Genomic DNA, 72,089 nt, shown 5'->3' with positions numbered 1-72,089 from the left:
TTGGTGAGCTGGTTATTGGTGACCAGGTTACTGGTGTGCTGGTTAATGATGGGTGAGTGTTATTTGACAGCGCAGTCGATGATGCCTTCCATTACGTTACCTGATTGAAAGTAGATGATTTGGTTAGTAACCAACTACTATAGGTCAGATTTATTCTGCTTTTTGTAAATATGGGCAGATTTTCATACAGCTGGCTACCAATGTAATTACTGTATCGTCTAGAAGCACAGCTATCTGGAGTGTAGACCTTCAGGACACAGCTGCATTGTCAGCTGGCTCTCCACCATATCTGTATCCAGCCATTTCAGTTGTTTCTTCGCTTCACATGGAGCGTATCCAATTGGCTCAAGTCTAGCTTCTGAGATGGCATAGATCTCAGAAGGAAGCTGAGATGGATTATCCGCTCGGCTACTCTGACTGCATGTGTTTGCAAGTCTTCTTGCCTTGTCTCGGGTCCCTGCGCTGCTTTCCATCCTCACTGAGAAGTGGAACGTCCTTGGGGCCTTGTCTTGTCTTTCACCGTTTGATCATCCTCCACCATCATGACGAGCCACAGGGCCGCAGCCTCAGTATGTCTCCTTCGTTGCACGGTTGCTTAGCTCTGCCGATCGCTGATTATTTATGCAGCTTAACGTGCATGAGGTCCAGCATTGCAGCTTGACCAAGCTGACACTTGACCTTTAGGCATGCCCAATACTGCTCCCACTCTGACCACCTCCTGCACTCTTCACTGAACCACACGTGATGATAATGGTAGAGCGAGGGAGTGCGGAGTCAGTTGTGGATTGTGATGGCCCGGCAACTGAACCACCCTCTCATCAGCTAGAGAGTGGTCCAGACCTCCCATCTACCTCATTGCAGACCTCCAAACTATCATCAATAGACAAAAAAGCTGGCGAAACTCGGCGGGTGAGGCAGCACCTATGGAGCAAAGGAATAGACGATGATTCGGGTCGAGACCCTTCTTCAGGCTGATGTGGGGGTGGGGGGGGGGGGGCAGGAAAAAGAAAGGAAGAGGCAGAGACAGTAGACTGTGGGAGAGCTGGAAAGGGTAGAGGAAGGAGGGAGAAAGCAAGGATTACCAGAAATTGGAGGTCAAGTCTAACTGAAATTGGAGAAGTGAATTCAACCTGAACTATCATTAATCACACTCTACTGATCGTACAATATTGGACTTTGTCTTGCACTAAACATTATACACTTTATCCTGTATCAGTACATTGTGGATGTCTTGATTGTAATCATGTATAGCCTTTCTACTGACTGGATAGCACACAAACAAAATCTTTTCACTGTACCTCGTTAATAACATTAATGAAACTAGATGGATACCAAGTTCTGAGCTGTCAGGTCTGTTCCAAGTCTGTTCCGTTCAACACAGTTTTAGTTTCACGATAGAGAGGGTCTTTGTCGCGCAGTTATGTTAGGCATTCTAAGTTTATTCAAATGGATGCCATCATTGAAAAAACCCACTGCAACACCATCAGAATAGGAAGAGATTTTCAAATTATTAATTGTTAACAAAGTAAATTTGGCGTTATTTGCAGCGTGAAGGTTTTAAAAGTATGTTTTTACCTTAAGTGAAACTTGATGGAAAACCAAACAGAATCATCTTTTGATATGAAGAGCTAGAAAACTCAATTGTTTCAATTTTAGCCATAACACCAAACTTCTATGAATGTTGTCATTGCCTAAACAGGCAGCCATCTATGTATGTCAAATCTTAAGAAAGGCCATGTTAGTCGTTCAGTAACTCCGGCTGGAAAAGCTGCCAAAGTTGACATTAACTGAACTAGTTTATTTTTCTTTGTTTTCAAAAGTTTGAAATGTTCTCTTTGGTAGATGTGAATACTTTATATTAAATAAATCATTTTCTGCGGGCAATGGCAATGTACATAGAGTGGAAGGGGGCTTCTTGTCCCGGTGGGTTAATGTTCACGCACACAGATGGACCGTTTCAAGTTGAATTATTCCTGTTGAAATTTGAAGTGTTCCTTCAGGACATGGGGCTCCACTTATACATTGTAAAATAAACTGCTCTAAAACTGCTTATGTTTTTGTTAAGAAATAGAAATATATCAAAGTCATTTCTGGGTAAATATCAGTCCTGAAATAGAATGAGAAGAATTCTGAGATCAAAGGAATGTGTTACAGTATAAAAACCCAGTTGAAGGTCAAATGGGAAGGGTCTCACTGGAATGCTAAGACTTGGCATCACATCCTGTGCTGGAGCTAAAATTGATTCCAGATTTGGACAGAATTCCAACAAATTAGTCTCAACACACAGGAATGTCGGCCAGGGAAGTTTGCTTGTTGCTTGCTTTCAAAACATCATTTCAACTGCAAAACAAGCCCTGATGTTAACTGACCCTGGCTCTGGAAATACAGACTGGGACTTGGCTTCTTAATCCAATCCTTGCTCCAACTCCGAGATGGAGGAGTGAGCTGTCAGTCATCGCATACACTTTCCTCAGGCGTTCTCAATCTGATGGAGCATCTGATGGATCCTCTCAGTCACAGTTAGCACCATGTTAGCACCTGCGTTCATGGAAGTGATATGAAGTGACACACACGCTCTGCTCTGCTTGGGTTAAAGTGGCAACTTTTCCCTGCTTTGCTCTTAAACTGCACCAAAGATTTGTCTGGGTCACATGGAGAGAATGATAATCTTTATCACCGTGAAGGAAATACCACTGGATGGCCCCCCTGTGTGTTGCCTGGTGCCGCCTGCACCTTAATGCATCTGAAGGGAGCACAGAGCAACAGGGTGGTGAATCTGTGGAATTAATTCCCACAGAAAGCTGTGGAGGCCAAGTCAATAGATACAAGACAATAGAATTGGAAGTGAAGTGTGGATTTTTTTCATCTAGGAATATCTATGGATATTCTTAAGGCAGAGATGGATAGATTCTTGATTTGTATGGGTGTCAGGGGTTGCGGGGAGAAGGCAGGAGAATGGGGTTAAGAGGGGAAGATAGATCAGCAATGATTGAATGGCAGAGTAGACTTGATGGGCCGAATGGTCCAATTTTGCTCCTATCACTTATGAACATGGCCACCCTATGGCTATTCTTTACCTTGCGCATTGATAACTCTGATAACTCTGGCAGATAAGATCTTCTTCTTATCGAGTCCATGCACAAGATTAGAAGTTGTTCAGCCAGAGGTGAACAATGGTGTCTGTCTTGCGCGTCTCGTGCTTCTTGTGCGTGGTGGTGGAAAGATTGATGGAAACAGGGCCGTGACGTGAACGCTCTTTCTACGTGACCCCTGGCAGATACGATTCAGATTGAGGAAAATCTAAAGTGAAGACTGGGGAACTTGGAACAGGTAATGGAGTTGTCTTGAGGACAGTCTGATTGAATTTATAATCCACAGCTGATATGACAGGATTGAAACTAATGCGCCAGGCCTGTATTTCTTTGCTACCCACCTGATAACGTTTTATTAGAGGTGTTGAGCCCACCACTCACTACAGCCTCTTGCATTTGCTGTCTCACAGTCCAGCAACTCCGGTTCGATTCTGTCCCCTGATGCTGTCTGTGTGGGGTTTGCACGTTCCCCCGTGGTCGTGGGGACTTCCTCTGAGCACGTTCCTCCCACATTCCAGACTGCGCTGGTTGGGAGGTTAATTGGCCCCATGTTTGCATAGTTACTGGCAGGATCAGGAGGAGCTAATGGCTTCTGATACAAGGATGGGTTACAAGGGAATAGGTGGGAGTTTGGGACTGATGGGGTTGTCTGAGAACATGGCATAGGCTCAAAGTCTTTCTTCTATGTTGCAAAGAAGTATAAAAATGTCACAGTTTAAAAAAAATGGAGAAATGACATTCCCTTTTATTTATTTATTTGCCTTGAAGGGGACTTTATATAATCAACAGTTTAGATTTGTTGTACAGCAGAAAATTCTGCCAATTTCTGCAGCCCAAGAGCTAATAAAGAAACAAACTCTGCAGGCATTTGTTCATTATCTCAGTCAATTTGACGCATTCCAGCATAAGTGGAAGAATTATTTGCATGCAGCCAAGACCCTCCATTTAGTTGACTCAGACTCTGTGACTGCCTCTCTCTCTGGCAGCCTTACCTGCCTTTGCTCAAGTACTCCATCAACAACCCTTTCACCTGCCCAGTAATTCAACAACGCTTTCAGGCAAGCATCGTGTGTGATCAAAGTTCTCCCGCCTTTCACAAACGGGCTACACGTTATTATCAGGATATGGCAACTGGTTTCTGAGCAACTTCCACTGGTCCACCCAGGGGCTTTACATTGCAGGAAGGGGACGGTGGTGACAGTGTTGTCACCTTGCTGTGGCTGGCTTCTGTTAACGACCGTATCGGCCCAGCACCTTGTCCATCCTCAACGTCGGGCTGCCGACGGGAGAATTCCCTGTTTCTTGCTTCAGCTAAATATGTTGTGGTTGGTGCACGATACTGCATGTAGGCACATGCCACCTTTGGAAAGTTGAATCTGGGGACACATCGTGTGTCAAAGTTCAATCACCGCAGCGATGACTGTACATTGTGCACGCGATGAGTAAACGTCTTAGTGTGGATAGACGACCATGCCAGGGCATGAAGGAGTGCATTCATCTGATTGATGAATGATACTTAAATTTGCATCCAGTAATAAAGAGATCCAAAAGCTCACCTTGGTTTATCCAGTGGTGAATATTAATCCAGTGGTGATTTTAATTCAGCGATGATTTTAATTCTGTGGTGATTTTAATCCAGTGATGAGTTTAATCCACTGCCTGGAAGGAACTGATTCCTGCAAAAACAAGGAACTGCAGATGCTGGTTTATACCAAAGGCAGACACAAAGTACTGGAGTAACTGAGCGGGTCAGGCTGCATCCGTGGAGGCAAAGGTTGGGTGATGTTTCGGGTTGGGACCCTTCTTCAGACTGAAAGTACGACTTGCAGTTTAAAGAAGGGTCCCAACTTGAAATGTCACCCAGCCTTTTACTCCAGAGGAACTGATTCCTGTTTGTTGATGAAGCTGGTTTCAGGCAAAGCACAGAGGAATGCTAAAAGTACCAACAACCTAAAAGAAAAAATTCTTCAGATAAAGACACAAGAGACGCGGGAATCTGTAGCAAAACACCAAGTGTTGGAGGAACTCGTGGTTAGGCAGCATCCGGGCAGGAGATGGACAGGCAACGTTTTGGATTGCAACTCTTCTTTAGATTAGTTATTCAGACAGTTGTAATCTGAGTTTAAAATTAAAATGGAAAATCTGAAAACAAAGTTAGGTGATACAGTAGATATTTGTTCTTGGTTGTCTGTGCTAAATCGGTGATGTAAAATCTGGTGAATTGTATCTGCCTCTTCTGAAAGTTAGGCCGTTGATTTTAAGGAGGATACATTTAAAAAAGGAATCCAAAGTGAAGCTGCTCAATGTTGTGTATTTAGCACATGGGGTGAAGGATGAATCTAATTTGATTCAGGTTAATGACCTCTCATTGGAACTATTAGTGCCCTGAAATGTTATCACTTGAGTCTTGAGGCAGCCACGATGGCGCAGCGGTAGAGTTATAATAACCATATAACCATATAACAATTACAGCACGGAAACAGGCCATCTCGACCCTTCTAGTCCGTGCCGAACACATAATCTCCCCTAGTCCCATATACCTGCGCTCAGACCATAACCCTCCATTCCCTTCCCATCCATATAACTATCCAATTTATTTTTAAATGATAAAAACGAACCTGCCTCCACCACCTTCACTGGAAGCTCATTCCACACAGCTACCACTCTCTGAGTAAAGAAGTTCCCCCTCATGTTACCCCTAAACTTCAGTCCCTTAATCCATGTCATGTCCCCTTGTTTGAATCTTCCCTACTCTCAGTGGGAAAAGCTTTTGTTGCTGCACTAAGTTGCTGCCTTACTGCGCTTGCAGCGCCGGAGAGTCGGGTTCGATCCCGACTACGGGTGCTGTCTGTACGGAGTTTGTCCGTTCTCCCCGTAACCGAGTGGGTTTTGGCCGAGATCAGTTTCCTCCCACACTCCAAAGACGTACAGGTATGTAGGTTAATTGGCTTGGTGTATGTGTAAATTGTCCTTAGTGTGTGTAGGATAGTGTTACTGTGCAGGGATCGCTGGTCGGTGCGGACTCGGTGGGCTGAAGAGCCTGTTTCTCCACTGTATCTCTAAACTAAATATAAATTATATACAGCTAGTGTTAGCTTTATATCACTGCCCTGTGTTCCCTGCTGGATATACACATTTCATTGCCATTTCCCTGAAGGATGGAACTAGAATCATACACTGCCAAATCCTCAGGATTGGTGAAAGGGGGACTTTATTAATTTGAAGTAAAAAAACATGTTCAGTGCAGAATTTAGAGATACAGCATGGAAACAGACCCTTCAGCCCACCGAGTTCATGCCGACCATCGATCACCTGTTCACACTAGTTCTACATTATCCCACTTTCTCATTCACTTCCTACACATTAGGAGCAATTTACAGAAGTCAACTAACCTAAAAACTGCACAACTTTGGGATGTGGGAGGAAATTAGAACACCCGGAGGAAACCCACTTTGTCACAGGGAGAACGTGCAAACTCCACACAGACAGCACTTGAGGTCAGGATTGAATCTCTGGCTCTGTAAGACAGCATCTCTACCAGCTGCGCCACTGTGCCATGGTTTTGCTGTGAATTGGAACAAGGCCTCCATTCTTTCATACCTGACTGGAAAATGATCTGTCTTCTCAGCCACTCCTGCACCAACTAAAATGTATGACTTTGAAACTCATGAATGGGTCCTATTTGTGAGGAGGACAGCTTCAAGCATTTAGTGGGCTGTCCTCCTCACAGATAGGACCCGTTCATGGGTTTGTAAGTCACACCTTTTAGTCAGTCAGTGTATGACTTGAATAGCACTGTCTTTACCTTGTTGATTACAAACCAGACTCGCCATGCAACATCGCTTCGGTTGTTTCTTGCAACAATGATCTCTGGCACAAAGATGAGAGTGGGACTGAACTCTATGCACCTAATAATAATGAGGGGCATCAATTAAACCATTAATCATTCACAAATCTAGATCTGTTTCATATTTTCTGAAGTTATTTTAATTGTATTCATTTTCAGCAGAATTTTTGATTTATTTGAGGAAGTTTATAAAGTCAACAAAGCGCAGTACATTGGAACTGATTGCTCTCAGCCAAAGAAAGCTATTTGTTACCGCTGGTAATGTGACTGGCTTTACAATTGAGACTACTGTTTGGATAATGCGTGATGACATCCTTCCTGACAGGTGAAATATTAGGCAATACTGCGACTATAATCCATAATTATCACCTGCATTTCCACTGTCAGTAGCATTAAACACTAATCCAGATTGGTTGTATCATGGCTTGGTATGGCAATTCCAATGCATGGAAATACAGGAAACTGCAGAGTGGTGGATTTTGCCCAGTCTATCATAGGCATAGCTGTCCGCATTATTTAAAGCACCTACACAAGTCCCACCAGAATCAGGAACAGCTTCATTCCAATATCTCTCAGGTTCTTGAACCAACCTGCACAACCTTAAACTTACCTCAATAACGGAAATGTCAGGAATATTTCTTTGCATCACCAAGGACTTGATTTAGTTTCTAGTTTTAGAGATACAGCACGGAAACAGGCCCTTCGGGTAGGGTTGCCAACTTTCCCGTGTTAGCCGGCATATCCCGTATATTGGGCTAAATTTGTTTGTCCTATACGGGACCGCCCTTGTCCTGTATTTGACTGCTACTACTCGGGTCGAGGGCACTGTCGGGTCGGAGCGCCGCGTCTAGCCCCGCCTCACCCATCCCGAAGTAGTGCAGCCCATGGAGTGCAGCAGCAGCGCCTCGCCCGTGGCCCCGTCGGTCGGCAGCCCGGCCAGCTGTCCGACCTTCGGACCTTCGTTTACCGCCGACACCACCACCCCTCCTTCTAATGGCCGATCATCGGTTCATGAGTTGGATGGGGTGCCGGACTTGGATGGGGTGCCCGGGCCAAAACTCCTCAGCTGGCTGGGCTTTGTGCGCAGTCCAGCACCCGGGCCGACTCATCATTCACCCAGCCATGGCCGAGTCAGTCAACGAATTGCCATTGGGAATTTGTCCCTTATTTTGACCTTTTCTCCCTGAATTGGGAGTGAGAAAGTTGGCAACATAGGAACATAGAAACATAGAAAATAGGTGCAGGAGGAGGTCATTCGGCCCTTCGAGCCAGCACCATCATTCATTTTGATCATGGCTGATCGTCCCCTATCAATAACCCGTGCCTGTCTTCTCCTCACATCTCTTGACTCCACTAGCCCCTAAAGCTCTATCTAACTCTCTCTTAAATCCATCCAGTGATTTGGCCTCGACTGCCCTCTGTGGCAGGGAATTCCATAAATTCACAACTCTCTGGGTGAAAAAGTTTTTTCTCACCTCAGTCTTAAATGACCTCCCCTTTAGTCTAACCCTACCTTCGGGCCATTGAGCCCGCGCTGACCAGCAATCCCCATACACTAACATTATCCTACACGTTAGGGACCATTTACAATTTACGGAAACCAATTCTACTTGTGCTGCCACTGTGCTGCCACAAGAGCTGTTAAATAAGGCTTGTGGTAATAACTCCTATTGAATCTTTGGTATTTATTTTCAATTTGTTATCCACTTACTCCACTATACACCTTGCAATGTGTGACCTCTGGAAGCCTCTAGATGATGATACAGCTTGATTGACTGCATGATGCAGCATGAAAATAGACCTTTCAGCTCACCAAGCCCACGCCGACTATTGATCACCTGTTCACACTAGTTCCATGTTATCCACATTTCACAGCCACTCTCTACACACTAGGGGCAATTGATAAAGGCCAGTTGACCGATAAACCTCACATCTTTAGGATGTGGGAGGGGAACCGGAATGCCTGGAGGAAATCCATGCAGTCCCAGGGAGAATGTGCAAACACCCCACAGACAGCACCTAATATCGAGGTCAAAAGTGGGTCTCTGGCGTTATGAAGCAGCAGCTCTACCCTCCGAGCCATTGTGCCACCCTTGTCACAGCGACGTCAGTAAACAAGAAAGGAACGAGAGCGAGGAAGAAAAGTCTGATTCTGCTGAAGACAGACATGAAAAGCTGGAATAACTCAGCGGGACAGGCAGCATCTCTGGAGAGAAGGAACGGGTGACGTTTTGGGTCGAGACCCTTCTTCAGACCATTTTTCAGCTTCTGATTCTGCTGAATGCAGTAAGGCTCAACAATGTTACCTCCTACTCACAAGCAGGCTGCTGGCAAAGGAGGACAGATTTAATGGACCAGTGTTAGTGATGTGAAGCAGGACTGCACATTAGGGAAAGATTCCGAGGTCACCGGCTCACACAGCATCTCCCATCACAGAAAAATCCCTCTCTCCCGCGACCTGTAATTCACATTCCCAATATGATCTCTTGACATACAAATTCCTAAAATCCACCCTTTGGCATCTTTAAACTCGGGTATAAAGAAGTCTGGCTCGGGTGAGATAACAAAGGGCAGCCGAGCATCATCTCCACAGGCACATGGAACCAATCTGAGGGGCAAAATCGATCAAGAAAAAGCCGCCCTCTTTTTCACATCAGCTATCTTTGATTAGATATTACACATACAAGTAAAAGTTAGAAACATGTAACGGACCAACATTCCACAAGTGGAAGGCTGGATGTTGAGAATCGCACATATTTCAGCAGAGTAATCTTTACAGGAATACACTTAAGTGGATTGGACTGTCAGGCATTTCAGCTCTGTTTGCCATTTATCTTAGATTAAGATGAGGAACCATTTCATTGCTTTCTCCCTGGAGAGAGATTCCAGCAGTGGTTGTGGCTATTTGGCATCTGCGTTCCTCTTCATCAGATGCTGTGAATTACATTACTGTGTTTTATTTTGTTCAAATCTTAATGCATTCATTTTAATTGCAGGAAAACAATGCTTCAGATATTTTGTTTAAACTCTTACCTTCCTTCTTGAGCCAGGTCTAACATGTCCAAAGCAAAGTAACAAATAGTTCTCTACTCTGCGGCTTGGTAGTAGAAACATGGAATTACAGATGCTGGTTTACAAAAAGAAGACACAGAGCACTGGAGTAGCTCAGCAGGATCAGGCAGCGGCTGTGGATCATTCTCCTGAGATGCTGCCTGACCCGCTGAGCTGCTCCAGCTGTGTCTTCCCTCTGCTGTTTAACCTTTTTCAGATAGAAAAGAGCCATGCGTAAAATGGAAATGTGTCGAGGTAGAAAGAGGACATGTTCACAGATATTATTGTTAATATCTAGAAGGCTGCTTAGCATTATGCAGGGCACTATTGTAAATATAATTATTGATATTTAGCCTATAGGGAGGTATTTCATCATACATTAACCAAACAATAGGCTTAATTATCAATGCCAACCACAATACCAGCTGTAACAAGTACCTTTCTTAGTCAGAAAGCGATTGCAGTTATATGATCCACGTTTAGTTTATATATCTTTATTTAACTTGAATGCTAAGATGTTCCACCAACCTGAAATACTGGACACAGCAACTATCAGGCTCTTGAACACTGTACAACACTGACCTCCATCCAGGACCTGCAATCGACTGTGTCTTTGGTTGCACCATAAACATGATTTTACAACGTTATAATTATGTTTAGTTTAGAGATACAGCACGGAAACAGGCCCTTCGGCCCACCGGGCCCGCGCTGACCAGTGATCCCCGCACATTAACACCATCCTACACCCACTAGGGACAATTTTTACATTTACCAAGCCAATTAACCTACAAACCTGTACGTCTTTGGAATGTGGGAGGAAACCGAATATCTCGGAGAAAACCCACGCAGGTCACGGGAAGAACATACAAACTCCGTACAGACAGCACCCGTAATTGGGATCGAACCCGGGTCTCCGGCGCTGCATTCGCTGTAAGGCAGCAATTCTACCGCAGCGCCACCGTGATTATTATATAGATTATATATCCACCAATATAAGTTATAATTTATTGCATTGTTGATTATGTTATATTTACCTATGTGTTATTGGATTAATAGGCCCGCTAAGCAGTAGCAAGTACGAATTTCATTATTGCCATGCCGGTACATAAGATACTCTCAACTCCTGATAATATCAATCCAAGAATTCTTGAATTCCTGAACACAGAACAAATGAATGAAAGGTATGCAAAAGGACAAATCAAAGCCAGCAGTGATGATCAAGGAAAGGTGAAGCCCAGTTGTTCCATGTACCTTTTCATATCTTTCCTTTCTCTCTCCCCTGACTCTCTGTCCAAGAAGGGTCTAAACCCGAAACGTCACCCACTTCTTTTCTCCAAAGATGCTGCCTGACCCATTGAGTTATTCCAGCTTTTTGTGTCTATCTTCAGTGTAAGCCAGCATCTGCAGTTCCTTTCGACACATCCTTACAAACCTTTACAGACTTACTGCAGAAAGTATTCTGACAGGTACAGCCATCCTAATGCATGGGATTAATATGTTCTTATGGACCAAAAATGTTTTGTGTAGGAAGGAACAGCAGATGCTGGTTTATATCTAAGGTAAACACAAAATGCTGGAGTAACTCAGTAGGTCAGGCAGCATCTCTGAAGAAAAAGGTGATGTTTTGGGTCGAGACCCTTCTTCAGACTCAGGGAGAGAGGGAAAATAGAGGTATGGAAAGGTACAGAACAAATCAGAGCTGGCACCGATGGCCAAGGAGCCCACAATGGTCCATTGTTGGCTGCGGAGGAGGTGATAACAAAGGGATACGGACAGCGAAACAAGCAGGACAAGTAGGGTGGGGGATGTATGGAGAGAGAGAGGCATGACAAGAGTTCCTTGAAATTAGAGAAATCAATATTCATACCACTAGCATGGAACAAAAATATTTTGTGTGGTTTTGAGTAAAATCAGATTGTTACCAATTGACATCAGTGCTAAAATCTCTGGCTAGATGTTGATATTCAGAACTGTGTTACTCAGGAATGAGGTGATGCTTCAAAACCAGATGACATACTCTATTCTGTGGGTTTATTAACCTCACTTCCTTTTTCCTTTGTCAGCTCACTTCAGGCAGATTTCGCAACACACATACTTCTAACCAGATTGAATGGACATGGTCTCCGTTGGTGGGAGTTTGGCCGGGAGACCTTCAGCCCATAAAATAGAACTTTTCATGTCCTCCAGAGATGCTGCCTGACCCGCTTGGTTACTACAGCAGTTTGTGTTATTATAAGATATCATATCCAAATCAAATGACAAGAATTGAAAGGGTTCTGGTTTTTAATAGATAGATCTGTTGTGGCTTTAGCTGTGCAGAAATGCTCACCACCTCAGTTGGCGTGTGTGCATGAGCATTTTTAGGGTTGTTGAGAAATTCCATCATTAGCCATAATCAGCTGTAATCATGCCACACAAACATTAATTAGTCATTGCGGTTTATGGGGGATTTTCTACAAGTTCAGGGAGTTTTTCCCTCTTGAGCTCAGCAAGTTTATCTAATGATGCAAGTTTACATGTTATAGGTCATACTCAGTGATGGAACTAGCCGCCCCCCTGTGTCATACTACCAGGTAAGCACTTCAAGAGTCATGAGTCAAGAGTTTTTAATTATCAGGCAGCCTGTCGGTATGCTCTCCACTGTACATCTGTAGAAGTTTGATAATGTATTGTGGAGAAGGGTCCTGACCCGAAACATCACCCGTCCTTTTCTCCAGAGATGCTGCCTGACCCGCTGAGTTACTCCACTACATTCGATAGAGCATTTGCTGACTTTGTCGTGGCATTTACATGACATTCAGTACAGTTTTTAAACACTTTTTGGAAGGAAAGTTGGTTAGCACCAAGTTGTCATTAATTTGTAGAATGATATTCAGTGGAGAGGAATCCTGGGTTGGATCAGGGTGAACCAATGTCGACCAAAGTAGGGTCTCATTCACAGCAGAGTTTGGAGATACAGCCCGTCAGACTGGATTACAATTCTGAGGCTGTACATCACTGGCAGTGTTTCTCTGGGAGGTCTCAGCGGATTATGTTCAGGGCAAAGTATTTTAGGCAGGAGACATCAGGCAAGCATTGGACTCTTGGTACAGATACATAGTATCACTTGGTACAGATACATAGTATCACTAATACTGCTGAGATATCAGTGAAAGGTATAATGCCTATTTAACGTATGGCCCTGTTTGTCTTTATTTTGTAAAGTTAACAGGGTACATTGTCCATCAATTTTGGTGCTTTTGTGGCACTTAACTCCAGAAAAAGAAGCATGATTTTGTTGAATAGCGAAACCAGTGATATTTGGTTTCTTTGGCACAGAGGAAGTTCCCTCGGGTTTCTGTACTCGGATCCCAGTCCCCTGTTCTCACCATGTCAATAGCTCAGATACTTACTTACTCTTTTAAAAGGTTCTACTTCCACCAATGCTGGGGTGTGAACAGAATGTAGATATGCTGAGACTCCATCCCGATGCAACAGAGCACAATGTCCTGGCATTTAGTTTAGTTTTGTCAGTTTAGTTGAGCGATACGGCACGGAAACAAGCCCTTCGGCCCACCGAGTCTGCACGGATCAGTGATCCCCGCACACTACACACAAGGAGATAATTTACAACTTTACCAAGCCAATTAGCCTACAAACCTGTAACATCTTTGGAGTGTGGGAGGAAACTGGTGATCCCGGAGAAAACCACGCAGGTCACGGGGGGAATGTACAAACTCCGTACGGACAGCACCAGGAGTCAGGCTCGAACCCGGGTCTCTGGCGCTGTGAGGCACCAACGCTACCGCTGCAATTCATACCCGTTCAATTCTTGTAATTTGATTTGGATTTTAACCCGATGAACATCCCACACCTGGGAGTTTGTTCCCATAATCTTTGGGAATTGCTGCACTTCATCACTGCAATGGAAGGTGTTGGGAGAATTAAAGGATGAAAAGAAGAAGGAGAGGCACAGGAAGAAGAGGAAGAGACTAAGTCGGAAACACTGTCTGTCCATTCCCTTCACAGATACTGACTAACTCACTGAGTTTCACCAGCAAGAGAAGGACATTGGTTGCTTTGTGGATATTAAATCCTTAGCTGGACGGAGGTCGAATCACACCTGGTAAACAATGCTGGAATAAATTGCTAATGAATCCAAGTAATGGAAGATTTCCCCAGTCCCATTGCTTAGGGAAGTGGAAAGCTTCTTTTGGAATAACATTGTGATGTTGTTATAAACACATTCATTTTCCACTTCACCAACACAAAGCAAGAATCTTCCTGTCCCCTTCACCTGTGCAGTTCGGTACATACCGGAGAGAAAGAAAGATTGGCATTTCCATAATCTCTTTAATAATCACACGGATTTCCTAAAGAACTTTACAGGCAAAGCAGTAGGGCGGCACGATGGCGCAACGGTAGAGTTGCTGCCTCACAGCGCCAGAGACCCGGGTTCGATCCTGACTAAGGGTGCTGTCTGTATGGAGTTTGTACATTCTCCCTGTGACTGCGTGGATTTTCTGAGGGTTGCCGGTTTCCTCCCTCACTCCAAAGATGTGCACCTTTGTGGGTCAATTGACCTTTGTAAATTGTAAAAAATGATAGAGCTAGTGTAAATGGGTTGCCATGGACACCGTGGGCCAAAGTGCCTGTTTTCATGCTGTATCGCTGAAATACACATTTCTGGTTGTATATGTCAGCATTGTACCCACATCCCACTCATCTCAGAGCCCATTCCTCAGCCTCTCTCCTTAGGTGTTTGATTGAGAAACAATGGTTTAAACAATAAAGATTTCAACACTGTCGAACCACCTTTGAGAGTTGTTAGGATTTCACAGTTTGAGGAGCTGTCAGCGAGTACCAGGGATAACATGGGGGTGGCTTTGCAAAGGTTTCTGACCCATGTGTGACCCGAGGCTGCTGGCTGTTGTCACTTGGTGCCAAGAGGAAGAGCATTGCCCTTCGCACCATTGGTGTCATCCATCACTCTGATGGACACATGGACAGATTCCTCTCTTATTTACCGTTTACTCTTGAAAATAAAAGCTGTAGCTCTTGGGCCATTGTTAAGCACAGGGCATAAAGGATATGCAGTGAGAGGGAGGAAGAACAACTCAATGCCAAAGCCATTCATAGAGTGACCCTCCCGCATGTTAATATGTGACGCGAGCATTTGGTTGTGATAGCAAGTCAAAGGTTAAATATTTTCTTTCCAGTCCCATCTGCTTATACTCAGTGTGTGTAATGAATGAAGCACATATATTCGGTTTGCCTAGTGCCTGCTATTCTCCTGTGGATACATGTGCAACATTTCCAGATTCTTTCTCGATAATGTCTCACACTGAGATTTAGGATGTTAATCCAAATAGGATAAGATCTTCTCCGTTTAGGTCAGTGTTAAATTATAATAACACGAAGGAAAATTAATACTAAAATAAAGTGGGAGTACATGCTTTGGGTATTGCCATTTGATCAATTCCAGAACGCACAATAAAACCCAATTAAGTCCATTTCAAGTGGACATAAAACGCTGGAGTAACTCAGCAGGACGGGCAGCATCTCTGGAGAAGGAATGGGTGATGTTTCAGATCGAGACGCTTCTTCCTACACAAACTCCATTGTAATTATTTTTTTTTAATTCTGTCACTGGGTAAAATTGATTCACCTCAGTCTCTCTCTTCACTAATGTCAAAGAGTCATAGAGCACAGAAAGAGGTCCCCCCCCAAACCAACCAAGATGCCCCATCTAAGCTAGTTCTGTTTGCCTGCATTGGGCCCATATCTCTCTAATGTTTCCAATGCATATATCTGCCCAAACATCCTTTAAATGCTGTTATTATACCTGCCTCAACTAGTTCTTTCAACGTGTCAGATGCTGCCAGCTTTTAATGTTTGTTGTTAGGTCTCGGGGTTAGACATTCACGGTAAACAGGTTTTGACAAATTAACAGGTCTTCTCTTTGTGAATCCATTGTACAGATAACTTTTGCAACAAAACAACATCGCAAACAATAACTGTCTGTTCTTTACCAGTGAGTGTTTTAAACCACATAACCCAGCTTATGTCCCTGGGGAACAAAGCTGTGTTTTAGCTGGATGGCTCGTAATAATGTAAAGGCACAGGCAAATCAAACATAAAATCACAAACATATTGTGAGATGGAGGAAGTGTGTTGGGAATGAGGGTGGAAGTCCATGCCCTTGGTGTTGATAGATATGATCACCGTGTTTTCACATGCCCGCTGCAGACCTGCACTTTACACATCAAGATGCACAGCAAAAGTTAAACGTCAAAGTTGTTGCCATGCCAACATTATTCATCTTATATTTCTTAGTTGAAAAGGTTGAGCAATGTGTTTGTACCTTTCAGCTAGGTTGTATTTTACAAAGAATTTTGCATCATGCAAAGTCATGAGCTTCCTTCCAATAGCTCTGTCAACTGAATGCCATTGGGCGCGGGTTTGGACTCGAATGTAACAAACTTCTTTATATAGACTGGGTAATTTATGCTGCTTCTCGTTTGTGCCACTGGATATAATGCATCAGAATGGTTTGGAAGGAGAGTAGGCTGTTGGGCAACTTTAACGCATTTGCAACTTCTACTGTTTGGCAGGGAAGGGGGGGGGGGGGGGGGGGGGGGGGGGGGGGGGGGTTCAACTCTCCCATGGCATAGTCAGTTGACATATTTTGTTTTTCTGAGCCAAAACATCACCTATTCCATTTCTCCAGAGATGCTGCCTGTCCCGCTGACTTACTCCAGAACTTAGTGTCTATCTTCGGTATAAACCAGCATCTGCTGTTCCTTCCCACACAGGTTTATTTTAGATTGGAGGTTACACAAAAAAGCTGGAGATACTCAGCGGGTGGCAGCAGCATCTATGGAGCGAAGGAAATAGGCAACGTTGTCGGGCCGAAACCCTTCTTCAGACTGATCGGGGGCGGGGGTGGTTGGGGACAAGAAAGGGAAAAGGAGGAGGAGCCCGAAGGCTGGGGATGGGAGGAGACAGCAGGGGGACTGAGGAAGGGGAGGAGACAGCAAGGACTAACAAAATTGGGAGAATTCGATGTTCATGCCCCCGGGATGCAGACTCCCAAAACGGAATATGAGGTGCTGTTCCTCCAATTTCGTTGGTGCTGGCTCGCTGTGGCCATGGAGGAGACCCAGGACTGAGAGAAAACGGAGACGGATCCATGGGAGGGAGTGCTGAGCTGCCTGTCCCGGTGAGGTCAGCTTGGTTATTGCGGACCGAGCGGAGGTGTTCAGCGAAACGATCGCCCAACCTCCGCTTTGTCTCACCGATATAGATCTGCTGACATCTAGAGCAGCGGACGCAATAGATGAGGTTGGAAGAGATGCAGTTAAACCTCTGTCGCACCTGGAACGATTGCTTGGGTCCTTGAACGGAGTCGAGGGGGGAGGTAAAGGGACAAGTGTTGCATCTCTTGCGGTTGCAAGGGAAAGTGCCCGGGGAGGGGGTGGTACGAGAGGGAAGGGAAGAATTGACAAGGGAGTTATGGACGGGAGCGGTCTTTGCGCGGAAGGCATTTTAGATTGGATCTGACTGGCTGTTATGGTTGGGGATGAAACAAAGCCTAGCATTATGTAGCACCTTTCGCATCCCTTTCTGAACATCCCACAACCAATTTTACCCTCACTGTCCTGCCAATATTTATCACTCTCACAACCTATCTAAGGAATGTTTCCTAGTTATTGTCATTCTGCTACTAATGGAGGCTGCCTATGTATGAACTGAATGCTGTACTTTCCACATTACAACAGTGACAACATCTTTAAAGGCACACAATAGGCTATAAAGTATCTGCGATATTCTGGAAGAGCTGGATGAGCTACTTATCACCTAACTTCCTGAAACCTTTCCACCCTTGATGTGGGCAAGTCAAGTGGACAGGTTAGGGTAGCACAGTGGCGCAGCGGTAGAGTTTCTGCCTTGCAGTGCCTGAGGCCCGGGTTCAATCCTGACCAAAAGTGCTGTCTGTACCGAGTTTGCACATTCTCCCTGTGACTGCATAGGTTTTCTCCGGGTGCTCCGGTTTCCTTCCACATTCCAAAGATGTGCAGCTTTGTAGGTTAATTGGCTTCTGTAAATTGTCCCTAATGTATATAGGATGGAACTAGTGTATGGGTGATCGTTGGTCAGCATGGACTCGATGGGCTCAATGGCCTATTTCCATGCTGTATCTCTAAACAAAAACTAATACTGCATGGAAGAGTACAGTCTACACTTTAATCTATAATAATCCACTTGAGCGATAGACATTCACACCTTCCACAAAGTGTCGTGAATGCCTCTCATTTGTAATATTCACTGCAGTTACTTAACAAACATACTTCTCCAACATCACCTCGCAAACCCACATCTTGTACAAGCATAGCCGGTTTAAGAGCCTGTCCCACTTTCATGACCTAATTCACGACCTTTTTTACTCGTGGACATTTTTCATCATGTTGAAAAAACGCCCCGACCTACTTGATGCCACGAGTACCAACGACTAGCATCACGACCTACCTACGACCTACCTACGACCTCCCTACGACCTCCTACGACCTTGTGACGACCATGCTGCGAGTATGAGTCAAGGGCAAACTCGGCAGAGGTCTTGAATTAGGCCTTGAAAGTGGGACGGACCCTTTAGGGAGCACCGGACCACTTCCTGTAGATTTACCATCATGTCGCTCACCTCCCTGACCTGATCCCACTCCCTGATCACCAGTGAGTCTAAATCCCAGAAATGCCTCTTCAACACCTTCTTGAATGTAGAATCAGCAGACTGCAGTGGACCTGAAAGGTGAGTCACCATTACCACTTAGTTTAATGGTTCTTTATTGTCACGTCTGCACAGTACAGTGAAATTCTTTAGCACATCCACAAATGCGCAGTTGTCACATTTTTGGCACCAGTTTAAAAATTTTTTTAAAAAAAAATACAGAAAACGCTAACAGTCCAAAATGCAAATTTCAGTCCACGTGTCGGAAATCCTGGTGCGTTCTCGACCTGACATCTTTCTCCTCTGTCGACCGCCTGTGTCCCTGGTGGATGCCTCCTGCAGCCAATCTTCAATACCCCAGTCCCTCTCCTATGGGCTCACTCCTCACATCCGTTGCTGCAAGCGGCTCCCACCTCGACTGTCCAGTCCTCGGGACTCCGAGGCACCTAGGGATGGGCAATAACTGCCGACCTCACCTTCCTGACAATATTGTTACCTCTAGAGTGAATACACAGAGTGCAAGTATCTCTCTTGTTTAGCTCATTGCCTGAGGCATTAATTGGTTAAAGTTAGTTTACTGGGGGGAATGTTTAGGGGAAATTGTTTTCAGTTTATCAGCCTTCATTATCACATTCCTACAGTAATTCTCCGCTGAGTTTTAAACGCGTTGCCTTAAGTGACCTTCCATTTATTTTTTTCTCTATTTTATGTGCTCCTTCAAACGGAGAAACCTCAGTAGGCCGTTTCCTTCCCTCTTCTGCTGGGAAAAAAGAAAACTGCTTATAGTCTGGACAAAAACAATACAAGAGAGCCAAGCTTGACCTGTTGACCTTCGCTCAACTTCCACATCTTTTCATGAACATGCAAAGAAAAATTCTCCTCAACAAATATTTGCAGTTCTGAACCAAGATCAGTGAAACAATTGGACAGATGATGCAGAAACAGGAAATGCCACTGGAAAGTTCAATCTTTTTTCTGTAAATAATTGCATAGGATTCAACAGTAGCCTGAAAAACTCTTCTTGTTAAATACCTCATTTTTACTTACAATGCTTGTTTCTTTGTGTTGGACATTTCATTGAAAAGCAACATCCTCTTGCAATTATCTACACTTTTCCAAATCTTGTAACGTTCAACTCATATGCCCCAGGAATTGCCCATAGTTATTCTAAACAAATATGCCCGTCAACTAATCCCAGTTAACTTCATTTTGATGATTAAGGTTAATAATTGTGTTAGTTGCGCATTACTGATATAATATCATGTTGAAACAATGTTGGACTGTAATAACATTTGAACGTTTGGAAGCAGTGTTGCTGTTATTGGTGGAAACAGAAATTATTTCAGTACAAGGGCGTGTTATTGGAGCAAAAAGTCAAACTGCTGGAGGAACTCAGTGGGTCAGATAGCATCTGTGGAGGCAGAGGGATGGTCGACGTTTCAGGTCAGGACCCTGTAACAGGACCAATTTCCAATTGCAAATGTGTCATCAACTCACTCCCCACGCACACACTTCCACCGAGTGTTTCCACTTTGAAGGAAATTACCCGACATTCAGGAAATTCTGGTTGTCTTCGGATAATTTTAGGGAAATTGAATAATTTCGGGAAATTTCCGCATCCGGCCCGCGAAGGGGTGTAAAGGTAATGTACACACAGCACTGCCGGTTTGGCGCTCAAAGGTTTTAACAGAGCACTGTCAGTTTAACGAGTGGGAATTTAAACAAAGAGCTGTCGGCTGCAGCGCTATGGGTTCTAAATATAGCGCTTCCAGCCGCTGCGCTATGGGCTTTAAGCATAGCGCTATGGCCACAGCGCTATGGGTCATAGACTGTTCGGGAACGTTCTCATATAACAATGAGTCTTTGGAATTCTCTTTCTCAGTGGAAGTTGAGCCTTTGATTATTTTTCAGGCAGTGATAGAATTCTCGATAAGCCTAGTGGTGAAAAGTTGCCAGTGGGCAGTGGGATTGCAGTTACATTGGGATTGGCCTACACTATACAGAACGGTGGGTGGGCTCAGAAGGAGGGTGGAAGAGAGGGAGAAGGAGAGAGGGGGAGAGGGAGCCAGAGAGGGAGGGAAGAAGTGAGGGAGGGAGGGAGAGAAAAAAGGAAGGGGAAGAGAGAGGGAGGGAAGGTAAGGGGGAGGGAGGGAGGGGAGAGAGAGGAGAGAGAGGAGGGAGGGAAGGAGGGAGAGAGAGCAGAGACTGAGACACATGAGAGCAGTTTGAAAAAACAAAGACAGCGAAAGCTGTTGGAAGCAACAACAGCTGCCTTGCATAACACTGTACAAGTGAGTAACAGAAGCAGGCAGATACAGTGTAATTACATAGATCTGTTTTGCCTTGTTCTTCTTTATGTTGTTAACGTGTGCCTGTGAAAAAAACCCGAATTTCAGGAAATACCTTAAAATTCCAGGAAATTTGGGATTCTATTTAAGGAAATTAATTTTTTTTAAGTTGTGAAAGCAATGCTTCCACCTCATCTCGTCTTCAGTTCTCCATTCACTCCAAACTTTCAACTGTTAATACCGTCCCTCAGGCTATCCTTGATCGGACTTTGCTGGCTTTACCTTGCACTAAACGTTATTCCCTTTTCATGCATCTATACTCTGTCAATGGCTCGATTGTAATCATGCTTTGTCTTTCCGCTGACTGGACAGCACACAACAAAAGCTTTTCACTGTACCTCGGTACATGTGACAATAAACTGAACTGAACAGAACAAATCCCAACCTCATCACCAAGCCTGCACATGAGGACTGTGTCGTAGTCTGACAACCGACCTTGTAATTTCAGAGGTCAGACAGCAGCTCTCAGACCCTCCTCATACCTCCCCCAGACCATGATCAGCCATGATCATATTGAATGGAGGTGGAGGCTCGAAGGGCCGAATGGCCTACTCCTGCATCTTTTTTCTATGTTTCTATGTTTCTATGACTCCATCAACAAACAACAGGTGCATCAATGAACATCAGGCCCAGACCCAGACTCTCACTGTCTCCCATACCCAGACTCTCACTGCTCTCCGCCATTTAGACAGTTTGCTTTTTGCAAGATCCTCCAGCAATTTGCTTTTTTTGCTCCAGATTCCAGCATCTGCAGTCTCTTGTGTCTCTGTATAGTATTGGAGTTGGTTGCCAACCTGAAGCATATTTGGTAGGGGCTACCTGAGTTGCTCAGAGTTGCCAGTAATTCCAACTTTTATTTCATGTTGTTATTGTTCCAACATTAAATAGTTTTCAACCTGTCTCCGAAGACTTTAGATTGAAAATATTTTTTAAATAATTACAGTTTCCTTCTAATTGGTGCTCTCATTCAAAGCTTTACTAGAAGTTTGACCCTTGCACAACTCTCAGTAAAACTCATGAGAATGTCAGAAATGTTTGTGATTCTAAAACAGGATCAATGTGACAGATGGAGTTGGAACAGGAAGTGGCATGGTAAGTTCAGTTATTTTTACTGTAAATAATTGCATAAGATTCAACAGTAGCCTGAAACATACTTCTCATTAAATACATTAATCTTGGTTATTTTGTCCAAAGGAATATAAAACAAATATATTTCAAGAGCTACCAGCAAGTACTCGGATAGCTTTATTGAACAGTGGACTTTAAAACAACATAAGAACATATGCTGCAAGTTCCTATATCACAACGGGTAAATCTTATAATAACACTCATCCAAATAGTACAAAATGCTAGTGATTTATTCTAACTCTCTGTCCCATTTGGTGCTAGCCTCTGGAAGGAGTTGCAAAACAGACCCCTTTCTTTAAATCAGAGTGTCTATTGGAAACAAGGTATAGATGCAGGTTTGGAGGTCAAGGTATTTCCCTTGACTAGGTTCAAAGTAAACAGTTTACGTGGATGATGGACACAAAATGTTGGAGTATCTCAGCGGGTCAGACAACATCACTGGAGAAAAGGAATAGGTGACGTTTCGGGTTGAGATCCTTCTTCAGAGTGAGAATCAGGGGAGAGGAAAACTAGAGGTGTGAAAAGGTACAAAGAACAAATGAATGAAAGGTATGAAGATAACCAATGAAAAAGTCAGCAACAATGATCAATGAAAGGTGGATCACACAATGGTCCATGGTTGCTTGTGGAAAAAGTGATAACGAGTAGTTACAAACAGTGAAATAGTCTTTGATCATCTCCTCTCCCCTGACTCTCAGTCTGAAGAAGGGTCTCGACCCGAAACCATCTATTCCTTTTCTCCAGAGATGGGTGCCTGACCCGCTGAGTTACTCCAGCATTTTGTGTTCATCTTCAGTGTAAACCAGCATCTGTAGTTCCTTCCTACACAGTTTACGAGGAATACAGGAGTTAAGGCAGGAAACTGCAACACTGCTCCGAGTTAAAGCAGGGTAATGTGGTGAATGGAAGATAATTACAGGCAGTGCTTAACTCGTGACAGTGCAACATTTTGGCACCTTTAAAAAGTTTTAAACTAAATTTTCAAAATTTTAGAATTTTTAACATTTGCAAAAAGATTATTAAAGTTTACGAAATTTATTAATTCAATTAGGTGTTCTGCCCTTTAAACACCTTACGTAGTTTATCGTAAAATATTAAGAATTTTGCACAGTTTATGTTTTGTATATCTTTTTATTATGAATAGAGTTTATTTTTGGAATAATTAGAAAGGATGAAGCAGTTAAAAATAATAATAATAATAATCACCATTTTCTAAAAGATGATTGTGAGTGGGGATTAAATGCAGATCAGGCTTGAGACCCAACATCCCATGTTACCACAAAAGGACACGAAATGCTAGAGTAACTCAGCAGGTCAGGCAGCATCTCTGGAGAACATAGACAGGTGACGTTTCGGGTCGAGACCCTTGTTCAGACTCCATCATCTCTGCCTGCTCCTGTCCCAATGAACTGTTCGCCACATACCTCAATTCCATCCTACTCCCCCCTTTTCCAGTCCCTTCCCATGAACATCCGCGACACCACACATGCCCTTCAACTCTTTACTAACTTGCGATTTCTATGCCCCCATTGCCTCATCTTCACCATGGTCGTCCAGTCCCGCTACACCTCCATCCCCCACCAGGAAGGTCTCAAGGTTCTCTGTTTCTTCCTCCAACAGAGTCCTAGTCAATTTCCCTCCACTGACACTCTCCTCTGCCTGGCGGAACTTAAAAAAAATCACTGCTCAATGAATAAAACCAATGTTCCCACATCACCACCATGTGCCTAGAAACCCATCCCCTGTTGGTATGGTTGGGTCGGCTTGTTGTACTTTGTCTCTTAAATCCAGTACATTTCACTGCATTGAATAAATTTTGGTGGCAAAGCATGATGCTTATGCTTACTGCATGGTGCTTATGGCATGGACAACCGGGGAAGAATTTCTAGGCATTGATGTTCTTGGACTCAGTGTTTTCCTTTGGACTAACCTTTTCCAATCATTCAGATGTAAGCCAATTCAAACATTACACAGTTAATTGGAAAGCTCAGGAGGAGAATATATTTCATGCAAAATCACTAAAATCAGCTCACTGCTTTGTTTTTGTAACGTGCAAACAATTACCTATTTATGGTGGTTCTTCGTGAGTGAAATGGCTCCTTGGGGAATTTCTTTAAGAAGTATTTTCTTTATGGAAACAGGTTTAGCAATTTGCAAGGAGGAAATATTTTCTTACAAAACACCAGTTCAGCAAATTGCCCTTTCTTCCCTCCTTTTGTCAATAATAAGAAGCCCGTTGGGCTTGGTGTTGTGGTGAAAATCATTGTTCTGGAGGATGGCATTCATAGTGAAAACAGGTAGCACAGATTATTTATCTCAGTAGGAACTAACCTCTTCCAATATTGCTTCTGTGCATCTTTTTTGGGAGGCCAACTCTTGTTTAACAATGGAAAATTCAACTTTCAAGTTTAAGTCGTTTATTGTCATATGGACAAGTACAATGAGGTACAGGCACAACGAAGAGGTTGCTTGCAACAGCAACGCAGGGACATAGACTCAGACCAACACACAGAAAACAAACATTACAAATATTACACGTAGAAATTCTCAAAGAAAGAAGACTGCCCAAAAGAAAGACCATCTTAATCAGCAAAAATATAATTAGGAAAACTAATTAAAACTATCAGCTTTGAAGGAGAATCCAGCTAAAGGTTGCACATCATTTCCATTCTGTGTAAATTAGATTAAAAAAACAAGTCCAAGGTGGTAGGCACAAAATGCTGGAGTAACTCAGTGGGTTAAAACAGTGCAAGGTGAAAGGTATTCCACAGGAATGGATGGAGATCAAAACTTGTTTCCAATTAGATGCAGTTTAGTTCAGTTCAGTTTAGTTTATTGTCACGTGTGCCCAGGTACATAAAAAAGTTTATATGTTGTGTGCCATCCAGTCAGCAGAAAGACTATACATAATTACAATCAAGTCGTCCACAGTGTCCAGATACAGGATAGAAGGAATAACGTTTAGTGCAAGATAAAGTCCAGTAATGTCCGATTAAAGATAGTCAGATTTTACTGAGCAAAGCGTTGGGCCACAGCCATTAGCAACACAGTTACAGCACAGTAGAAAGCCATGTCAAACAAAGGAACCTTCTGTTGAAGTAGCACATCATTCTCTGCCGCTGCACTCTGAAGCTCGTCTATGCCTTCTCAATGAGCTGTGTCGCTGCTGGATGCTGCTCTCATTCCCATGAACCAAGCCTGTATTTTCCATTGAATTTCCACAGAAATAAACCGCAGTTGTCAGGATGCTCCATGAAAAGTTCTCGAATAGCACAATTTCCGCTTCCCCATGGCCCAAAAGGTTGGCTCATTGTAGAGCAAAGTTGCAAATTATCCAGTGCAAGTTGCTGACTAAATTGACCAAATAAGACGTGACCTGTCGCCACGGAAATTGTTCCAGTGGGACATAATAATAGGTGGTCTGGGTAGGCAAAGCCCAGAAAAACCAACAGCGCATCAACCGTGGCCTTTGCCCAAAACAGCTTTGAAGGAGAATCCAGCTAAAGGTTGCACATCATTTCCATTCTGTGTAAATGGTTTGGCAGCCTGGAGCTGCCTGGATGGCTGCTTCTCTCTGTTGGCATTCTTGTAATTTATGCCATAATTGAAACCCCTTCATCAGATTACAGTTTCCTAATCATTGCCAGGTGTCATCTCTTCGATTTTTTTTGTCTTCGACGAAGAAACAAGTATGAAATTTCTTAATATTTACTTGCAAGTTTTAAAAAAAGAAATATGTCGGGAATGGAATCAGCCTGCAGAACATTCTCAGCCGGAGATTTCCTGCCATTTTCTCAACAATGTAAACATTCGAGCAGGAGAGGTCATGATGAGTGCCAAAGAACTGCCACAATGAAAAGACTGAGATCAGGAAAATACCCCAGCTTCCTGTATTGTAAATCTGTAAACACATGAACTCATGGCAAAGCTCCCCATCACAGTCTAACTAACTCGAATAACGGATGCACTTGCAGCCAAGGTCAAAACAATGTCTGACAAATGTTTGTCTTGGCCAAGTTTACAACTCCATTTCAAATTTTAATGGGATGATGTCGAATATTTACCTCAACCATCATTGCCATTCGTGATCAATAACGTATTAGAAAAACTAAGAAGATTTTATCAGATGAGGCAAACATAACTGGGACAAGCAGGGTATTCAAATCTCACCAGATTATTCCTTGTTCACTCCAGTTTGGATTGGTGGTAGAAAGTTGCAGGTTTTCACACAAGAACTTAATTTATAAGCAGGAAGAAGTCTAAAGAAGGGTCTTGACCCAAAACCATTTCTTTTCTCCAGAGATTCTGCCTGACCCGTTGAGTTACTCCAGCATTTTGTGTCTATCCTCAACTACAATTATAACCCAGGTTGATTATGAAATAATTCTGTCAGATCTGCTAAGCTCCAGATCTCATTGTAACCTTGGTTTATACATGACAAAATAGGTGATTTCAGAGGTGAGAGGGAACTGATTGCCCCTGACATCAACAGAGTGTTTGATCGAGTGTGGCATCAAATAACCCAGGTAAAACCCAGGTCAGAGAGAATCAGGAAGACAACTCCCATTGACAGGAGCCATATTGCATCCAGAGGAAGAGGTTGTAATGTTTGGAGATCAAATGTCCAAAGCCCTCGGACATCCCTGCAGAATTGCCTCAGAAAGGACCAAGCATCTTCAGCTGGTTCATCAGGAACATTTCTTCTGTCAAAAAATGTCTGGAGATGATTCCACAATGTTCAATTTCAGTTACGGCTCTTCAGATGATAAAGCAGCCTGCAGCCGGCTAGTGTGAGACTTGAATAAAAGCAGTGAAGTCGGACGCAATGATGAGAAGCTTGCTTTGAAATTTAACAGCATGACCAGTGTTGATTCCTGGGATCAGAGTTGACCAGTAGCTCAATTGGACCAGTCACAGAAATACTGTGGCTGCAGGAGTAGGCTAAAGGGTGGAATATCCTACAGGGAATGACTCATCTTCTGGCATCCCAGTGCCTTTCCACTATCTATATATCAGGAGTGGAATGAAATAACCTCCATTTCGTTGACCAAATGAATTCAGGTCAACCATCTCTCAACATGGGAATTGACTCTTTGTTGCATATAGAGGAATATTAACTACAATTAACAAATAGCTAATTGGCTGCAAAGTACCCCAGTATATCCTGAGGAAGTAAAATATATTTACTATTTTGTTCTAATCTACAGATCCAACTGTTTTCCCATTATACATATTTATATGGATCTGCTCACTGTGTATTAGCAACCTAGAATATGTTTCCGACACTATCAATTTATGGTTTAAAGTTACCAATTACGCAGTCACGGCAGAAATAGCCGCAGAATCATTGTGTTCCTGAACTCCAGCCCAAACTCTGCTGGATTTATCATGATCAGTTTGTGTTCATTTCATGTCTTTCACTGGTGCAGCAAATCTGAAAGGGCTGCTGCTCAAACCTAACATCAGAGTCTTCGATTCAATGGAAGGACAGTAATTGAAAATGATGATGGTTCTAGAAGGATAGAAGTGAAACACGGGCAGTTGGGACTCGCGTAGATGGGGCATCTTGGTTGGCATCTTGGGCGGAACAGTGGCGCAACGGTAGTGTTTCTGCCTTACAGCACCAGTGACCCGGGTTTGATCCTGACCACGGGTGCTGTCTGTATGGAGTTTGTACCTTCTCCCCAGGAACTGCAAGGGTTTTCTCCAGGTGCTCCAGGTTCTTCCCACACTCCAAAGATGTGCAGGTTTGTAGGTTAATTGGCTTTGGTAAAATTGTAAATTGTCTCTAGTGTGTGTAGGATAGTGTTAGTGTGCGGGGATTGCTGGTCGGTGCGGACTCGATGGGCCGAAGGGCCTGTTTCTCCACAGTAGATCTAAAGAAAAGTTGGACCAAAAAGTCTGTTTCCATGATGAATGCCATTTTTTGAAGAATATTAGACATTTACAATAGAAACGCAAACATCCCAAAATAATTACAAATACAATTCCAAACGACTCTCAATTATTTCAAATATGAAAATAATGTCCCTTTGCAGGGAACTGGAAGTATATTCCTCATCTTAAAGGATTGAAGTTGCTGCGGCTTTGACTTTGCCTGATGAACTCACGGTGGAATCCAATGCAGAGTATTAGGGGATAGCGATAGTGGTGGAAGATAGGCTGACAAAACATGGGGCTTATTTGTGCTGTACAGAACTGTCAGGATTCTCCCACAAAACAGAGGCCAATATATTTTGGCTGAAGAATCAAAACCTATGGGTATGACCTGAGGTAGTGTCACTTCAAACTCTGCAGAGAAATGCACAGTCACAGGTTAGTTGATGGACTGTTTTGTGACCAGTATTTGTGACCGAAAATGCAAAACCTACTCGACTGTAATTAGAAGCAGTGTTCTTATAATTTTCCTGAATTTTAATAGTATTAATTAAGGAAGACGTTGCATTTTTACAGTTTCTTTCACAGCCATGCAGTCAGAAAGTCAGAAGGTTATTAGTGATAGGAGCAGAATTAGGCCATTCGGCCCATCAATTTCTGCTCCGCCATTCCATCATGGCTGATCTATCTCTCCCTCCTAACTCCATTCCCTGCCTTTACCCCATAATCGCCGACACCCCCACTAATCAAGAATCTATCTAACTCTGCTGTAAAAATATCCATTGACAGCCTCTACAGCCTTCTGTGGCAAAGAAATCCTCAGATTCACCACCCTCTGACTAAAGAGATTCCTCCCCATCTCCTTCTTAAAGTAACATCCTTTAATTCTGATGCTGTGACCTCTGGTCGTAGACTCTCCCACTAGTGGAAACATCCTCTCCACATCCACTCTATCCAAGCCTTTCACTATTCGGTAAGCAAAGCACGTGACAGACAATTAAGTAAGTTTGATGCTAGTCATTGCTTTAATACAGGTAACTCATAGATGAGTATTATGAGTGCACAATGTTGAGGTTTTTGAAGCGTGGTGGGTGCATAGAGCTGCGAATTAAAGATTATGAACTATTTAATTAAAGCGTTTACTCTGCCATTAGCTACAGGCAATGCAACAAGCCATCTGTTCAATTGGAAAATATGATCAAACTTAAAATAAAACTAAATTCCTTAAATCCACCGGTACATTCCAGCTCATTGTGGCTCTAGTATTCCATATCCCCATGCAGGGTCCAAAAATAATATTTTTTGAAAACATAAAGGCCTGCATAATGTCTATCCCTAACACATTTTAGTGCATGAAAGAAACTGCCATTTATTTTATTGCAAAGATTTAAAATCAAATGGAAACAAAATTTGTTAATTTTCCCACACTCAACGGTTCTAGACTACCATGCTCTTCTTACTTGCTTGTTGTATATCTTTCCAATGGTGATGTGGACAAAATGGACCCCTCATCAATATTAGAGCCATCAACTTTCTGAAATGAGTTTTTAGGTTCAGTATGTTTATTATGGTTGATGAACATAGAAACATAGAAACATAGAAATTAGGTGCAGGAGTAGGCCATTCGGCCCTTCGAGCCTGCACCGCCATTCAATATGATCATGGCTGATCATCCAACTCAGTATCCCGTACCTGCCTTCTCTCCATACCCCCTGATCCCCTTAGCCACAAGGGCCACATCTAACTCCCTCTTAAATATAGCCAATGAACTGGCCTCTACTACCCTCTGTGGCAGAGAGTTCCAGAGATTCACCACTCTCTGTGTGAAAAAAGTTATTCTCAACTCGGTTTTAAAGTATTTCCCCCTTATCCTTAAGCTGTGACCCCTTGTCCTGGACTTCCCCAACATCGGGAGCAATCTTCCTGCATCTAGCCTGTCCAACCCCTTAAGAATTTTGTAAGTTTCTATAAGATCCCCTCTCAATCTCCTAAATTCTAGAGAGTATTGTCTGAAGACCTAGGTACAGTGAAAATATTTGTTTTGCATGCTATCAAACCAAATCAGGTAATACTATACTGTATATAAATTCATTCAAGCCAAACTTAAGTATGAAAGGGGGAGCAAAGGGAAAGATATGGAGTGCAGTATAATAGTTCCAGGTATTGGAGTTCCAGAGACAAAGTCCAATGTCCGCAATGGGGTAAAGATGAATTAGACAGCACACTAGTTTATGGAAGGACCATTCAGAAGCTTGATAACAAATTAGAAGAAGCTGCCCCTCAGTCTGGTGATGTGTGCATTCAAGCTTCTGTATCTTTTGCCCAATAGGAGTGGAAAGAAGAAGGAGTGACTGAGGTGGGACGAGTTTTTGATTATGTTAGCTGCTTTTCCAAAGCAACATGAAATGTAGATGGTCTGAGTGATGGACTGGGCTACGTCCACAATTCTACAATTTCTTGCGGTCTTAGCCAGAGCTGTTCCCAAACCAAGTTGTTCCGCAACATGACAGTATGCTTTCTTGGTGATTCTGCAGGCGTTTGTAAGGGTCATTGGAGACACGCTGAATGGCTTAAACAAAGGTGTTATCCTAATTCCAGGAATAATCTTTGAAAGTAATACTTATAATACCCCACATAATATTATCTGAATCAGGAATTCCAACAGTCTCAGCTGCTCATCTCTTTACGATTCTGATGACACTTGTTGAGATCATCTCAACAGTTAATCATGGTGATGTTTTATTTTAATGTCACAATATGGGCAATGTAATGCTGTTTTTCATGTCTATCCAGAGATACCCTGAATACAAAGCCCCTTGTGGCTAAGGGGATCAGAGGGTATGGAGAGAAGGCAGGTACGGGATACTGAGTTGGATGATCAGCCATGATCATATTGAATGGCGGTGCAGGCTCGAAGGGCCGAATGACCTACTCCTAATTTCTATGTTTCTATGTTTCTATGTAATAATAATATTCCTGCTGATGATACTTGCACAATAAAATAGGATTAATGCAGGATTAGTGGAAATAGGCAGTTGATGTTCGATGCAGGCTCTGCATCAAGGCCCTGTTTCCGTTGTATGACTATCATTGGTTTACTTTATGATTTAGGTTTATTATTGTCATGTGTACCGAGGTACGGTGAAAAGCTTAGTTTTGCAGGCTATCCATACAGATCAGATATACAACACATACTGTAATTGCAATCAAGTTGAACTCGAGTTCAAGCAAAGGGAAAGATACAGAATGCAGAATGTATAAAGAATATAGTTCTCAGCATTGTAGCACAAAAGGTCCCGACACAAAGTCTAATATCCACTATCTGGTAGATTCTCACGAGATAGACCTTAGAAAGACAAAAGATTAGCTACACTTATTCCCCAACTCAGTCACAGGAATCTTTAATTTGATATTATTCCGATAGTGCAGTCTCTTAGCTTGCATTCACTGGAATTTAGAAGAGAGAAAGGAATTGAAACCTCCAGGGTCTTGAGTGTCTTGACACAAGGATGTGGAGAGAGTCTAGAACTAGAGATCACTGTTCAAAAGTAAGAAGATGCCGATTTAGGAAAAAGCTAGGATGCAGAATTGTGATTATGATCAGATTAGCCATGATCTAGCAATGAAAGCAGCAGTTTGGGGTTGAGAGGGCAAAATAAATCAGTCATGATTGAATGGAGGAGCAGACTCGATGGGCCGAATGTCTTAATTCTGCTGTGATGTCTCATGATCATATGATCTTCTTGAAGGGGAGAACAGGTTCAAGAGGCTTACTGGCCTGCTCCTGCTGATTCATATGTCCTTCTAGGTGTGAGACAATAGACAATAGGTGCAGAAGTAGGCCATTTGGCCCTTCGAGCCATTCAATGTGATCATAGAAACATAGAAACATAGAAATTAGGTGCAGGAGTAGGCCATTCGGCCCTTCGAGCCTGCACCGCCATTCAATATGATCATGGCTGATCATCCAACTCAGTATCCCGTACCTGCCTTCTCTCCATACCCCCTGATCCCCTTAGCCACAAGGGCCACATCTAACTCCCTCTTAAATATAGCCAATGAACTGGCCTCAACTACCCTCTGTGGCAGAGAGTTCCAGAGATTCACCACTCTCTGCGTGAAAAAAGTTCTTCTCATCTCGGTTTTAAAGGATTTCCCCTTTATCCTTAAGCTGTGACCCCTAGTCCTGGACTTCCCTAACATCGGGAACAATCTTCCTGCATCTAGCCTGTCCAACCCCTTAAGAATTTTGTAAGTTTCTATAAGATTCCCTCTCAATCTTCTAAATTCTAGAGAGTATAAACCAAGTCTATCCAGTCTTTCTTCATAAGACAGTCCTGACATCCCAGGAATCAGTCTGGTGAACCGTCTCTGCACTCCCTCTATGGCAATAATGTCCTTCCTCAGATTTGGAGACCAAAACTGTACGCAATACTCCAGGTGTGGTCTCACCAAGACCCTGTACAACTGCAGTAGAACCTCTCTGCTCCTATACTCAAATCCTTTTGCAATGAAAGCTAACATACCATTCGCTTTCTTTACTGCCTGCTGCACCTGCATGCCTACCTTCAATGACTGGTGTACCATGACACCCAGGTCTCCCTGCATCTCCCCCTTTCCCAATCGGCCACCATTTAGATAATAGTCTGCTTTCCTGTTTTTGCCACCAAAATGGATAACCTCACATTTATCCACATTATACTGCATCTGCCAAACATTTGCCCACTCACCCAGCCTATCCAAGTCACCTTGCAGTCTCCTAGCATCCTCCTCACAGCTAACACTGCCCCCCAGCTTAGTGTCATCCGCAAACTTGGAGATATTGCCTTCAATTCCCTCATCCAGATCATTAATATATATTGTAAATAGCTGGGGTCCCAGTACTGAGCCTTGGGGTACCCCACTAGTCACTGCCTGCCATTGTGAAAAGGATCCGTTCACTCCTACTCTTTGCTTCCTGTTTGCCAGCCAGTTCTCTATCCACATCAATACTGAACCCCCAATGCCTTGTGCTTTAAGTTTGTATACTAATTTCTTATGTGGGACCTTGTCGAAAGCCTTCTGGAAGTCCAGATACACCACATCCACTGGTTCTCCCCTATCCACGCTACTAGTTACATCCTCGAAAAATTCTATAAGATTCGTCAGACATGATTTACCTTTCGTAAATCCATGCTGACTTTGTCCAATGATTTCACCACTTTCCAAATGTGCTGCTATCCCATCTTTAATAACTGACTCTAGCAGTTTCCCCACTACCGATGTTAGACTAACTGGTCTGTAATTCCCCATTTTCTCTCTCCCTCCCTTCTTAAAAAGTGGGGTTACGTTTGCTACCCACCAATCTTCAGGAACTACTCCAGAATCTAAAGAGTTTTGAAAGATTATTACTAATGCATCCACTATTTCTGGAGCTACTTCCTTAAGTACTCTGGGATGCAGCCTATCTGGCCCTGGGGATTTATCGGCCTTTAATCCATTCAATTTACCCAACACCACTTCCCGGCTAACCTGGATTTCACTCAATTCCTCCAACTCCTTTGACCCGCGGTCCCCTGCTATTTCCGGCAAATTATTTATGTCTTCCTTAGTGAAGACGGAACCAAAGTAGTTATTCAATTGGTCCGCCATATCCTTGTTCCCCATGATCAACTCCCCTGTTTCTGACTGCAAGGGACCTACATTTGTTTTAACTAATCTCTTTCTTTTCACATATCTATAAAAACTTTTGCAGTCAGTTTTTATGTTCCCTGCCAGTTTTCTTTCATAATCTATTTTTCCTTTCCTAATTAAGCCCTTTGTCCTCCTCTGCTGGTCTTTGAATTTCTCCCAGTCCTCCGGTATGCTGCTTTTTCTGGCTAATTTGTACGCATCATCCTTCGCTTTGATACTATCCCTGATTTCCCTTGTTATCCATGTATGTACTACCTTCCCTGATTTATTCTTTTGCCAAACTGGGATGAACAATTTTTGTAGTTCATCCATGCAGTCTTTAAATGTCTTCCATTGCATATCCACCGTCAACCCTTTTAGAATTAATTGCCAGTCAATCTTGGCCAATTCACGTCTCATACCCTCAAAGTTACCTTTCTTTAAGTTCAGAACCATTGTTTCTGAATTAACAATGTCACTCTCCATCCTAATGAAGAACTCAACCATATTATGGTCACTCTTGCCCAAGGGGGCACGTACAACAAGATTGCTAACTAACCCTTCCTCATTACTCAATACCCAGTCTAAAATAGCCTGCTCTCTCGTTGGTTCCTCTACATGTTGATTTAGATAACTATCCCGCATACATTCCAAGAAATCCTCTTCCTCAGCACCCCTGCCAATTTGATTCACCCAATCTATATGTAGATTGAAGTCACCCATTATAACCGTTTTGCGTTTGTCGCACGCATTTCTAATTTCCTGTTTGATACCATCTCCAACTTCACTACTACGGTTAGGTGGCCTGTACACAACACCCACCAGCGTTTTCTGCCCCTTAGTGTTGTGCAGCTCTACCCATACCGATTCCACATCCTCCAAACTAATGTCCTTCCTTTCCATTGCATTAATCCCCTCTCTAATCAGTAACGCTACCCCACCTCCTTTTCCTTTCTGTCTATCCCTCCTGAATATTGAATATCCCTGGATGTTCAGCTCCCAGCCTTGGTCACCCTGGAGCCATGTCTCCGTGATCCCAACTATATCATAGTCATTAATAGCTATCTGCACATTCAACTCATCCACCTTATTACGAATGCTCCTTGCATTGAGACACAAAGCCTTCAGGCTTGTTTTTACAACACTCTTACCCCTTACACAATTATGTTGAAAAGTGGCCCTTTTTGATTTTTGCCCTGGTTTTGTCTGCCTGCCACTTTTACTTTTCACCTTGCTACCTATTTCTTCTACCCTCATTTTACACCCTTCGGTCTCTACGCTCACACATTTAAGAAACCCTTTCCCTTTAACTCCATCCTCCACTGTCCCATTCAACACCCCACCCCCCTTATTCAGTTTAAAGCCACCCGTGTAGCAGTGGCAAACCTGCCTGCCAGAATGCTGGTCCCACACCTGTTAAGATGCAATCCGTCCCTTTTGTACAGTTCCACCTTACCCCAAAACAGATCCCAGTGATCTAAGAATCTAAATCCCTGCCCCGTGCACCAGATCCTCAGCCACACGTTCAGGTCCCGTATCTCCCTGTTCCTGCTCTCGCCAGCACGGGGAACTGGAAGCAAACCGGAGATAACAACCCTGGAGGTCCTGCTTTTCAACATTTTTCCGAGCTCTCTAAAGTCACGTTGCAGAATATTCATCCCCTTCTTTCCGACATCGTTTGTGCCGACATGATCATCCCCAATCAGTACCCTGTTCCTGCCTTCTCCCCATATCCCCTGACTCTGCTATCTTTATGAGCCCTATCTAGCTCTCTCTTGAAAGTATTCAGATCCGGTCTCCACCGCCCTCTGAGGCAGAGAATTCCACAGACTCACAACTCTCTGTGGGAAAAAGTGTTTCCTCGTCCCCGTTGTAAATGGCTTACCCCTTATTCTTAAACTGTGGCCCTGGTTCTGGACTTCCCCAACATCGGGAACATGTTTCCTGCCTCTATCATGTCCAAACCCTTAATAATCTTATATGTTTCAATAAGATCCCCTCTCATCCTTCTAAACTTCAGAGTATACAAGCCCAGCCACTCCATTCTCTCAGCATATGACAGTCCTGCCATCCCGGGGATTAACCTTGTAAACCTACGCTGCACTCCCTCAAAAGCAAGAATGTCCTTTTTCAAATTAGGGGACCAAAACTGCACACAATACTCCAGGTGTGGTCTCACTAGGGCCCTATACAACTGCAGAAGGGCCTCTTTGCTCCTGTACTCAATTCCTCTTGCTAGAAAGGCCATTTGCTTTCTTCACTGCCTGCTGTACCTGCATGCTTACTTTCATTGACTGATGAACAAGGACCCCCAGATCCCGTTGTACTTCCCCTTTTCCAAACTTGACACCATTTAGATAGTAATCCGCCTTCCTGTTTTTGCTACCAAAGTGGATAACCTCACATTCATCCACAGTAAACTGCATCGGCCATGCATCCGCCCACTCACCCAACCTGTCTAAGTCACCCTGCATTCTCATAGCATCCTCCTCACAGTTCACACTGCCACCCAACTTTATGTCATCTGAAAATTTGCTAATGTTACTTTGAATCCCTTCATCTAAATCATCGATGTGTATTATAAATAGCTGCGGTCACCGCACTGAGCCTTGCGGTACCCCACTAGTCACTGCCTGTCATTCTGTAAGGGACCTGTTAATCCCTACACTTTGTTTCCAATACCATGTGCCCTAATTTTGCCCCACTAATCTCCTATGTGGGACCTTATCAAATGGGATACTGAGTTGGATGATCAGCCATGATCATATTGAATGGCGGTGCAGGCTCGAAGGGCCGAATGGCCTACTCCTGCACCTAAGTTCTATGTTTCTATGTTTCTATGCTTTCTGAAAGTCCAGGCACACTACATCCACTGGCTCTCCCTTGTCCAATTTCCTAGTTACATCCTCTAAAAATTGTTGATCTTATGGTAGTGATTGCAGTAATCGTGGTGAGTGCTCTGGGCAAGAGAATCAATAAAAATGCCCAGAGCACTCACCACGATTAAAATGTTAACATCCATTAAAACTGTTAAAATGTGGATTAGGAATATGATGGACATAGCACGCCTTGAAGAAATGAGACTCCGACTAATAGATAAATATGACCAATTCTTAAAGAGTTGGTCTCCTTTCATCGACTTTTTGGAATCATGTGATGCAGCGGTGCCGTAAGGATTGCTGATTTCAGTTCATGACGCGGATAGAGCTACATCTCCGAATACAGATTTGAAAAATTCTCTTTTAAGGGGCCTTCTCTTCTATTTCTACGTTCCTCTTTCTCTCTTCCTTTTTTTATTTTTTATATACACACTTCACGTTTTTCTACTCTCTGCCATCTATTTTTCCACTTTTTCCCCTTTCTATTGCTTTCTTTTTCTTGTTCTGCTTACTTCTTTCTTATAACATAAAACTAGAGGTTGTACATAGAATGGATTACGGTATTACATAGTTGGCACCTAAAATTAGGTGCCACTGTACTGTTTTGTGATGTATTAACTTCTAATAAAATAAACAAAAAAAAAAAAAAAAAAAAAAAACATTTTAACATAAAGATGGATTCTAAAACATGATTTTGTGCATTGTCTTTTTAAAAACTTTTTATTAGTGTAGGTCAACAATAGGAATAAATGATTGCATGACCTACAGTACAAATGTCTACTCATTGGATATCTATTTTCAGAGTTTAGAGAAATCCTGATCTGAACTTACAGTTTCTAGGAAAAAATGCTCTCCATTTTAAAAAAAAGTTTTGCAAGCTTTAGTTTTGAGTATTGAGCCTGTGTGGATGTGCCACATTCTTACGTGCGCTGACAAATGCCACAAATATTTGCCGATATATCTTGCGTTATAGAGGTATATTCATAGAGTATTCAGATTCAGATTCAGATTGAGATTCAATTTTAATTGTTATTGTCAGTGTACAGTACAGAGACAACGAAATGCATTTAGCATCTCCATGGAAGAGCGACATAGCAAATGATTTGAATAAATAATAATAAGTGTCCGGGGGGGGTGGTGATTGGCAGTCACCGAGGTACGTTATTGAGTAGAGTGACAGCCGTCGGGAAGAAGCTGTTCCTGGACCTGCTGGTTCGGCAACGGAGAGACCTGTTGTGCATGATAGAGAAGAGTCTTGCCTCACTCAGTGGTTTGAGCAGCAGCCTGCAATGCCTTGGGGTGGACTGTATAATCTCCATAATTAAGGTCAGGAGCCAGACCCTTTTAATTTCCTCTCAGTTGATTGCATGACAAGCAGGGAGTCTGTGAATATTGCAAGGCAAGTATCTTTAGGCAAAGAGAACCCTACTAAATTGGATACAATCACTGAACTCCTGGCAAAAGCAGATTTCAGGCAACGGGTCCATGCTCGAAAACATAAATCACTGCACTTTGATTCATATTTTTTAATTCCTCAGCCAAGATGAAAGACATGCTTCCAAACTTTTGCCAATTTTCATCCTTCAACCAGTGGACAGAACTATCCAGGTTGATTTGTCCTCAAGGGAGTCTCATGGGGATGAATGGAATGTAGCTCGGGAATGCAATGGAATTATTTATCCCAAATGGGTACCAAAATCATGCCTGACCGAATACTGAAGAAAGAATCAGATATACTCTTCAGAAAATATTGTTCCGAGCAAAGCAGGCTGCTTCACTGGCATTTATGTACCATTCCATATCTATGCCTATTCCTTGCCCAGTTCCTTGTGTCTTCAATATATCAATGTCTACTCTTGTCCTTACCACCACCACAATATGAATATTTCTGAATCTTTTATCAACTTTTAGCAGATCAGCTTTGGAATCAAATTATACACCAATCCCTCCAATATCTAATTTTCTCAGCATGTGAATCTTTTCAGTCGTCTCAGCGTCATTCCTTTTCGAGATGCTTGAGCTGCAGGGAGAGGATGGTCAGGCTAGGACTTTATTCTTTGAAGCGCAGGAGACTGAGGGGTGATTTTACAGAGGTGTATAACATCAGGAAGGGCATAGATAGGGTGAATGCACAGATTATTTTTTTCCAAAGCAGGGGAATCTAGAGCTAGAGGTCATAAGTTTAAGGTGAGAGTGGAAAGATTAAAAAGGAACCTGACAGACAACATTTTCACACAGAAGGTAGTGAATAAATGGAACAAGTTACCAGAGAAAGTAATCGAGGCAAGTACAATAACATTTGAAAGATATTTGGACAGATACATGGATTGGAAAGGTTTAGAGGGATATGGGCCAAACAAGGGCAAATGGAACTACCTCAGATGAGGCATCTTGGTTGGCATGGACGAGTTGGGCGGAAGGTCATGTTTTCCGTCTGTATGACTCTATAACTGTCACTGCACTTCTGCGATGATGCTACTCCCTATGCCAGCTATTGAGATTGGTGGCTAGTAGCAAACTTAGACCAACCATGAGTGCTACAGCCTTTTACAACTTCCCAAAGGTGGGTTCAGCTGACCTATTCAGTAAACGTAAAAAGAAGCTCTTTGCCCCACTGCAGTTAGCTGAGTTTCACCGATGTCAGTCTTCTATTGTTTCCCAGTAAACATCATAATCGGCAGAACACATCTGTGCTTACTGTGCATCTAATTTCACACTGCAGCGCCTGATGACACAAACAAACAAACTGCAATAATCCAGGAAGTTTTGTGCACTCCAACCGAACCTGTCTCTTCTCAACATTCTCACTCCTCAAGTGTTTGGAGGAAATGTCTGTAAAGATGTTTCTGGTAATAGAGTTGATTCGTCAGAACGAATATACAACACAGATGTTGATCATGGACAGCTATGAATAAGTCATGGATACCACATTTATATTTGGTCAATGCGTGCTAAATTCCATGGTCTGAAAAATATTGATGTCTTATTATGTGCACTGTCATCTGCAATGCATCAATAGTAGGATGTGACATTTCTCTGTATTAATGAGAAACCACAAAAATGTATTTTAATACAGTGGTTATGGAATGCGTCCAGCTTTGATAAACTGATACACAAAAAGGGGACCCATTATATGCTTACCGGTAATTGTAAATGAAATGTTTCATTGCCAATAACTGGGATACATCACATGCTCTCTTGCGTCTGTGTTTGCACTTGGGAAGGAAACAGATCAATAACAAGTGACAGTGAGTAACTTTAAAAATGCAACCAAAGAGCTCTCTACATTTTCCTTTCAGCTTGGAGATGCGATACATTGAGATTTCTCTGAGGTTGATGAGCAAACTTAAAGAAGATGTGCACTGCCAGGGGTGGTGGGCGAGGCAGATGCAATAGTGGTGTTGAAGAAGCTTTTGGATAGGCAAATGGATACGCATCATGTTCGGCACAGACATTGTGGGCTGAAGGGCCTGTTCCTGTGCTGTACTGTTCTATGTTCTATGAGGGGGGATCTTATAGAAACTTTAAAAATTCTTAAGGGGTTGGACAGGCTAGATGCAGGAAGATTATTCCGGATGTTGGGGAAGTCCAGAACTAGGGGGTCACAGTTTAAGGATAAAAGGGAAGTCTTTTAGGACCGAGATGAGAAAATCATTTTTTACACAGAGAGTGGTGAATCTCTGGAATTCTCTGCCACAGAAGGTAGTTGAGGCCAGTTCATTGGCTATATTTAAGAGGGAGTTAGATGTGGCCCTTGTGGCTAAAGGGATCACGGGGTATGGAGAGAAGGCAGGGATAGGATACTGAGTTGGAAGATCAGTCATGATCATATCGAATGGCGGTGCGGGCTCGAAGGGCCGAATTGCCTACTCCTATTTTCTATGTTTCTATGTTTCTATGTATGTTTTATGATTGTGAGAAAAGGCATAACACATAATAGCAGGAGGAGGCGTGGTCTCTTCTCTGCCATTCAATTATATAATGGCTGATGTGATCTGTGACACATCCCTCTCCCTGGTCCAAAAATCTATTTATATTGGCATTAAATATAATTTAGAATTCAACATTGGGATGTAATATTTCAAAGCAAAACACAAACTGTTGGAGCACAACGGGGCAGGCAGCATCTGTGGAGGGCTTGGGCAGACAAGGTTTCAGGTAGGGACCCTTCTTCAGACTGGTGAAATGTCTTGAACTGAAATGTCATCTGTCCATTTCCTTCCACAGACGCTGCTTGCCCTGCTGGGTTCCTCCAGCAGTGTGTGTTTTGCCTAAGGTTCCAGCATCTGCAGTCTCATGTGTCTCCAGAAAAAAAATAAAGATTTGTAAATGTCCTACAGAAGAAATTCCTCCTGGCCTGTGCCTTAAATGGTGAACTTCTTCTCCTGGGACTCTGACCCATAGAGCTGTCCTTCCAACAGCTGAACCATTATATGTATGTAGAAGGTAGACGTGGCTCTTTGGTAGATTGTAAGCAAATCGGTAGCTGGTTATTTATACTGTTCACTTTACATGGAACTAACATCAGCTTGCCTGCATGAGCCAATGCTGAAGTAGAGGGATATTGGACTAATGCAGACAAATAGGATTAGCATAGCTGGCCATCACAATTAGCATGGTCGAGGCGAGTTGATCGGCCCTGTCTCTGTGCTTTCACTGTGTGAATTGAGTGACTTTGTGTTAAAAACAATATTGTTGGACAGTATTTATTAAAGTTAGAGTGTTGGCAGTGTTTGCTATTGGTGGAACTGTATCTGCTCGACGAACAATGGCTTCAGCTATGTTACGGGATATTGGGAGATTTCATTACAGCTCTGAGTGACACAGAAATATTCTGCTTTCTGTCCTCCTCTGATGTGCCAAGCTTGTTTCCGTGCTAATGCCTCCACCTCTGCCAGTATCAGACATGCAGTGGGCCGTGGTGGGATTTAAGCTGAGAGTACAAAAATGTTAGCCTCTGAGTCTAACAAGGCTCAGAAATGCAGGGAGAAGGATGTTTGAACTATTATTCTAGAAATTAGTTCCCAGCTTCCACAATGTAAGAGAGGAGAAGATTAGTGAGGATAACAGTGTGTAAGAAGGAACTGCAGATGCTGGTTTAAACCAAAGGTAGACACAAAAAGCTGGAGTAACTCAGCAAGACAGGCAGCATCTCTGGAGAGAAGGAATGGGTGACGTTTCGGGTCGAGACCCTTCTTCAGACAGGTTTGGCATAAGGGAAACAGGAGATATAAATGGTGATGTGGAGAGATATCGAACAATGAAAGAAAGATATGCAGAACGTAACGATGATAAAGGAAAATAAGCCCAGTGGTATGAATATTGATTTCTCTCACTTCAGGTAGACCCGGCATTCCCTGTCTCTCTATCCCTTCCCCACCCAAGTCGCACTAGCATCACATGTTCACCCTACAAGCAGCTTACAATGACCTGTTTCCTTTATCACCGTTACATTTTTGCATATCGTTCATTCATTGTTCTTTATCTCTCCACATCACCGTATATATCTCTCGTTTCCCTAATCCCTCACCAGTCTGAAGGAGGGTCTCGACCCGAAACGTCACCCATTCCTTCTCTCCAGTGATGCTGCCTGTCCCGTTGAGTTACTCCAGCTTTTTGTGTCTATCTAGTGAGGATTACAGTCTGTGCCCCTTCTCCCAATCAGTCTCAGTCTTTGCCGTACGTCTGTGTTTCAGGCCATTGTGGAATAGAAAGAAATGCCCTATTATTATCTTGAAAAGCAAATGGTATTGTCCTGCAATCAAATAACACTTGGAGTGCAGAGCTATTTTACTTTCCCAGCCAAATGTCACAGATGTTAAGGGGATTGGCAGCAAAATGTAGGGAGTCACAGAGTCATAGAGAGTGGCAACAAATCCTTCAGACAACCACATCCACAATCTAAGTCCATGTTATTTCTCCTCACCTTCCTATCGACTCTCCCTAAACTCTCAGCAACACACTAGGGGCGACTACTCGCTGGCTAACCTCCCATCCTGCACATCTTCGGGATGTGGGAGGAAAACTGGAGAATCCATAGCAAACCCAGGGAGAATGTGTAAACTGCACACAGGCAACATCAGAGGCCAAGACTGAACCTGCAATGCTGGGAGCTGAAAGGCAGCAGCTCCTTTAGCCGTGGTACACTGCAACTCGTGGAGTTGTGAGCGTTTTATTTAATTATAACTTTTATTGGCAGCCAAGAGGACAGCTGAAAAATTCCAAGAAGGGTGCGTTCAATGTCTGGATGACTCTTTGGCAATTTTCTACAGCAGGTACGAATGCTCTAATTTATGTTCGTAAGGAGTTTGACATGTTTCTCACCTGTCTGATCTGTGCATGAGCAATCACTCTGCTAAAATGATTTACTGCAATACTTTCCAAGTTCTAATTCATGATAGTTTGGTAGCTCGTCTTGTCCTTGCGACTGATTTGAAACTCGCACGTCCAAACTTAGCGTCTGTTCAGTAGCCTCACAGTGGAGACTTCATTGATCTTCCCACGAGATCACAGAAGCAGATCTCCTGGTGACTATTAAGCTGCAGCAGCCTGTCCCTGGACCATGCTCTTGAGCTTTCCTGTGAGCTATACTGCACAAAGAATTCTGTCTCCTTGGAAGTGACAGCTTCGGAATGTATATTCAGTACCTAAATTGTAATTGTGGAGCCCTAATATCTCCAGTCTACTCTCAGCCTGCCAAATATGCCAAACCTCAATTAAATTGTGATAGACAGGTCAAAGTCTTGAAAATCTAATTTACTGAATTAAAAATAAAGCAATCGCCATATAAACCTTGGACGTGAAGGCAGTGATCTGGCCTCTTAGCTATTACTCTGTCAAACACATTCGACATTTGGGGTGTAATATTGTACAGGGATCTAAAGCAGGGAAACAGTGAACACAGGGTGGAAAATTCCAGGGAGCCGTTAGTCCTGATTATTCACATGCACTTCATTAAACGCCATTCTGAAGTCTGATTCTCCAGAGACGTTGTGGTTTTGAGACATTCTTTAAACCTCCTCAAATTACTATTTTTGCCCGAGATATGCCTAATATTGATGGAAACCCATCTTTTGCAGATGGAATCGTATCCAGTTAGACTCTCACATAAGAAAGAATTTTAATTGACTGGTAATGAAAAGTGAAGAATTTATTACATGTTACAATCTGAATAAGCCTATTGAATTCCAGAGTGTGGTGTGTTACTTACTCAACGCTGACCAGCAGAGTTTTGTCAAGTATATTACTCTCTCTATAACACAAGAAATAAAAGGGTAAATAGCATGGGCTTTTTTTCACCATTTAGAGTGTTGTGTTCAGTTCTGGGCACAATGCTAAAGGAATGATGTTGTCAAGCTGGAAAGGGTACAGAGAAAATTTACGAGGATGTTGCCATTAGTAGAGAGTCTGAGCTATAGGGAGAGGTTAAGTCGGCTGAATAGGGTGGGAGAGGGACGGAGGGAGAGGGGACGCAAGGGTTGCTTGAAGTTAGAGAAATCAATGTGGCCGATCTCCTTACCTGAAGTGAACCTGATGAGCTGTTACAACATACCAGTAGTTTCATGATCACCAATAATGATTTAAAAAAAAAATGTCAGGTTTATTTAATCATTTGAATTTGAATTCCTAAACGGCTACGGTAAGATTCAAACGCATGTCTTCAGATCAATGATCCAAGCATCTGGATGTGAGCCAGTAACTCCGCCACTTTGCAATCCTCTTGCTATGTTTGCAGATTCACTCACCTACAAACTTTATTCTCAGCTCAATTTATAGCTTGCATGCGTGCGGGTTCCTGAAGTATTTAGAAATTGAAGCTTGCCTGAAATTAATTGAATCCAGCCTCTCAGCAGTGGCTTTATTTACTGTTTTTCGGGAAAGCATTACTGACATTACCGATGCCAGGTCTGTTCACACTGAATGCTTCTTTCTGTATATGGTGGTATTTTCTCTGGATACCAAGAGGCTGCCACAACTAATAATAATTTCCTCGTTGCAGTGCTTCTCTTCCTTTATTCCAAGTAGAAACATGGAATTTCTTTTACGTATTTGCTGGTGAGATGTTGACAATATTGGCAAGGCCAGAATATGTTGCCCATCCTAATACTGTGCCCCATTCACCCACTTGAACATGCTCCAACTTCCAGTTAGATCATGTGTTTAAGAAGGAACTGCAGATGCTGGAAAATCAAAGGTACACAAAAAAAATGCTGGAGGAACTCAGCGGGTGCAGCAGCATCTATGGAGCGAAGGAAATAGGCAACGTTTCGTGCCGAAACGTTGCCTATTTCCTTCGCTCCATAGATGCTGCTGCACCCGGCTGAGTTTCTCCAGCATTTTTTTTTATGTACCTTCCAGTTAGATCATGTCTGACTTGCATTGTGACCCCTGGCTGTCTGTGGTACTTCCATATCCTTTGATACACCGAACAAAGATCTCTCAATTTCAGTCTTGAGAACTGCAGCGGTCCCATGCGCAATCGATGGCCTGTTGGACTGGAGACAGACTGCAAGATCTTTACCTTCCTTGGAGAATGGCAGATCTGCCACTGACCGATTTTTAAAGACTACATTGGATGGAGGCTTGGGATTCATGAGTACCGGTTAAAATGGGGGCGTCAGTGAGTGGCAGGCCAGGGGCCCTTGTCAAATCCCACAGGACAGCAATGATTTCTAACCTCTAAGTAGTTTAAAGATATTTGGTATGTCTCTGACTATTTTAACAGACCTCTACAGATGAACTGTGGAAAGTATCATGACGGGTTGCACCGTGGCCTGGTGCAGCAATTCCAACGCACAGGAATGCAAGATGCTGCAGAGTGCGGTCAACTCAGCATGGTTTATTATGGGCACTGCCCTCCCCTCCATCGAAATAATCTACATGAGGTGCGGCATCTGTCATCAAGGGTTCCCATCATCCAGGCCATGCTCACTTCTCACTGTTACCATCGGGCAGGAGGTACAGAAGAGTGAAGTCCCACACATCCAAGTTCAGGGGCAAATACATTCCTACAGCTATCTAGTTCGTGAACCAACCATTGTAACACTAATCATACTCGGCAAGGAACCCCATGACCCACCTCTTGCACTACCACTAACTACAATTATTAATGTCCGGTAGCTGTGCATAGTCCTCTTCCTTTGGAAATGTTATGTGTCATTTATGTATAATTTAGATATGATTTATTGTTGTGTGCTTGTCTGAGTATGTAGCTGTGATCTTGCCTCCAGCAAGATGTATCATTATTCCTGTACCTCAACATACTTGTGCATATGGCAACAAACTCGACTCAACTTGGTTTAGTCTGTCCATTGAGATGAAGTACCGTGAGCCTATTAAATACCAACGACCAAAGATCATAGATCAGAATCATGCAGGCCAGAACCCTGAGGGCAGGGTGACCAGCAAACACCCATTTACACTACTCCTACTCTCATCTCATCAATCTGAGAAAGAGTCCTGACCAAACCTGTTGTCTGTCTGTTCCTTCCACAGGTGTTGCTTGACCTGGTGAGTTCCTCCAGCTCTTTCATTTGTTAATTTACTCTAATCCCATTTTATTTTCCGCACATTCCCATCAATTCTCCCCAGATCCCATCACTCCTGACATACCAGGTGGAATTTACTGTGGTTGATCTACCAACCCGCACATCTTTGGGAAGTAGGATGAAACTAGCATATCAAGAGTATCAAGAGTATCAAGAGTATATTTAATTGTCATTTGGACCCCTGGAGGTCCAAACGAAATGCCGTTTCTGCAGCCATACATTACACACAAATAGACCCCAGACACAACATAATTACATTTTACATAAACATCCATCACATAGCTGTGATGGAAGGCCAAATAAACTTATCTCTCCACTGCACTCTCTCCCCCCCGATGTCAGAGTCAAAGTCAAAGCCCCCGGCTGGCGATGGCGATTGTCCCGCGGCCATTAAAGCCACGCCGGGTGGTGCGAGGTCGCACACCGGGTCTTGATGTTGGAGCCCCCGGTGTGCGCTCGCAAAGTCCCGCATTCCAAGCCGCGCGGGGCAGTGGTGCTAAGCCCCGCTCCAGGAGCTCTTCGACCCCGCAACTCGGGCGGGAGAAGTCGCCGTTGCAGGAGCCCCGAAAAGCGGTCTCCCTCCAGGGAGCCGCGGGCTCCCGGTGCCGCCGTCCGCAGACCCGCAGCAGCAGCCTCCGACTCAGCAGCAGCAGCAGCAGCGGCAGCGGCAGCGCTCCTCCACCGCTCCACCCGCTCCGGTCTCGGCCAGCTCCGCGACGGTGAGGTGAGTCGGCACCTGAGTCCCCGGCTTCTTCCTGTTGGAGGCCGCTCCTCGTTGCGGCCCCAACGACAACTGAGACCCGACGAGAAAAGGTCGGGTCTCCAGTGCAGGGAGAGATTCAAAAGTTTTCCCCCCCCCCTCCCACCCCCACCCCCCCCCCCCCACACACACACACCCCAACATAAAATAACAAAAACTACATAAAAACACAGACAAAAAATAATAAAAAACGCGGACAGGCTGCAGAGGCCGCTGCTGACCAGAGTCGCGCCGCCTACCGGACTCCACGGAGACCTACGTGATCACAGGGCGAACATGCAAACTGCCTCCACACAGACTTCACTGGAGGTCAGGATTTAACCTGGGTTGCTGGAGATATTAGGCAGTGGCTGTACTAACTGACACTGTGCTGCCCAAATAATTTCCCAATGACTTAATGCCAGTGAGAGCTGGTGAGCCAAATGATTTATGTTGCTGCCAAAGCCATGCTGGGATTCCCAAGCCATCATTTGCACTTGGTGAGGTCAGGTGCCACGCTAAGCCTCCCCACTCATCTGGGGAGCAATGTACCAGATGAAGAGTCTACCCAGGAGGAATAGCTTGGTTCAATGGCAGGTGACCAATGAACCAGTGCAGTGGCTGGTCAGTTGAAAGATCTGTCCTAAAGTATTAAACAGTGCATTCAGATCACCCTTTAGACTTCTTGGTGGATTTGTTTATGTCTTTGGGTCTGATAGCTCAGCAAACAAACAGTGTGTCGAGTGGAACTGAATTCCAAGAAATGTTGAAACATGATCCTTTGCCCACAGGGATGTGAATGCCTTCTGAAACCACAATGCACATATGGAGCCTCTCAGATTAGTACATGCAATTGAATTAAGGAAAGATGGGGAGCGTATGTGCATCACGTTAAATCAGATCAAATATTTCTGGATATTAAAGTAATATTACAATTGGCAACGGGAAACCAGATATTGGCATATATATACGAATATTGTGTATAAGCATATCATTAAAAATAGTTCTTCTAGGAAATTGAATTTAAGAAAGAGTAAATGACAATTAAATGAGCAAAATTGATGTAAACTGCTGAATAGGACCCATGGAAAGAGCATAAATAATTCAGTGCTGGAGACTTGGGCTTTTGGCAGTGGAGTCACTGGTGAATCACAAAGTTATAGATGTTTATAGCATAGAAGGTGGCCATTTGACACATCAGGCTTATCCCAATTGTAAAAGAGCCATTGACATCAGTTCCAATCCATTCCTTCCACAGCATCAGAGGTTCCAGCATATTAAATCGCCATCCAAGTACCTTTTAAATGCAGTAAGGATTTCTGTCTCGTCCCACTTTCATAAGTTCATAAGTTCATAGGAGCAGAATTAGGCCAATCGGCCCAGCGAGTCTACTCCTAACTCCGCCATTCAATCATGGCTGATCCATCTTTCCCTCTCAACCCCATTCTCCTGCCTACTCCCCACAACCACTGACACCTGTACTAATAAAAAAATCTGTCAAACTCAGCCGTAAAAATATCCACAGATATTCGTAGATGAGAAAAATACTCAGTTCACTTCCAATTCTATTGTCTTGTACCTGTTGAGACTTTACAAAAATGGTGTAAAAGAGAACACCAGGTATAGGGTTAAAAATAGGAATGTTGGCAAACCTGCCGCCATTGCCAGCTCCTGTTGTTTGCCTCAGCTCGGTAGAGCACTGTGTAGCCATCTTGCAAGAGCAGTGAGAAACATCTACTGTGTGGATGCTACTGAGAATCTTGGCAAGGCCATCATTACCGTCAAGAGCTTCAGTTCTACATGACACTTCACCATCACTTAACTTGGTCTCTGTTAGTGGAATGAACGGTCAACTGTGCCACCTGTTAGTTTGGCCAATAACTTAACCTGACTCGGCCGTGGCTGGGTGAATGATGAGTTGGCCCGGGTGCTGGACTGCACACAAAGCCCAGGCGGCGGGCGGGCCAGCTGAGGAGTTTTGGCCTGGGCGCCGGACTTTGTGCGCGACGTCGCTCCGACCCGACAGTCCCCTCGACCCGAGTAGCAGCAGTCAAATACGGGACAAGGGCGGTCCTGTGTGGGATAAACCAATTTAGCCCAATGTACAGGATGTCCCGGCTAATACGGGACAGTTGTCAACCCTAAAGATGAGGCATCCATTTGAACAGCCAAAGTCCATGTCATGAGTACAACCAACAATTTAATAGTTCCAGTGTTGGTACATTTTACAATTAAACACTCTTGAATCATGGGTTTGGAAGTTTCATAGAAATAATGAGAAGCAACACTTTTAAAAGATTGTATGATTGGAGCAATATACTAATCATAGAGAGAGACAACGCAGAAATGGATCCTTCGGTCCTTCCAGTCCACGCTGATCATCAACCACCCTTTGCGCTTGTCCCATGTTAATCTCTTATTTTCTTTTCTTCACGTTCTCATCAAATTTCCCTGAGATTTTACCACTCACCAACACACCAGCGGCAATTTACAGTAGCCAATAGGGGATGATCAGCCATGATCACAATGAATGGCGGTGCTGACTCAAAGGGCCGAATGGCCTCCCCCTGCACCTATTTTCTATGTTTCCACTGATTAGTGTGCCATTGCTTTCCAGCATCCCCACAAGTGCTTTTCTCAAAGCAGAGAGCTTTACTGATTCCATCCTGATGTGGCTCCGATTTTAAACGTGAAGCCAAGGAAGAGACAACATCTGCAACACTCAGACTGCAGGTGCGATTATTAGACTTTAGAGATACAGCGCGGAAACAAGTCCTTTGTTCCACTGAGTCCACACCAACCAGTGATCATCCCATACACTAGGGACAATTTACAATTTACAGAAGCCAATTGATTTACAAACCTGTACGTCTTTGGAGTATGGAAGGAATCCAGAGCACCCAGAGAAATCCCATGTGGCCATAGGGGGAATGTATAAACTCCATACAAACAGCACCCATAGTCAAGGCCTTTTTATTTGCTGTACTGTTCTATCTTCTATAGTGTTGCCTAGGCATCATTTTTGGCACAGACATTGTGGGCCAAATGGTCTGCTTGTGTGCTGTACTGTTCTTTGTTCTATGTTCACCACAGATGCTGTTTCTAGCATTACTGTTTCTATTGATTTCAGATCCCCGGCATCAGCAGTTCTTTGATTTCCATCTTGGAGGAAATCTCTTTTGTCTGGGCACCAGCTCGGGTGCAAGTGTGCAGTGGAGAGAGTGTTGACTATGACCAAGGAGGGCTGTGACCTGAACAGACATTTCAACATGGATAGGAAAGGTATGGAGGGATATGGGCCACACGCGGGCAGGCAGTTGGCAGGGGCAAGTTGGGCCGAAGGGCCTGTTTCCATATTGTATAACACTGTAACTCAATGACTCTATGAGTGGTCCCAGGCCAAGAGTGTTGTTTGTCGAGTGTTCCCCCTGTGCATCATGAGGAAAGTTTCGGACTCTTCCTTCCTCTCTTCACCCACTATAACATTTTGATTAGTAAATATTAATGAGGCAGCCACTTATACCGTTTTAAAAAAAGGCTAGTGAAAGTGGAATGAATTATTTTGGGGGGGTTTGAGAACTCTCCATTCTATTCCGGCTTGTTGAGGTGAATGGGAATTATTCCAAGCCAGTGATGATATCCACATATAAAATACACATGTGGAAAAGCACAGCACATTTTAGCAGCGACAACTGTAGATTATCACCAGTTCCTGAACAGTGCTACCAGCAGCTCCCTGGACCCAACAAGTAGCATCAGCAAACACAGAGGAGCTGCAGTGAAACAAAGCCCAGAATCTGGGGTTTTCACATTTCATGCTTGATGCTCAGGAAATGCCTTGGAATCAACAAGGGAATTGGTGCCCTATTTTTACACTTGGCTTTCCGTCTGTTTCTGAACAATATGTTCTGAGCTGAGATGACACCAGCTTTCAACTTGAACTGAAGCCAGCATCCAAATCAGAAAATTGACCACAGATACATGACAAGTACTCCTTTCCATTGATCTGCAGTATGGGATCTGGATTCTGCACAATATCAGTCCACAACAGTTTTTGGTACAATATTTGTTGCAGCCTTACATGCCTTGGACTGATTACAAGCAATTTACTGCAATTAGCACCATTGGATCGCTGGAAACAACATATAATACCGCAGGGTTCAATTGCTGCATGTCAGTTCACACTCTGTGGGATATGTTTCAAACCCAATGACAGGCTCACATTCTATTTTCACATATTAAATATGAATATGATAATTTAAAATGACCTATACAGATTGCTATTTTTTTTACCCACCTCAAAATTGATATGCATCATGTACATGCTACTAAAAACAATGGGAATTTGATCTGGAGGATTTTTTCCCCACCTCTCTAACCCTGTGACCTTCGTTAAGATCTATTGCCTTGGCTACTCCTTTGATTGCTCTAACCACTTGAGAGGTGATTATATTCCCACTAGGCAACCTGTGTTGGTTTTCTGTAGAAAACTAGGAACTGATTTTGATTATTCATTACTTTTCTTATTTATTTTATCTTATTTTTGAGCTTCAATTGCAGCTGATGTGTCTGGCATTTACTAAATAGCCCAGACTGGTCTCAGGAAGGGGCTGGTGAATAGTCTCTTGTATTCTGCAGCCCTTCTGGTGACCACACTCCCACAGTTTTGTTCCAAGATCCAAGCTTAGGGAAGCCAAACGTGGGTGCTGTTCAACCTCAGAGATGAACCTGCAGACAGTACTGCTGCTGACAACATAAGGTGCTCTGGAAATGCAGTGTTGTAAAACTGCCATGCAAAGGGTGCAGACAAGGATTTGGGGACAGACTCACTGCTAGTATTGGGGACAGACTCCTCACTCAACGTCAACGTATTGTCATACACAGAAACATAGAAATTAGGTGCAGGAGTAGGCCATTCGGCCCTTCGAGCCTGCACCACCATTCAATATGATCATGGCTGATCATCCAACTCAGTATCCTGTACCTGCCCTCTCTCCATACCCCCTGATTTCTTTAGCCACAAGGGCCACATCTAACTCCCTCTTAAATATAGCCAATGAACTGGCCTCAACTACCTTCTGTGGCAGAGAATTCCAGAGGTTCACCACTCTCTGTGTGAAAAATGTTTTTCTCATCTCCTAGGGATTTTTGGATTTTACTCAATCCTTATTGAAATTTCAATTAGCTCACGATTGCTTCTCATGATGGCTCAGAGAATGCTGGGTATATGACACAACCAATCAGAGGGGGTGTGATTTCATCCATGTCCCTCAAAACCTTTCCATTGTGTTAGTGAAGATTTAGAGGGACATGGGACAAACGGATCAGACGGGTAAGTTGGACTGACTGGACTGTTTCCATGTTGTTTGACTCCATGATTCTAACAACATATAAAAGGCATTTGAACAGGTCCAAAAATAGGAAAAGTTCTGAGGTATATGGTAGGCCAATGGGACTACCTTAGATCCGGCATTCTGGTCGGCATGGATCAGTTGGATTGAGGGGCCTGTTTCCTTGCCGTATGACTCTATGACTGGTGGTGATGATCTGAGAGATGGTTCTTGCATGCACAGATCCAAGATCCCGATGTTCCCGATGTTAGGGAAGTCCAGGACAAGGGGTCACAGCTTAAGGATAAAGGGGAAATCCTTTAAAACCGAGATGAGAAGAACTTTTTTCACACAGAGAGTGGTGAATCTCTGGAACTCTCTGCCACAGAGGGTAGTTGAGGCCAGTTCATTGGCTATATTTAAGAGGGAGTTAGATGTGGCCCTTGTGGCTAAGGGGATCAGGGGGTATGGAGAGAAGGCAGGTACGGGATACTGAGTTGGATGATCAGCCATGATCATATTGAATGGCGGTGCAGGCTCGAAGGGCCGAATGGCCTACTCCTGCACCTAATTTCTATGTTTCTATGTTTCTATGTATTGAAATGAAATGTTCAAATGCTATCTAAACCAGATATCTCACTACATTAAATTGCTGAGATGGCAGGTTCATGATTCATGGAGACATTGAGAAGGCTGTGGCTGCACGCTCCAGAATTTAGAAGAGAGGTGATAGATTTCTACCTGGCAATTGATCTTTTTTTTCAGAAGATCCCAATTTGCAAAAAATATTTTAAAACAAATATTTTGGTTTACCAACTTCCTTAAAATAATAGAAATCTGCCTCCAGTGCCTGGAAAATGTAATGGGATCTTTTCCGTCAGGAACACCAGGCTAAAAACTGGTAAACAAGATAAAGAATTTACTGATTGTCAATCCCTAGAAAATGAATTATTAGGAATAGAAGCTGAAGGCATGTCACGATCAGGTGAAAACTCTTGTAAGGAATTTCTCAAACGATAATTGTTTTTATTTGACTATTTCTCTCTGTTAGACGATGCTGTGAAGCATCTCTCAATGCTGTCATCAACACAATTTTTTCTTTGTTTAAAAAAAACTAAACGCAGGGCTGCTCTGTAAACTGTCATGTAATCTCTGATCAAATGCAAGATTAATATTTAAGACTAACAGTTGTCACTCTATTCAATGCAAATATAATCCATCACATCAGGCAAAATATTGTCTATTTACAGGGTGACAGTGGCACAGCGGTAGAGTTGCTGCCTTACAGTGCCTGAGATCTGAGTTTGATCCTGACTATGGGCGCTGCTTGTACGGCGTCTGTATGTTCTCCCTGTGACCGTGTGGGTTTTATCCTGCTGCTCCGGATTTCTCCCACACTCCAAAGATATACAGGTTTCCAGGTTAATTGACTTCAGTAAAGATTGTAAATTGTCCCTGGTGTGTAGGATAGTTCTAGTGTACGGTGATCACTGGCCAGCGCGGACTCAGTGAGACGAAGGGCCTGTTTACACTCTGTATCTCTAAAGTCTAAAATCTAAGTTCTAATGTAAAATCATTAGGCAATGCCTTCTCAGAGTTACTGAGTGATAGAGCATGGAAGCAGGCCCATTGGCCCACAATATCCTCGCCAGCCATCACACAGTTACTTCACTTACACTTATACCATTCTACACATTCCCATCGCCCTCAATGTCTACCACTCACCATGTACAAGAGACAATTAACTGCAGTGTCTAGCAACCAAGAAATGAGTGACAATGATACAGTCACAATGCCACCCTCCATCAATGTATACTAGTAAATTGAGGCTGGTTCATTACCACTATCTAGAGCGGACAGATCCCTTTTTGAAAGGTTGGTGATTGAGGGCAATTGGGAAGAAGTTCGAAGAAGCGGTTGAAACTTGGGGCAGACCAACTATGATCTTATGGAATGGTAGGGGAGGGGGCAGGCTTGGGGACAGATGACCCACTGCTGCTATTTCTTGTGTTCTTGTATTATTGTTACTTTTAGAGACACTTCCTCCAAGTACATTAGACAAAGAGAATGCTGCAATCTATTTGAGAACTGCATAAAATTATGAGGGGAATAGATAGGGCGAATGCACATAGTCTTTTACCCAGAGTGGGGGAATCAAGAACCAGAGAGATAGGTTTATGGTGAGCGGGGCAATGTATAATAGGAAGAAAGGGTCTGAAGAAGGGTTTTGGCCCGAAACGTTGCCTAGTTCATTCGCTCCATAGATGCTGCCTCACCCGCTGAGTTTCTCCAGCACTTTTGTCTACCTTCGATTTTCCAGCATCTGCAGTTCCTTCTTGAACAAGATACAATAGGAACCTGAGGGCCAAATTCAGAGGGCGGTGGGATATGGAACAAATTGCCAGAGGAGGTAGGTGAGTTAGGTATTATAACAACATTTAAAAGACACCTGGGCAGGTAAATGGATAGAAACGGTTTAGAAGCATACGGGCCAAACAAAAGTAACTGTGACTAGTTTAGATCGGGCATCTTGGACAGCATGGATGATTTGGGCCGAAGGGCTTATTTCCATGCTCCATGCTTTTAATTTTAGCTATATCCAGAAGTTCCCAAAAAATGTATATCAGCCACATAATCAATACCAGTGATGTATTACTGTTTCCATAATTTACAATTTTTTGAATTAGGAAAGAGATATCTAATAAATTGTGCCAAAACCCTTTAAGATGAAAGCCATACCCAAAGATTCGCCTGCAGTTCATACTCACAGAAGAAATACCTGTCACTGTGAGATGCATGGCTGGCAGATATTGAGATAAACATTCTCAAGATCCAGGTAATTCATCACTGGTTGTATGACAGTTTAAGGGTTTGCTGCAGGGAAATTTGGATTAGAAGAAGCTGGAACATTTCTCAGATTATGATCGTGGCCCATCAATGACTGATAGACCAACTTACGAACTTTGACATTGACGCTAATAGTTCCTTCACGGAACAGCCAAGTTATCAGCGCAGAGCCGTTTTGCTTTGGAGCAACACCTAGAATCATGTTTCATTTCAGCCTCAGACTGGTATTGGAGAGAGAATCCATCAAGGTAATATTCTACTGTGGTGATAAGAGCCTTTTAGATGGGCAGAGGATAGACACAAAGTGCTGGAATAACTCAGTGGTTCAGGCGTCATCTCTGGAGAAAAGGGGTGGGTGACCTTTCAGGTCGGGAGCCTTTTTCAGACCATAATTCTCAAGACGTCTGAAGTACCTCTCAGAGCCGCACTTGGATACAGCACCAAGTGAGATCAGGTTGGGACAGAGCCAACACACCCAATATGCAGCACTTGCTGAGGGATCAAACTCAGGAGAGATGAGGACTTTTGGACTATAATTCCCCTCTAAATATTCCACTGACTCTAAGCACAATAAACGGTTGCAGCTGAGATAACCTTTCTCCAGCAGTCCAGGGATCATTAAGATTCAACAAATCAAATGCTGCCTAAATTGAGTTGATAGCACATTTCCATAGCAACTGTGCATAACTACAACAAATTTTCTCCGGGTTTTGTTTCAGCTAATAAACATGCTAATCACCAGTGTGAGTATTCATTAACATGTACTGATTACCCTTTGAATCTATATTGTTAAACACATCTCCTGGCAACAGTAGCTTCCTTCCACTGCAGGCCAGCATTGTTTGACCCCCCAGTCCCCTGCCTCTTGAGATTATCCACTGGTACTTACAGTGAAGGGCAGGAAAATGGCTCAGTTACATATCGACATAACTCTATCGAGCCCACAATCAGGGTTCCTCTAAAGGGAACTGCACAAGTAGTGTAGTCACTACTACACTAATCTTAAAGTCCGAAGAAGGTCCCTAACCAAAAAGTAGAGTCTGAGGAAGGGTACCGACCCAAAACGTATCCATGTTCTCCAGAGTTGCTGTCTGACCCATTGAGTTGCTCCAGCATTTTGTGTCCTTTTCTTTCACCTAAACCCTAAAGTTCACTATTATCTGAAAAAGTGCAGGTGAAGCATAGGTTGTAGACTGCCTCCTATCTCATCTGTAATCTGGTAGTTGCATGAGTATTTAACAGATCAGATCTAAGTCATAGTTTGATCCCCATGTCGTTCATGGGGATTTTATTAAAACCAAACTGATTGGAAACATTAAAAAAAAAAATATTTTTCAATTCATGGCAATCTTTAGTAGAATGGAATAAAACTGAGACAGAATATTCCAGAAATGTGCAGCAGGTTTGTCAACATTTGAAAGGATATAAAAGTGATGGACGTCTTATGGAGACGCCCAATAACATTTCAATGATGTCGCACAATCTCTGTATGGTTCATAAATTGTGGAATATGCTGTATAAAATATAGAGTGGAATATTCTATTAGATTTATGAATGGATTTTTGTTTTCAATTATTGATATATATTTGTATGTGACTTAAAGAATGAATAATTTGAAAGAACAAGGCTTGAAAATTATTGTAGAAACAAGGAGATGCTCGTTTTTTTAAAGAAGGACACAAAATACTGGAGTAACTCAGTGGCTCAGGCAACATCTCTGGAGAACATGGGCAGATGACTTTTCGGGTTGGTACATGTCCACAGACTGTAGAAGCGTCTAGATCCAAAACATCATCTATCCGTGTTTACTTAGAGATGCTGCTTGATCTGCTGAGTTACTCCAGCATTTGGTGTCTTCTTTTGCTTTAAAATGATTGTTCAGTATCATGTAATGAATACTTGGCATTATTTTAAGCATATTAATGTATGTTTAAATGTAATTGCCTAGAGATTTACCATGGTTTGGTAGAACTAAATGCTTCATATAGTTACATCAGGTCTAGTGCTCTAACTGGGTGATAAAGAAATATTCCTTGGGTAATTTGCATGTGTATAGTTTACTAGGTGATACTTCTATTCTCTGACCATTTTTCATATAAACAAAATAAATCTTACTTTTGCCACGAAAAATGACCACAGAGGTTTACTGCTTGAGCCATGGGTCTAGCAATGATAGCAAGGTCACTATAGAAAAGTACCAAGCCATGATCATAACCCACTTTTAATTTAGCTTAGAGATACAGCTCGGAAATAGGCCCTTCGGCCCACCGACTCCATACTGACCAGCGATTCCCGCACATTAACACGACACTCACTAGGAACAATTTTACATTTATACCAAGCCAATTAACCTACAAACTTGTACGTCGTTGGAGTGTGGGGGGAAACTGAAGATCTCGGAGGTGATAATCCCAACCTGAGTCTCTGTGGTGTATTTTTAATTTAGTTTAGTTTAGAGATGTAGTGCGAAAACAGGCACTTCAGCCCAGCAAGTAACCGCCAACCAGTGATTTCCCTGCCGACTAATAAAATCCTACACACACTAGGTACAATTTAATCAAGCCAATTTGTCAACAAACCAGTACATCTCCGGAGCGTGGGAGGAAACCGGAGCACCTGGAGAAAACCCATGTAGGTCATGGGGAGAACTATACAGAGAGCACCCGTAGTCAGGATCGAACCTGGGTCTCTGACGCTGTAAGGCAGAAACTCTACTGCTGCGCCACTGTGCTGCCCCTGTATGTACTCTCAAATAGTCATTGCATTCTTCACTTGTGTTAGCAACCATGGCCTCACCAGACGTTAGATAGTTACTGAGCATGTTTAAACACATTATATCCTGTAACTATGAAGTCTGTGCACAGCATTATCTCAGCTGCTGAAGCTGGCATAACAATCACAACCGATTGGGGCAAATGGAAGCGGGGCAATATCGACAGTGGTCTCCTTCAAACCTCTCTATTATCATATTAATGTAGGGTCCTCGCATGCTGGAGAAACCTCATTCCCTGTGTTTCTGAAAGATTTGAATTTTTGGACAGAGAATAAGAGGGAAATACAAACAGCTGAAAACCAGAAGTGAACTGAGCCAAAGTGTTGTTATTGCTTCAAGCCAAAACAGTGGCTCCTTAATTAGGAGGCTGACTTCTGTGGGGTGGGGGAGGGCTCAAGAGAGAATTGCTCAGCAGATTGGAGCAGTTCTGGAAGTGTTCTCCGTGCAGTTTTCTTCGCAGTGTTTGACTTCACTTGCAGTTGGTGGTTCTGCAGTGGTGCATGACTTGCATTACCCCAGATATTACTTGCCTGGGACCAGCTGCACAGGGGGATTCCAATTTTACAAAGGCAAGGGGTCAAAATGAAGGGGTTAAAAAAAGTGTAACATGTTTTGGGCCTATGAGTGGGTGTTGCACTTTTGCATAACAGAAGCTACCGACCGTGGCTAGGTGTTTGCTCCGAAGGACATCCTGTCTATAATTCACAAGGCACTCCCCCAAAGCCTTTGTTGGAGGCCTCAATCTCCACAGAGATGGACCTGACCCAGGGTCTCCCAAAAACAGGATGTCTTTCTAACTAAGCACCCAGCCACAGGTGGCAGCTTCTGTTATGCAGAAGTGCAATTCTCACTCAGTTGCAGCCAAATGTGACGATGGACACAAAATGCTGGAGTAACTCAGCCCAACACATTCCATGTGCTGTTTACATTTGCTGAACCACAACCAAAGTAGTTGATAACATACAATACAATTTCTTGTGACCATAATCTGTCCCCACAATTTTTCTTCCTGAAGAATGACATATAATTGGGAACCCTGGATTGATCCCCATTCATTGGTAGCCTGGCTGTGAACAGTCACCTATACTCTGGGAGAAAAAAGCAGAAAATAGCCGTGGAGCACTTTGTATCAGATACCCCTGTGTTGGGAAACCTTATTGGGACCTAGGTCAGGTGCAACAGTGGGAGGAGATTGGGACTTTGGGAAAATATTTGGTTGGAGGCCTTGTGAATTTGAAGCTTTTGAGAGGAGGATGTCGGGATGGATAGGCATGGGCTGATTAGCCGATCATCTGGGGAACGGCAGTAGACAAGTGAGATGATTGGTCGAGGGGTGAGTGCGAGCAAAGGATAAACGTTAAATAGGGCTCTTGCCTGCATTATTACTGGGTGCCACAAAGACCTAGCTGTCCTGAGGTTACCAACGAAGGATTCTTGCAGAACAGTGGGTCAAATTGCCTCCACTACACATCAAAAAGGGGCTTGCACAAGAAATGGCAGCATTTGCTGCTCATCTGCGTGCAAGTGAAATTAGCATTGCCAACTTGACTCGCACAAGTTGGAGCCCCATCACATGTCAAGGGTGATGCATCTTCCCTATGATAAGTTCATTGTCAGTTCCAGAGCACTGAAATAGATAAACACTGCATAATCTAATTTATAAGCTATAGTATTTGCGGGCGAAAGATGCCTTCTCTATCTCTGATGGCTCTCTACAAACATTTTCTTTTCCTTCTCTTGTTCTGAAGGCCATTGGTTGCAAACATCATGGTTTCAAACAAAAGCTCTTGAAGAAAACCTTGTTTTATCTCAACGTTCATATGATCTCTGGGCAATGATCTTCAGTCAGGATAGCTCCTTTTTTTTAACATTCATTCTAATTATCTATTCTCACTCCCTCTCTCTGCCAGGTTCAGGAATAGGTGTTATCCTGTTATCAGTGGGGTCAAGGAAAGAGCATTCACGTCGATCGCGGCCCTGTTTCCACCAATCTTTCCACCACCACGCACAAGAAGCACAAGAAGCACAAAACAGACACCATTGTATGCAGATGCCGAGAGGTGTGTTCAGCTCTGGCTGAACAACTTCTAATCCTGTGTGTGGACTCGATAAGAAGAAGGCTGTTATCAGTGCATTGAACAGTCCTGCCATAAACCAGGGTGTAATTCAGATCTTCCAACCTACCTCATTGCGGACCTTGCACTTTTTCACTGTAACTGTAAAGATATACTGTTGTAACACTACATTCTGCACTCTGGTATTTCTCTCTTTGCACTACCTGTTGTACTTGTGTATGGCTTTATACTTGTGGATAATATGATATGACTGAATAGCACGCAAACTACGTTTTTTGCTATCTCAGTACAACTGACAATAATGAACTAATGTAGTTTGTATCTGTCCTCCCACACAATCTCGAGGTATTATAATTTCACAGTGCAATGAATTTAGGATTCAACAAAACGTGCATCCTTTATTTAAACATTATCCGTTGACTCTCAGGTCAATGGAAGTAAGTAACATGAGCATTGGTCTTCTCCAGTGTAGTATTTCCTGAGTCTTTATCCTGTGGCTATCAAATTGTACAACCCCTCCCCCTTTGGTGGGCGGGTAGACTGACTCCCCTCCTCCCCCCTCCCCAATCTTTGCACATCCCCAATCCTTTCCAGTTGTCACTTTAAGTTCATGTTTCATGTATCTTGTGTTTTATGACTATTGGCAGATCAATTTCCCTCCTGGGATAAGTAAAGTTGTATCGTATCGTCTTCAAATGGTAGAGCAGACTTCACGGGTAGTTCAGTGCTGTAAGTAAAACTTGAGATAAATATTCACAAACGTCCTTCAGCTTGACATAAAATACAGAAACTGGTGGAAATACTCAGCAGGTTATGTGGCATCCATGGACATTAAATAGATTTAATGTTTCAGAACAACAACCTTTCATCAATAACGCTTGATGTTCTTTAGCAGACAAGATATCTCAGAGGCAAAAGCATGCAGTGTCTACATCTGCTTGGAATTCTGGAATCAATGAGGGGATAAATTTAGAAATGGTATTTGCTTTCCCCAGCAATTATTTGCAGATGCATAGGTCACACCTGCTTTTCTCCTAAAGTCGAAAGAAGACGCCCAACAATACAATTAAACACCTTGCGCTAGCTTACGTCAGCAGGATATATGCATCTGAACTCCGCGTTAGAATGAGTGACGGAGAGGGCAAAGTGATTCTGGATTTGGTTGATATGCAGATTCCTGGGCATGAAATATTATTATCATGTTATGCGAACAGGACAAGTTTGCATAACCCCCCCCTCTCTCCATACCTTTTTTCTCAGTGAAACTTGCTGCTCTGATATTGCAGTTAGGTCCCATTTAGATCCTCTTTGGAAATTTACAACATCGATGCGCTATTTTCAGCTAGGAATTCTCATGTACCGTCAGAGGAAACTATCCTCTGCCATATCTTTCTCGATGCAGGAAGTTTGCGTTTGGATAACATACTTAAAGCATGATGGTGACAGGCTTTTAATCGTTTATGATACAAAATATTGCTGCAATGTGCGAAGATGTTTCCAAAACAAATACTCCAAGAAATAAAATGTTAAACAGCACCCTCCCAAAGGTACATTGCTGAGATATTTGGTGTTGCTGCTCCTTGATCCATGACTGTACACCCTCACATTTTTCTAAAATGTCTCACCAACTATCAAAAAAATGTCAGCATATTTATCCTACAAAACAATGGAAAAGAGAGAGAGAGATTCTTTGTCACCTGGTCCCATTCTTAGCTCAGGTATTGTGTTTAGATCACCTGACTGAAACGAACATGCACTTCGTGGAAATTATTGCAGTGAAGCTGATGCTGACTCAGAAAAAATAAAAGATCACTTTGAACAAATTGTCGGTACAACTGCAGCAAGCAAGCAGAAATTATTTTCGGGGGGAGGTCAACATGTAACAGCATTGATGGTCAGAGGGATCTTGGGGTCCAAGTCCATTGCTCCCTGAAAATGGCAACATAAGTAGATAGAGTGGTAAAGAAGGCATATAATATGCTTGCTTTCATAGTTTAGGATATTGAGCATAAAGGGCCTGTCTCACGAGCATGCGACTGCATGCGGCAAGCGTAACCTAACGTGGTCGTTTGAGCCGTACGGCCTCGCGGGGCCGGTCCCACTTCGATCGGCGGAGCCATATGGAGTTGTTTGGAGCTGGTCCCGACATCGCGCGGGGCTCTGAGAAACTGACACTGTTCAAACATTCCGTACGGCAACGGCCTGCTGGCCCGCAGCCGCATTGAGGCTCGACGATGTACGCACCGTCTCGACGCCGTATGCAGCGCCTTGATGGCGTACACCTAGCGCGAACTTCCCGCGGACTTCGCTCAAACTTCACGTCAACTCGTATGGGATCACTCGACCTCCGCGCAGCCCCCGCTTCCGGTTTGTTCACGCTTGCCACATGCAGTCGCATGCTTGTGGGACAGGCCCTTTAAAGTCAGGAAGTCATAATGCAGCTCTATAGGACTTTAAGCCGCATTTGGAGCTTTGCATGCAGTTCTGGTCACCCCATCACAATAAGAACGTGGAGACTTTGGAAATGGTTCAAGTTCACGTTCAAGTTACATTTATTGTCACGTGCACCAATTAGCTAGAATAAGGCCTGGATTAGGGCACATTAGCACCAGGGAGAGGTTGGACAGACTTGGATTGTGTTCTATGGACTGCTGGAGATTGCGGGGAGACCTGATAGAAGTATCTAAAATTATGAGATGCTTCACTAGGGTAGACCGTCAGAATCTTTTTCGTAAAAAGCATAGCTTTAAGGTGAGAGGGGAAAAGTTTAAAGTAGTAAGTTTATGCGGGCCAAGTTTTTTTTTACACAGCAAGCAATGAGTATCTATTCAATGGGATAGTGAACACGCAGGAATGTGTTGCCAGGTGTGGTGGTTGAAGCAGATTTGTTAGTGGCATTTGAAAAAAAAATGTGGATCAGAATGTGGAAACGCAGAGAATGGAGTGATATGGATTGTGTGCAGGTAGATAAGTGATGGTCTTGGCATCATAATCTGCACAGACATTGGGGGCAGAAAGGCGTGTACTTGTGCTGTACTGTTCTATGTAACATCCATGCCTAATTGGCTGTAACCGAGGGAATAGTCAAGAGTTAACCGCCTTGGTGGTGGGGGAGTTATGTATTGGGCTGAGTGGGTAAAGGCAGCATGTTTTCTCCCCTGAAGGAGCTGTTGAAGCAGATAGTCATGGTCACTAATAATATTGTCATTTTAGAGTCATAGATTATTACAGCGTGGAGACAGGCCCTTCAGCCCAACTTGCCCACCACCAGCCAACATGTCCCATCTAGACTAGTCCCACCTGCCTGCACATTTACCCCTAAACCTGTCCTATCCATGTAGCTGGCTAAATGTTTCTTAAACGTTGCTATAATACCTGCCTCAACTACCTCCACCAGCAGCTTTATTCCATGTTTTTTTTCATTGCTTGAATTTAAGTTCACCAGCTCTCATATGGGATTGGAATTGTACCTCTGTGTCAAGAGTTCTAAATATAAGTTTAATAACTTAGCTCTTCCATTATGGGAAGATGCAAACATACAGGGCCAACCCCAAGTGAGAACCTCTTAACCTGTCAACCAAGGGGTGTCACAGTGGCGCAGCGGTAGAGTCTTACAGCATTTGCAGCACCGGAGACCCGGGTTTGATCCCGACTACGGGTGCTGTCTGTACGGAGTTTGTACGATTTCCCTGTAACTGCGTGGGTTTTCTCTGAGATCTTCGGTTTCCTCCCACACTCCAAAGATGTACAGATGTAGGTTAATTAGCTAGGTGTATGTGTAAATTGTCCCAAATGTGTGTAGGATAGTGTTAATATGCGGGGATCGATGGTTGGTGCGGACCCGGTGGGCAGAACGGCCTATTTCCACACTGAACTAGTTCTAAACTTAACTAAACTTAAAATTAAACTGTCCCCGTTGCTGGGTGGTGTCAGTTCCTGGGGAAATAGGTGCCTGCAATGCCAATCACATTGCGTTTTGCCAAGAGTGTTGAATGACCATATGTTTTGTAAAGGAACAATGACATTTTTATCTGATTACCAGGCCCATAAATGCAAAAACAAAGATAAATATGTAATGATCAAATATAATAAATTTATATTTGTGATTCTGTATAACCATAATAGTATGAATTAGCAGTCCATTGTGCAACAAGACACAGTTCATAGAAGATTATGGCGATGGTTAGGAGATAAAGTTGTGTAACGTTGAAGAGCATGATGATTGCTGGGAAGCAGCAGTTCGTGAACCTGGAGGCTGGAGTTTCCCAGTTTCCAGCAAGATTTTCCCGATGGTAGTAGTGGGATGAGAGTGTGGCTAGGGTGATGAGAGTCTTGGCTGCCCGTTTAAGGCAGTGCCTCCTGTAGATCCCTACAAATTGGGGAAATCAGTCCCTGGGATAGACTGAACGATATCCACTGCTCAGTTTTTTCCTCGACATTGGCTGTTGGAACAAAAGCCATGGATAATAAAAGGACCGAAAGAAAGAAAAGAAAATGCAAAGAACATAACTGGTCAACTAACCACATTATCGAGTTGATTAAAGTGAACACAAAGTTGAAAATCGGAGGCTTGTGTTTAGAAATGATGAGTCAGTATGTGTAAGCAACTGACTGTTGCTAGAGCCACAAAAATATAGATATCATTCCACATAAACACTTAATGCGTGCCAAGGCAGTGTTGCAAGCGTACAAATTCCAATCAGTAAACTTTGATTATCTCTTCAACTGGGGAGGACAAATGCCATTTTTTTCTTGCTATAGTTCATCCCGTCTACCTGGGATCAACTTTGAATCAATCGACATTCAAACTAACTATAACTGATTATTTATATAAATATAACCCATATTTATAGCTCCCCATTCAAATTTCTGGAATGCAATGTAGAGGATGTAGATATTATCCAGATTTAGTGTCTTTAGTGGTAGCACAAAAATGGGTAATACAATGTACAAAGCCCTTTCTGCACTGTCCACATGAAAGTTACACAAAATATTTTGTTAATTCTCTTGAGTGCAACAGTGAACATGTTTCTCCTTTAAAGCGTAAAGCACTTTGGAATGTTCTGATAGGAAATCAAGGGTCATTTTGTAAATGCATCTCTCTTTTCCCTCTACATCACGGCCTTTCGTCCAGTATGACTGGTCCAAGTTCTTCGAAGAACTAATACAAGCTTTTTTTGACTTTTATCATTGAAAAAGATACTGGGATAATTTATTGTTTATCTTCATTGGCTGGGCAGAAATCTTGCAGAATTTGTTTTCTGGTATTAAGTAGCTCATAAAGTTTAGAAGTTTAGAGACTAAGAATTGGAGGAGGGGGGTGGGGGGGGGGGGGGGGGGGGGGCGGGGGGAGTGGAATTTAATTGTTTCTGTTATGACCTGATTTTCGCTGAACAATTCTCATGCAAGACCAAGGTCCAGTTCATAGGGATCAGAGGTTGTTCCCAAAGGCAAATATTTGTATTAGGCATGAGAACAAAGACCAATAAATACAGTTGCATGCTTCATCGCACAACTGTATATCTTGGATTTGCTGTTAATCTTTTTATCAAACAACAAATGATAAATATCACCTCCAGTGGATGTCATGGAGTCCTGCAGTGTGGCCACACTGATCAGTGGACATTCATTTGTGTTAGTCTTGTCTTCTGGCACCTGGCCCGTAGCCTTGTATGTCTGGGCAATTCAAGTGCTTGTTTAGACACTTCTTAAATGCTCTCAGTGACTCCACCACCATCCCTCTCTGGGGCAGTGTATTCCATTCAAAGAGCTGAACAGCACTGTAACTGGCCTAACTCGTCCATGCCGACCAAGTAGTCTCACTGAGCTAGTCACACTTGCCAGCGCCTAGCCCTTGTCCTTTCACCCTTCCCACACATTCACCTGTCCAAGCGTCTTTAAAATGTCGTAGATTGCACTCATCTTTATTGCTTCCATACATGCATCGCCCTCTGTGTGGAAAAAGTAACCGCTCTGGTATTTAAATCTTTCTCCTCTCACCATAAACCTATGCCCTCAAGTTTTAGTCTCTCCCACTCTGAGAAAACGAATGTGGCTCTTCACCTTGTGTAGATTAGATTAGATTGGCTTATGGCCATATACAGCAGTTGTGCAATGAAATTCCTGCTTCATGAGTAAATTATATACGTAATAACAAGTGATAATACAATTAATGATAAATGAATCTGAAGTGGTGCAGTAAAAATAAAATAGAGTGCACTAACGGAATAATTGAATGAGGTAGAGTTATTCCCCTCAAGCTTTTATAAACCTCTATATGGTCATTCCTCGGACATTTGAGCTCGAGGGAAAAAAGACCCCCATATCCCCCCACAATAGGGTTAGCACTGTGGCGCAGTGGTAGAGCTGCTGTCTTACATGCCAGAGACCTGGGTTCGATCCTGACAATGGGTGCTGTCTGTATGGAGTTTGTACATTCTCCTTGTTCAGGTTTGCAGGCCAATTGGCTTGATAAATCTGGAAATTGTCCTTAGTGTGTGTGGGATAATATTAGTATGCGGGTATTGCTGATCATAGTGGAGTTGGTGGGCCTAAAGGGTCTGTTTCCGTGCTGTATCTCTGAATTAAACTAATCCAACATACAGTGTACGTATATGTATGGTACCCGGACCTGGCGCCGACGGATGAGAAGCCGAAGCAAAGAAGTAGAAGCCAAAGAACCGAATGGAAACGAGGCCGAAACCGCCAAATAACCGAAAGAGTACGAAGCCGACACGGCAACTAACGGAAAGGGCGGGACGCCTAAAAGCCAACTAACAGAAAGGGCGGGACGCCTAAAAGCCAACTAACAGAAAGGGCAGGACACCTAAAAGCCAACTAACTGAAAAGCTGCGTCGCGTGAAAGCTGGGTTTACTCTTAGACCCCTTTTTAAACAATGGAACAACATGCGCAGTACGCCAATCCTCCGGCACTATTCCCGTTTCTAATGACATTTGAAATATTTCTGTCATAGCCCCTGCTATTTCTACACTAACTTCCCTCAATGTCCTAGGGAATATCCTGTCCGGACCTGGAGACTTATCCACTTTATATTTCTCAAAAGTGTCAGTACTTCCTCTTCTTTGATCCTCATAGTTTCCATAGCTATTCTACTTGTTTCCCTTACCTCACATAATTCAATATCCTTCTCTTTGGTGAATACCGAAGAAAAGAAATTGTTCAATATCTCCCCCATCTCTTTTGGCTCTGCAGATAGCTGTCCACTCTGACTCTCTAATGGACCAACTTTATCCCTCGTTATCCTTTTGCTATTAATATAGCTGTAGAAACCCTTTGGATTTACTTTCATCTTACTTGCCAAAGCAACCTCATATCTTCTTTTAGCTTTTCTAATTTATTTCTTAAGATTCTTTTTACATTCTTTATATTCCTCAAGCACCTCATTTACTCCATGCTGCCTATAATTATTGTAGATCTCTCTCTTTTTCCGAACCAAGTGTCCAATTTCCCTTGAAAACCATGGCTCTTTCCAATTTTAACTATTTCCTTTCAACCGAACAGGGACATAAAGATTCTGTACTCTTAAAATTTCACCTTTAAATGTCCTCCATTTCTCTTCCACATCTTTCCCATAAAACAAACTGTCCCAATTTACTCCTTTTAAATCCTTTCGCATCTCCTCAAAGTTAGCCTTTCTCCAATCAAAAATCTCAACCCTAGGTCCAGTTTTGTCCCTCTCCATAATTATATTGAAACTAATGGTATTGTGATCACTGGTCCCGAACTGTTCCCCAACCCATACCTCTGCCACCTGACCCGTCTCATTTCCTAACAGGAGGTCCAGCACTGCCCCTTCTCTAGTAGGTACTTCTATGTATTGCTGCAAAAAACTATTCTGCACACATTTTACAAACTCCAACCCATCCAGCCCATTTACAGAATGTGTTTCCCAGTCTATGTGTGGAAAATTGAAATCTCCCACAATCACTACCTTGTGCTTACTACTAATATCTGCAATCTCCTTACATATTTGCTCTTCCAATTCTCGCTCCCCATTTGGCGGTCTATAACACACCCCTATAAGTGTTTCTACCCCTTTCCCATTTCTCAGTTCCACCCAAATAGCCTCCCTAGCTGAGCCCTCTAATCTATCCTGCCAAAGCACTGCTGTAATATCTTCCCTGATAAGCAATGCAACACCTCCACCTCTTGCCCCTCCAATTCTATCACACCTGAAGCAACGAAATCCTGGAATATTTATTTTCCAATCACAGCCCTCCTGCAACCATGTTTCACTGATCGCCACAACATCATACTTCCAGGTGTCAATCCAGGCTCTAAGTTCATCCACCTTTCTTACAATGCTCCTAGCATTAAAATATACACATTTAAGAAGCCCACCATCTCTTATTCTCTGTTTATTTTCTTTTTCTTCTCTCTCCCCTACATTTTGGGTCAGAGTGCTACCATTCTCTGCCTCCTGCCTTACACACTGACTGCTAGCTTTCCCAATTTGAGTCCCTCCCCCCAACCATACTAGTTTAAAGTCTCCCCAGTAGCCTTTGCAAATCTCCCCGCCAGGATATTGGTCCCCCTCGAGTTCAAGTGCAACCGTCCTTTCTGTACAGGTCGCACCTTCCCCAAAAGAGGTCCCAATGATCCAGAAACTTGAATCCATACCCACTGCACCAGTCCCTCATCCACTCATTTATTCTCCACCTCGCTCCATTCCTACTCTCACTGTCGCGTGGCACAGGCAGTAATCCTGAGATTGTTACCTTTGCAGTCCTTCTCCTTAACTCTCTACCTAACTCCCTAAATTCTTCTTTCAGGACCTCTTCTCTTGGAATTGATACCGAGGAAGCAAAGAAACATGTTTTTACCATTCAGCTGTGCAAAAGATATGTAACTCCTTGAGCTACTGAATAAAAACCTTGTGTACGGAAATTAATGGCAGAAGGGATTTAGAAATCTGGAAATGATCAGCATTTCAGGCTGCATCTGTGGAGAGTTTTCAAATCGGCACCTTCCTTCAGATGGGTATCATTATCTTTGTGCAGAACTGAGCAAATGCCAATACTAGCAACTAGCCACCAAGTCTCCAGTAACATCCACGTTATTTTGAGGGTCTGCGAAATTGGGATTGGTTTAAGATAGTAGGAATAACCTTTGAAAATATAAGAATTGTGGCACCCACAAGGCATTGTGGGTGCCATTGTCTGAGATGCACACTGTCTGACTGCAAGGAGTTATGGGAGTTGTAGTCCTGTGTTTACCCAGCTATCAATTTCACCTGGAAAAAAAAGAGACGAATGGCTGGAGGAACTCAGTGGGTCAGGCAGCATCTGAGGAAGGTAAATACACTGTTGATGTTTCGGGTCGAGACCCTACTTCTGGACCAGAAATATCAACTTTACAATTCCCTCCACAGACGCTGCCTGACCTGCTGAGTTCCTCCAGCACTTTGTTTTATTGCTCTAGATTCCAGCATCTGAAGTTTGACTTATCTCCAATGTTAGCTGCATCACCGAGGATTGAAGTATGGGTGATGGTAGTTGATTTGCTAGAAATGGGGGCATACGTAGGAAGCATGTGTTGGTTAATGATGGTGTCCTTCAGCACGTGATCATGTATCTATGGAGCCTGCACCACCCTATCTCTCTCATTCCCCATCCACCGTGTACGCATTGTGGTGTATGCCCGTGTACCTGGCTGTGGAACCTGTGGTCAAGAGGTCTCCAGCTCGGATGAATGCACGCGTCTTCAGATTTGACAATATTATTCATTGCTACAAGGTGCTACGTGCGTGCAGGCTGCAATGGGAATTCAACTTTACAATTGGTTTGAGCACAGCTCAGTGAGGTTAAACGAAATACAAAGAATTTAGCAACATATTTCTGATTTGAAAGTGCACCTTGTTAAAAGACATTTTAAAAATGCACCAGAGATTAAGATCTAAGCACGCAGCAAAATACAAATGAGGTTAATTAAGTGCAACAGGAAATTGAATTCACATTTAACTAAATGCAGAGTGAGGCCTGTGGTTTGGCAGTTCTTCAGCCGCAGTCATTGTTTTTCCATTCGCAGATGGCTGGCAGGAGCCTTTGATTGTTTGAACACCTGTAACATTTCACAGGAATTTTTATTCCATTTTAGGATTTTTTTTGCACTGGCTTCACTACCACAGTAACATCAGCAAATCGGCAGTAAAACGTGTCTTTAACACAGCAAGATGTTTCAGGGATGTGCTGACTCAAAAAGATTGAAGATAGACACAAAGAGCTGGAGTAACTCAGTGGGTCAGACACCATCTTTGGGGAAAAGGAATTGGTGACGTTTTGGGTCGAGGCTCTTCTTCTGGCTCGCATCAAGGGATGTCTGAAAGCCGACAGGCTTTTATTCTCCCATCTTTGTCTATTTCTGCTTACCTGGAGTCCACTAAGACCAAGTCCATTCCAACCAAGGTGCCCATCCAAGCTCTTGCCAGCTAGCAGAAAGGGAAGTCAGAATAGTTTGACTTGAATGGTGCAGCTGGTAAATTGTCAGAAGCACCTTGGAAACGAGAGAGATTAAAAGGCTCGGGGGGAGAGAGTTCCAGGGCACTGGCACCTTGAGAGTTGAAGATGTGTCAGTCAGTGGTGGAATATCTACACTTGTGAATGGGAAAGGGGCCAGAATTTGAGATATCTTGGCATGAGTTTAGTTTAGTTTCGAGATACAGCGCGGAAACAAGCCAGCAATCCCCGCACATTAACACTATCCTACACACACTAAGAACAATTTATAACTATACCAAGCCAATGTTAATTGTAGGTTACAAACCTGTACCTATTCGGAGTGTGGGAGGAAACCATGGAAAACTCGCGCAGGTCATGGGGAGAACATACAAACTATGTACAGACAGCACTCGTGGTCAGGGCCGAATCCGGCTCTCTCGCACAGGAAGGCAGCAACTCTACCGCTGTGCCACTGTGCTGCCCTTGAAGAGTTGTTGTTGGAGGGGGTGGATGAGTGTGAAAACATTGGAAAGATGGGAGAAGCAGCATTGATGGCAGTGTCATGGTGAACACATGGATCTACACCAAAACTGCAAGACTTCACCGCCACCGATGGAGCTTTATGTACTTCTGCTTCTCCATTACTAAGTGGATTGCTAGAAGGAGGACTTCAGCGCTTAACTTTCTCATCCACATATTAACTCTAGGTAAGTGTGCCCTCTAAGCCAATCTTGGCATTTCTGTACAATATCCTTGGCTGTGCTTTGCATTTTTTTACAATTCAAATTGGGGTCCACAATTCCTAGGTCTCCGCGTTTAAGATGCTGCTGAATGTCTACTTCTGTTGATCACCGAGGTTAATATCTCCCTTCTTGGTCTTGTGGCAGATGGTGATTATTCTCCTGGAGCACTTGGTTTCATTGAGTGTTAGATAATTTTGTATTGTTGTTACGACACAAAGGTTTAAAAATAGCCCGTGGTATTTTGCAATATTCGAAGAGTGCTGGAAGGTTGCAATGTACCTTTCCACAAATATCATGGTATTCGAAAAATGGGACGGCTGGGTGTGGTTGTTGCTACGAAAAGGTGCCCTTGAAAAGGCATTGTTGAGCTGCCGTCTGCATTCCATGCGGTCTAGGTCTACCCACTATAGTGGAGGGACTTCCAGGACTCATGTCCAGTGTCGTTGAAGGGACTTGGAGGGGAGCCTGTAGGTGGTGGCGTTCCATGATCATCCTTCCTGCTGGTGGAAATCCAGGTTCATGTGATCCCAACAGAATAGTGACGCCAAGTACAATAAAACTCCAATAATCCACTCCACTCCCCTTGCGAATTGGGAAGATGCAATTAACCTACAAACCTGTACGTCTTTGGAATGTGAGAGGAAACCCACGCGGCCACGGGGAGAACGTACAAACTCCGTACAGGCGGCACCCGTAGTCAGGATTGAACCGGGATCTCCGACTCAGTAGGGCAGCAACTCTACCACAGTGCCACCCCATGGGTGGTGCCAGACGCCGTCTAACAAGGGCAGCTCAGTGGCACAGCTGTTCACAGCACCAGAGACCCAGGCTCGATCCTGACCTCTGCTGCTGTCTGTGTGGTGATTTCATGTTCTCCCTGTGACTGCATGAGTTTCCTACGGGTGCTCCGGTTATCTCCCACATCCTTCAGTGTGTAGGGAGTGGATGCAAAAATGGCATTACATAGAACTAGTGTGAAGAGATGATCGATGGTC

Source organism: Leucoraja erinacea, chromosome 27, assembly GCF_028641065.1.
Source record: "Leucoraja erinacea ecotype New England chromosome 27, Leri_hhj_1, whole genome shotgun sequence".
NCBI classification, from domain to species: Eukaryota; Metazoa; Chordata; class Chondrichthyes; order Rajiformes; family Rajidae; genus Leucoraja; species Leucoraja erinaceus.
Note: the sequence above shows the minus strand (reverse complement) of the source record.